The 54,947-nt window shown below is 37.4% G+C and overlaps 1 protein-coding gene and 1 pseudogene across 2 annotated transcripts; both read left to right on the top strand.

Annotated features, from left to right (window-relative positions):
* The first annotated feature begins 4,060 nt into the window (after nucleotides 1-4,060).
* LOC147487331 (tRNA threonylcarbamoyladenosine dehydratase-like) lies at nucleotides 4,061-7,573 on the top strand. The gene is made up of 7 exons (XM_086574012.1): nucleotides 4,061-4,700; nucleotides 4,791-4,843; nucleotides 5,096-5,204; nucleotides 5,496-5,643; nucleotides 5,759-5,971; nucleotides 6,889-7,023; nucleotides 7,481-7,573. Coding segments are annotated over exons 2-7 (699 nt in total). The 5' UTR covers nucleotides 4,061-4,700; nucleotides 4,791-4,842.
* Nucleotides 7,574-24,906: 17,333 nt separating this feature from the next.
* Nucleotides 24,907-38,426, top strand: LOC147487332 (3'-5' exonuclease-like; annotated as a pseudogene). Its single transcript, XR_015202788.1, has 7 exons — nucleotides 24,907-25,071; nucleotides 25,159-25,209; nucleotides 25,297-25,316; nucleotides 25,424-25,526; nucleotides 25,616-25,777; nucleotides 33,315-33,391; nucleotides 38,204-38,426. The product of XR_015202788.1 is annotated as a 3'-5' exonuclease-like (transcript).
* Nucleotides 38,427-54,947: the final 16,521 nt, after the last annotated feature.

Consider the following 54,947-nt stretch of genomic DNA (forward strand, 5'->3'; position numbering starts at 1 on the left):
CAAGAAGAATGCTTTGTCCTAAAAGTATTTTAAATAAAGAGGGTAGGAAAAAATACCATTGAAACGCGTGAAATTCCGGAACATCTGTAAAACAAGGTTATAACATACTAATATAGAAAAGAAAATTGACGCAACTCTATAAGAGTTCCACCCGTAATGGGGCTAATGAGAAATAGATTGCTTGGGACATAAGCAGACACTAACTGAAATAAAACTTACCTGTACTCCAGTTTAAACATTGTCCTCCTTATTTCTCTCTTCAAAGAGATGAGGTTCCTTCGCATCCTGCCATGCCATGATAACTTGCCAAGCCCGCCACCGTGTGTCGTCAACTTGTGCTAACCTGTCTAGTGTTACTATGTCTGATGGGGTGTAAGGAGCAACCAAATGAGGTTGCACCTGCCATCCCAGCCAAGTCATTACTCGAAATGAGCGAACCACCCAATTGGTGGGTCTCATGACTTCAACCCTTTTCCAATCCGTGAACTGGGTACATAATTCTGGTAGACAACTGAGCAGGATGCGGCAAACCAAAACAGGCGTAAGAAGATACTTATGGCGCATGCTTTGGGCTCTCTTAAGACTAGCCACTAATACTCGGGGAATGTTATATCGGTGACGTCCCTTAGCTAAAGCAAGGAAAACGTCACCAGCGGTACTATTTGCAGAAGTAAACTGCCATTTCCCTAGAATATTCATGAAGATGAATAACATGGTGGTGCCTACATTTAGGGACAGGCTACCAAGGGCTATGTTGTAACGCCCTTAGTCCATTATACGAAATACCCCTCCCCCATAATACTCATGGAAATATGTATAGTCATAGAGGTATGAATTATCGGTCATATATCCCAACGTGTGAATAGGATCAGGTATTGGTATTCCCGAAACTAATGCTACCACATACTTATTGAATTCTAGGGGTGTGTCATCAACCGCGACGGAGAATTCCTGTTCTCCATCCTGGTTACAATAGAACTTAACATTATTGTAGAAAAATTCAGTAAGCTTAGGTGAATACGAGTCATCTTCACTTACCAGAAGATGCCTCCATCCGAACTGCATGATCCTCTCGCGGAACCAATGTCCATAAGACTCGCTCCCCAACAAGTGTTCGAAAGACTACTCCGGTATTACTATAAGAGAAGTCATCACAAAACTACTCTCTAAAATAGTTGCAACTATCCTGGAACAACCCTCGGAAAACTGGAAATTTTTTGTGCCCATAGGGGTTAGGGCGCAGGTGGCGCTCAAGGTATGCCTGGGATGGGCGCGGGTTGTGCTCTGGTGAATTTCAAGTTCTAGGCACTTGGGCGGGGTGCTCTCACTTTTAGCTTGGGATGGGCGCGGGTGCGCCTGTTGAATTTCAATTCCGCACTTCAGGGCTGCGCGCACTTTTAGCTCGATAAGTCCGGTGCGCTCCGGATTAAAATTGGAATTCCAGTGTTTTGGGCGCAGGTGGCGCTCTGGTTTGGGCTGTAGAGGGCAATGTCGCTCGGGGTAGAATTTCTCGGCAGTGTTGTGGCGCAGTGGCCCATCAAGCAGCAGCTTCGGGGGCCGAGTGGCGAAGTGCAAAAGAAAAATAAGGTAAAGTGGGAATGAAACATGAGAGATGAATGTGAGATGTAGTTGGGGTTGTGAGTGTAGAATGAATGTAGTTTTTATAGGTTTTAAATTGTCAAACCGAATCGGGAATTTGCCAAAAAGCTTTAAGGCAATTTCCGGAAATAATAAAATTTCCAAAACCGAAAATGGAAACAACTCATATTCTTGATTCTAAAACAATCTTAATATCTTTTAGGTTGAATTTAGGATAGAAATTGCCTAACTCATCAAGATTTCATCCTAACACAATATCTATTTATAGCGATGCCCCTATTGGCAAAATTCTCAACCCTCACTCCAAAACAACTTCTTAAAATAGATGATCATATAACGAATTATGCTAGGCTAACTAATACCACCCCCAAACAATTCAGGAAGGTGGGATTAATGATAAAAATAATGCATAATTCGAAATTAGCCAACTTATATTAAAATTGAATTCCAAATAACATACGACAACCAAATTCAAATTTAATTACTGAACTAATCTTTTTACATCCGTACTAAATAAAAACAAATACAATAAAACAAATCAACTCATTAGATCCCTAAACCACTCGCTGCTAGTAGTGGAATGTGCTCGAGAAGCAGATGGCCCTTGGACTTTCGATGGGCCAGAGCCATCCGTCTTGTGGCGACGACGCTCGTGCCTCACAGACTGCTCCTCCGAAGAAGAACCCCCCTGGGGTGGGAAACGTGCAAGCATGTTGTCTCAAAACTGGCGCTGAGCTTCCATCTCGGCCCTCGTCTGTTCCCACCGCTCATCCTCGCGCTGGGCACGAGTCTCGAAGTTATGATGCATGGTAGCCTGCCGAGTTTGGAGGTCTTCACAAATAGTATTGAGAGAACGCATGCCACGGTGAATCACAGCCATGCGTTCTGCATCCGACCTACACCTCTCCAAGGCATCGGCATCAAAACATGCCGTGTCATCCTCATCCTCCGAGTCAGTCTCCTTGACTACCCTCTCTTCAGGCAACCTCCAAACTCTCTGGATACACTCCATATAAATATGATGATTTCGGTGCTTCTTCAAGCAAATCCTATCAGACCTCGGAGTCGCTCTCAAGGTTATCATGATCTTCGTTATCAAAATAGGGAGAGGGGCAATACTCTTTCCAACTCCCATAATCATGTTACGCAAAAACTCCAAAATACAAAACTCATACTTCTGCTCCTGGAGTATCCATAGAACGTGAAGGCAGTTCAGACCGATATCGCTGACTTTCTCCTTCCCTATGACATTCCTACCAATCCACTGAACTACAACTAGCTGGTTGGTTCAGAGAGACGACTGGCGAACACAATGCGAGCTCGCTTTGTAGTTCCCTTCCGCAACAGTCGCATTCATCAAAGGTTCTACAAAGAAGAACCGAATCCTGTAATGTGGCATCGAGATGGTGTCTAGGTGGAATGCCTAAAATCTCAGCCAACAACCCAGTAGTAACCTCTCTCCTCCTCCCAGCCACCTTAACAAAAATTTGATTCCCATTCAACTCCCTCATCCTATAAAACTCTCGGACCAAATCTTCGTGGTAAAAAATTTCTGTTGAGTCCCACAAACCACTCCAGTCTCTCCTAACCATCTCGTCACCGTAAAACGGCGCAAATTGGTTGGCAAAAAAGCGTCTCGGCAATATCCGGCGCCTTTGAAATGATTGGAGTTTTTATAAGATGTGTTGGTTTGAATAAGGTAGGGGGACTTGCTTTGAAACACCCTAACAAAAAATAATGGCAGGAGGCGCAGTGGTGGTGGTGGCAGTCAAAATTTTTGAATTTTCGGTGGTTTTTGGTTGTTTAAGTTGGTGGAGGTGGTGGTGGGGGTGGTTGTAGTTAGGAGGAGATTTGGGGTGGGTTTTAACTTTGGGCGTGGGTGTATTTAGGTTTCTTATTTTTTTTATTTTTTATTTAGGTTAGGTTTTTGAAGCTTTGTTGTTTGGAGAATGGAACACGACTGTTAGTGGAAGAAGGAGACGCACGTGCGTTGCACGTGCGCGTGAAGTTGGGCCAAGCCCACTTGATTTTCGGATTTTGATTTTTCGATATTTTGCGCAACTTCAAACTTAAATTGCCGCTTCGTTACCAAGCCGATTTGTGCGAATGAGGTATGGAAATGATCAGGAGAGAATTTCCAATCCAATTATCCATAAAATGCTATCACTACACCATAATAGAATATTTGCAACACACACCTTTTTTGCTTTGCAACGGTTATTTACCGTTAGCAATTTACTAACGTTAAATAAGCGTTGGCAATGTTGAAAAGCGTTGGTTTATTTGGGTGAATTTCATAAATTAATTACTAACGCTTAAAAATCGTTAGATAAGTGTTACAAATTAAAATTTCGCGAAATAGGGAAACAAAAAAAAAATCGCCGCTCTATTATTTCGGTCTAAGTATAAAACATAACTTTCTTTCTCTCCTCTCTCTCTCTCTCTCACCACCGCATTTCAAGATCCGATCTCGCACTCCTCAAATTTTTACTTCTCTCTCTCCAAATCCTTGAATCCGTACAAATCCTTTGCATTCAAATTTGTTTATAACTAGAAAATCGATTTTTTAGGGTTTTATTTTCTACTTATTTTTCCAGATCTAGTTTCTTTCTTTGCAAAAAAGAACGCAGATCTGAATCACTGTGGTTTTACACTGTTCTTACTTGGGAGTTACAGAGTTAGGGACAATGGTTTGGACTGGATTTTTATTGATAGTGTTAGAAACCCTGTTTTCTTAGATTGGTAAGTTAATGAACAGGTAATTTAAAGCTTACATTTGGGAATTCTCTTTCTTCTTAATACTTGAAATACTTGTTTTTTTGTTATGACTTGGAAAATTTGTTATGTTTTTTTGGCCTGAATCTCGTCCATTATTACTTCATGGACTTACGGAGAATACTATTTGGTGAGTGAATCGCTCTTGGCTCAGTAATGTGATTCTAACTCGGTTGTAACTCAGTTGAGTGAACCAAGACGAGTTGGTTTGGAGAATCTATGGAGATGGCAAAACGAGTTGTCGTCCCTGAGTTCGGATGGAATTGTTATGAAGAAAATGAAAGGCGATTTTTCCAGAGAAAAATTTGGAAACAAATATAAAAAAGGTTATTTTACATTTTCAAGGTAAAGTAAACTAACTAACTTATTATATTTTACATTTTCTTTCCTATAATCATTATTATTATTTTTACCAGAAAACTTGCAATTGTAAAACAGAGCAGTAACAAAGCTACTACGAAACAAATCAGTAAGTATGCTTGCATTACTATAAAATTTAATTTGACTGCTTGAAATTTATCACATTGCATAGTGTACAACGTAACAATTGCATGGACACTTGTCTTGGAATCCAACAAAGTGGTACGATGTGTTCGACGAAATGACCCAAACCACATAAAATTTGTACAAAATGGAGTGTCTTATTATATGATGCAACATTGTTCTTCTGACTATAACTTGTTGGTCTAATTGTGTGTCGTGCCTGGTTGGTATTTGACAGTGAAAGAGTGCACATTGGAGACAGGTAGAAGGGCTTGTGATGTTGCTACGAATGGGACAGTTGGTTTGGACATCCTAAGTGACGAAATTGTCTCTGAACAACTTACTAGGTATATATTATGCTGTTTCAAAATCTTTTCTTTCTTTCTATTTTTCGTTAAAATCTGATATACAGTTGTACGATATACGATTTAGAAATTTTCCACTTAGTAGTGTTGTATGAGTAACTTTTGTTCGGTATGTTTTGCTTCTGAACAAACTGAAGAATTAAGACTTGAGAGCAAAATAACTTAAGCAAATATGTTTTATGTAGAGGGAAATGAGAAAACCGGGTCATAGACAGCTACCATCTCTAACTATTCACGAAAGCCTGCGCTCAACTGTTTTGTTTTCGTTGTTAGGAATATCCAGTTTTTCGGTCTGGAATCTCAGCGGAAAGTGACAGAGTCCTTTGTTACAATCATAGGTCTTGGAGGAGTTGGGAGCCATGCGGCTTCCATGCTTTTGAGATCAGGGGTTGGAATGCTCCTCCTTGTGGATTTTGATCAGGTACCTTACCTTGTCTATGTTACTTTTATTTAGATATTACACATACTAATTTCGTATGCATGCATACTACTTTTATTTAGATATTATACATACTAATTTATGTTTACTTGAGAAGGTATCACTTTCATCACTAAATCGACATGCTGTGGCGACGAGGGAAGATGTTGGAATTCCAAAAGCACTCTGCCTTCAGAAGCACTTTTCAACAATATTTCCAGAGAGCCAAATAGATGCAAGAGTGCAACTGTTCGACGCATCGGCTGCAGAAGAACTTCTTTCAGGACATCCTGATTTTGTTCTGGACTGTATTGATAATATTGATACAAAGGTAATATTTGCTGTCATATACCAGGTGGATATACTGTTCTAGCCATGTACCTAAGCTTTTTGAAAAGCACATCAGCTTAAGCTGGCCTTATGTGGGGCTTCACCCAGTACATGTCCGTTTTTTCTGTTTCCTTTCCCTTTTAAGCTTTGCCCTTCCCAGGTTATGTATGCTGATATGATGTGAGTGCTCAGGATCCAACATCATGTTGACTTTTGTATCTAGAAAATCTCAACGTATAATCGTAAACAGGGTCTATAGGAAAGGTCCCATCCACATGTGCCTGCGGGCCTCACCAAAAAGAATGCCTCCGTGCTCATGACACTTCTGTCAGTTTCGCCCATGCGTGAGGATTTGACAAAGTGTGAGCCCCGTGCAGCATGCGCCTTGTGTCAGAGGGATGTTAGTGGGCACGCGGACACATGCATGTACTGTTAAGTGTTAAGTAGTCCTTTATATAGTTGTATTTGTACCCCAATACGATTGCTAAGTTGTTTTGCCAAAATAGGAATTAAGCTGAAAACTTTCTATCTAAAGTTGAGCACCTTTAGAGTTTAGACAGACGCTGGCTTCAGAGCTATTCATATATTAGTGATTTCATTGTACGTGTATTAAGTATTGGCATATCTGATTATATCCTTGCTTAATTCCCAATTGTTTCGGCCACAGCAGGCGTGATCAGTTGTCGCACTGAAACCCAATTATGTTTTTATCCTTGTTTGAAATTGTTATGACTTGGAATTCCAGACCTGATTGATTTGGCTGGATATGTACTTGTGTTTTTGTAAAATAATTGGCTCATTCTGGACGTAGCTGTAGTACACTAGAATGTGGGTGATTGAATCCCATTATGTAACCCAATCAAGTATGGATTTTGTATCTTATTGTCATTTTTAGTGGTTGATAGGTTGTTTTTACAGGTTGCACTTCTTGCTGCATGTGTACACAGGGGTTTGAAAGTCATCTCTGCAACTGGTGCTGGGGCTAGAGCAGACCCAACAAGAATTCGAGTTGCTGATTTAAGAGAATCGATAAACGACCCACTATCTCGCACTGTATTATTCTTCCCTGGTTAATAATGGAAACGTTACTGTTTTAAGAATTTTTATCTTTTTGCTACTACATGAGTATAAGTAAAAAATGTGTACTACATTTCAGCATTGTATATATTCATATTATTCACAAAAAAATTAGGACTATGGTTGGTAAAGTTATTATCAAATATATCATGTACTCATGTAGTTGCTACCTAACCAACCATGAGAAAAGAGAAGACTTGTACATGATAACTGTACTTCCCTGTCTTCAAAACGACCCACATCTTAATTATATCTACTAAGAGGAAAAACACATTTTGCCCCGGTACTTGAGCAGTCCACAAAATACAACAATCAAAGAAAATGCATGACCAACCCATATAAGTTACTTACACTCTCCATCACATTGTTTTGGAAAACAGTTTTCATTCGGCAAGCGCTTGTATGGTTTTCCAATGAAAATGTTATTCTGCAGGTAAGATACCGTTTGAAGAAGGATCACGGTATTGAAGGTGGAATACCTGGTCTTTTCATTAGAGAAACCCAAAGTAAAGTCGCTTTCATTTAAGGGTTCTATCATGGCGATGAAGAAAATCCTTCGATTATCGGTGAATACCTTATGCTTGCACCTTTGGGATTTCTAGGTTTATTCTCTCTCTCCTTTTTGGTAGTTACTTTCCTATTTGTTCTTATGACCATTATATATTTGTTTTTTTAGTGGAGTCTCAATCTGATTTACATGGACTATATAGGTATATGAGTATCTCATATATACTAGTCAATATTAATTATAATATAGTAACATTGTTTTTAAAACTAAGTAAACCGATTCATCTTTTAAATATGCAATTGTAAGATCTATAGATAAAATTTGGCATTCCGCCGTCATGCCACATGTGAATTGTTAGTCACTCCCACGAAAGGAACTGAAAAGTACGAATAAAAAATTGTTTTAGATTTTAAGGACAAGTGACTGACTTTAAATCATTTTTTTACTTTGCTTTTAGTTGTTGTTAGAGTCTCTCAATTTTCTTCTTTTAAACCGACATCGATCATACTTGATTGTATCGAAGATCGAGGCATGCATTGATCTGAAAATTGAAAATTTATGTTGAAACTGTATTTAATTATCTTTGAAACATTACATGTTTGCACAAAGGATGGAAATGCTTTTGATAGAAGTGTCAATCTAGATTGAAGTACAATCTTCTTTTTGTATAGCCTTCATATTTTTTTTGTGTGAGCATCTATGAAATGTTAACAGATACTTAAAAACAAGTATACTAAGCATACTTATGTTTGAAATCAACCTAACACAAAACCAGAAAATTAATTACTAAAAGTCAATTTATCAAGTATTCAAATCAATAACATTCTCAGAAGAATGTGTCCGTTTCATTATCATATTATTATAGCATTTCTGTGACCAATGTTTTATAAGTCGTGCTTCCATATTTTGTCATCCGGTTCATTAAATTTACATGTTGTAATTGTTAAGTGCTTTAGCTTTGATATTGTAACTTGGGAATTTTGATATCGATTGTTCCGTGTTTTGAGTCCGCATTATTCCTGTTCTAGGAACCATTCCCGCAATTTTTGGACAGGTGATGGCATCCTACGTAGTGACAAAGCTTACGGAATTGCATGTCGAAACAGAGCCAATAGTGAACCTGGATCTAGATCACTATCGAATTCTTCATCAACGCCTTATCGAACATGAGGAGATCATATATGGAACATCTGCGCAAGTTCAGGTGTGGAAATTTAATGTTTTGTGCTCATTTTAAGCATTTTCTTTCCCATGAAAACTCTTTGTTGTTGTTGGTTGATGATAGAACATGATTTGTATGCAACATGTTGTCTGGTCGTCTGACCCTGGTATACATACTCTGTCTAGTACCTAGATGATGAGGTACTATTTACTATTTAAGTATTTAAGTATTTATTACATAATTTGTACTACCTTCATTACTATTTAAGTATTTATTATATATTTATATTATACCTCTTGTGTAAGATTTGTTTATACTTAATTATGACTAGAATGTGTTTTTTGCAATGGATGTCTGTGTAATGAAGAAAGGTTAAATTATAGCACAGAAATTTGGTTATCATGAAGTTCCTCAAGATTCTCATAATGAAATTATAATTTATTCTTATATATTGGTAAAATGGATATCTTTTGCTGTATCACTCTATGGTGAGATTTTTGGGGTCAGGATATGACGTCGCTAAAACTCGATGAGATTCCTGGTTGTTTCTTTAGTTGTAGTAGCTTAAGAATGTTGAAGTTGTGCTATTTCAAATACTCAAAATATAGGTATTTAATTAATTGCATGAATTTAATTAGTATGATTGTTTTTCTGAGTTCATTATTTGTTTTGTGATTTTTTTGGAATTAGATGGGCTTTGTGGAGCGGCACTAGGATTTATATGGAGTGAAGCCATTGTCACTAATGCTTGTTATTGCATTTTGAAGATTTGGAATTGCTTGGAAAATCGTATAGAAATTTGTAACTCTTAGTAAATCTGAATTTGTAACCCTCAAAACTCTTTTGAAGTTATTATATGATTCAATGAATATAATATGTTTTTTCAGCGTTTAATTGCTTGTGTTTATTTTACTTGTCAAATGGTATGAAAAAGCATTGGTATTTTTCTTTTGCTTCTATATGAAACCAGGAGGTGCGAGGTTTAGGGCAAGAAAAAATAAAAATAATTTTTTTTACAATATCAACACATTAGTAACGGTTGTAAACCGTTGCAAAGCAAAAAATAAATATTAAAGCATCATCAATAATCGTTACAAATCAAACTACGCAACGCTTTTTAACCATTAGTAATAGTCACTCTGCAACGGTTAATAACCGTTGGAAAATTTCTTTTGCAACGCTTTTTAATCGTTAGTAATTGTCACTCTGCAACGGTTAATAACCGTTGGAAAATTTCGTTTGCAACGCTTTTTAACCGTTGCAAATATTTCCAACACTTTACCGATGCCCTATTTGCAACGCTCAAAAAGCGTTGCGAAAATTATTCGCAACAGTTTTTTGCCGTTGCAAATAGCCTGTTATGGTGTAGTGTATAGTCCAACTGTTGGTGACATGTAAAAAAATGAAAATGCCTCAAAGTGCGTGCATGACGTAAGTTATGCGAACGAATGAAATCTAATTTCATAGATAATGTCAACCCGGATCGGAATACGATTAAACGGCCTAAACAACACAAATGGACAGTTGAACAATCCAGGATGGAAACCGGATATCCCACCCCCAAACAAATTTTAGACAACGAGTTTTAGAAAATTTGTTTTAAAAAGTGGGTCTTTTAAAGTCAGATTCCCGAGACTTCTTAACTTCCTATGTTTGTGATTTTAACAATTGTTTATTTTTATTTTTTATGAATAAAATTTAATATAAGAAAACAAGAAAGCATTAAATATAATGCATAATTCACACCATAGATGGACATGACTCAAAACCCGAGAAAACATGCAAGAGTGGAAAAAGTGAATTATGTTAACCGTGGACTTAGGATCCGGTACTTACAGCCACACACTCCATAGGGAAGGCCCGGTTACCTAAGTGGTGCACTTACCAATATATAGAAATGAAAGGAAGTACACCAATGAAAAAGGGTCAGTCCTCGTAGACAGGGTCCTGTAAAAGGACTTCCTCTACATTAGGGGACAAAAGCTAATGGAAATGTTTTAACCATTGGCCGTTAACTTGAAAGGTACTGTTGTCCTTGGGATTTACCAAGGTGATTGCCCCATAAGGGGTGACTTCAGTAACCAGAAAAGGACCAGACCAATATGGTGACTTCAGGTGATTCCCTGGAAAAATATGTAGACGGGAATTGTACAGTAAAACCTTTTGACTTACCACAAACTCTTTGCGCAAGATTTACTTATCATGAACACGTTTCATGTTAGCTTTATAATCCTTTGCGAGATCATAAGAGTCGCTACGGATTTCTTCAAGCTCATTCAATTGCAACTTACGCTTGACACCCGCCTCATCAAAATTGAAGTTAAGGCTTTTTATAGCCCACATAGCACGGTGCTCCAATTCAACGGGCAAATGACAAGGTTTCCCAAATACAAGTCTAAAGGGAGACATACCTATAGGAGTTTTGAAAGCAGTCCTATACGCCCATAAGGCATCAGATAGACGCTTCGATCAGTCTTTCCTATCATGATTTACAGTTGTTTCTAAGATCTTTTTGATTTCCCTATTAGAAACTTCCACTTGTCCGCTAGTTTGTGGAGGATACGGAATTGCTACCTTATGTGTAACTCCATACTTCTTTACTAGTGATGCAACAACTCTGTTGCAAAAATGTGTTCCTCCATCACTAATGATGGCCTTGGGAATGCCAAATCGACAGAAAATATACTCTTTTATGAAAAACACAACTGTCTTATGGTCATTACTACAGCAAACCATGGCCTCTATCCATTTAGACACGTAGTCCACGACAACTAGAATATAAATGAAACCGTGGGAAACTGGAAAAGGACCCATGAAATCAATGCCCCATACGTCAAAAATTTCTACCACCATGATTGGATTCAATGGCATCATATTACGCTTCGTGATTCGCCCAAGTTGTTGGCAACGAATGCACGCCTTGCAATGCACTTGGTCATCTTTAAAGAGAGTAGGCCAATAAAACCCACATTGTAGAATTTTAGCAACTATTTTCATACCACTGAAATGGCCACCACACTCTTTTTCATGGCAGAATGAGAGTACCTCATTATATTCCCACTGGGGAATACGACGATGAATAATCGGATCCACATAATACTTAAAAAGGTAGGGCTCATCCCAGTAGTATAGCTTAACTCTGGCCAAAAACTTCTTACGCTTATTTCTTGACCAGTCATAAGGAATAACATCATACGCTAAATAATTCACGATGTCAGCATACCATGGTACAGAAAATATAGCATACAGATGCTCATCTGGAAAAGAGTCTGGTATGGAGTCAGAATCATTATCATGGTCGTTTGTAAGTCTAGATAAGTGGTCAGCAACTAGGTTTTCGACCCCTCGTTTGTCTTTTATTTCTAATGTGAATTCTTGTAGGAGAAGAATCCATCGGATCAACCTCTGCTTAGCATCCTTCTTTGCGAGAAGGTACCTAAGGGCTGCATGGTCCGTGTAAACTAGAGTCTTAGAACCAACCAAATAAGGATCTAAACTTATCTAAAGCATAAACGACAGCCTAAGAATTCTTTTTCAAGTAGTTGTATAATTCCTTTGAACATCGTTTAGAGTTTTACTAGCATAATAAATAACAATTGGATTTATTATCTAGTTTCTCGCCCCAAGACAAAGACCAACTGCATAATCACTAGCATCACACATGAGCTCGAAAGGTTTAGACTAATCGGGAGGTTGTATAATGGGTGCAGAAGTTAAGGCGGCTTTCAAAGTTTCAAAAGCCTGTTTACAGTTAAAATTAAAATCAAAGATGGCCTCCTTTAAAAGCAGATTAGCTAAGGGTCTAGCTATTTTCAAAAAATCTTTGATAAAACGCCTATAAAAACCTGCATGGATTAGAAAGGCTCTAATATCATGGATAGTCCGTGGTATAGGTAGAGTCGCTATCTTATCTAGTTTGGCCTTATCTACTTTGATGCCATCACTAGATACGATGTGACCTAGTACTATGCCTTTTTTCACCATGAAGTGACATTTTTCCCAATTTAAAACAAGACTCTTCTTTTCACATCGCGTTAAAACTTTAGACAGGTTAGACAGGCATTCAGTGAAAGAGTCTTCATAGATGGAAAAATCATCCATGAAACGCTCTACCATGTCACTAAATATATGAAGCATACACCGCTGGAAGGTACCAGGAGCATTACAAAGGCCAAAAGGCATTCGTTTATAAGCGTATGTTCCAAAAGGACATGTGAAGGTAGTTTTTTCTTTGTCATCAATATCAATAATAATTTGGAAATAGCCATAGTAGCCATCCAAAAAACAATAAAAATCATGACCAGCTAAACGTTCAAGCATCTGATCTATAAAGGGTAAAGTAAAATGATCATTTCGTGTCATGGCATTTAAACTTCTGTAATCAATACAGATCCTCCATTTCATAGGGCTATGCGTGGCAACATATTCACCCTTGGCGTTACGTACCATGGTAATCCCTGATTTCTTAGGAACTACATGAATGGGACTGACCCATTCGCTATCAGAGATTGGGTATATGATACCCGCATCAAGTAACCGTAAGACTTCTTCCCTGACCACTTCTTTCATGGCAGGGTTTAAACGATCTTTGAGGTTCGCGGGAAGTCTTTGCGTTATTCTCTAAATGGATACGATGAGTGCACACATTAGGGTCAATTCCCTTAATGTCGGCTAAGGACCAACCAATCGCAGAACGATGTTCCCTAATCACCCTGATCAACTGTGTCTCTTCCTCCTTAGATAACAGAGAAGATATAATTACCAGATGACTACCATCCGAATCAAGTTGAATATACTTTAACTCAGGAGGAAGAGGTTTAAGCACCGGGGTGGGAGGAATATCGATAAATGCTTCTGGAGGGTCCTCATCTTGAGTAATGAATACTTGCTTAGGCAGCATGTCTTAAAACTCTGTATATGGAGCAACCGAAGGGTCTACGATTTGTGTAAACTCGAAGATGGTGTTGACTTCCTCTATGTAGGAGTCATCAACAAAATCTGGACTTCTAAAAGAAAGGAATTTATGCATACGGTTTTCTGGAAACGTGTTATTAAAGTAATCTTGAGCTAAGCTCTCGATCATGTTAACCTCTCCATATATAGACGAATCTGGTAACTATTTCATTAGTTTAAAAACATTTACCTCAACCGAAAGATGGCCAAAAGACAAGGGCATCGACCCATCGCGGCGGTTTATAAACACGTTGGCAGTCGCTAAGAAGGGACGCCTTAAAATGATCAGAACAGAGTCGTTAGCGACTTCTGTATCGAGGATAACAAAATCAGCAGGATAATAGAAATCCTGAACCTTAACCAACACATTTTCCACTACACCCTTAGGATACTTGATAGACCTATCAACTAATTGCAACGTCATTATTGTAGGTTGCATTTCATATAGACCTATTTTTATATAAATAATAAGGGAGTAAATTAACACTCGCCCTGAGGTCTAATAAGGCAGTGGTCGTGTGAGTATCCCTAAGGTGCATTGTACAGTAGGACGATCAGGGTCCTTGTACTTAACTATTCCATTATGTTCTGTTAAAGTTGAAAACTGTTATGCTAAAAAGGTGTCTTTAGGAATCTTTGTCTTACGCCTAGTAGTGCACAACTCTTTAAGAAACTTAGCATGCTGAGGTAACTTTTTAATCGCTTCAAGGAAAGGTAAGTTTATCGTTAGATTCTTAAAAACTTCCCTAATCTCGTCAAAATTTGTATCCTTGTTTAACATAGCTAATTTCTGAGGAAACGATGGTTTCTCTCTATATTTAGCGTATGAATCAACTGGATGTCTAACCTTGGCTTTTTGTTTCTTAGGTTGTGGTTTAACTGGTACCTCTACAGGGGTAGGATCTTCAGTCTCTGTTTCGGTATCTAGTATAATATCTAGTGTAGGGACTACTGGTGGGGTAACTATAAACATAGTTACTTTGTTATCCACCACTCTACCTGAACGGAGAGTGGTGATGGAATTTATCTCCCCTATGTTTACATTTTCCGTACTAGTATTACCATTTACCTCAAAGGCTGTGTTTGGTGTTTTCGGATTAGGTATCGCTTGTCTTGGAAACACACCTTTGGGTTGTACTTTCTCTTGAGCTAGCTGCTGTAAGGAAAGTTGGATGGCTTGTAAAATCTGTTGTTGAGATTGCATAAAGGTATCGAAATGATCTGGTTGTGGAAGAGTGTTAGCTTTAGGTTGTGTGACAGGAACTATGTCACGTTGATTATTAATGGGTGGATTTTGGTAGTTATTATTTATTGAAATGATACCTCTATTAGCATTATAATTATTATTGTTATAATTATTATAATTACCCTGACCTTGTCGTGGTTGCGCTTGGTTGTTATAATTATTATAATTACCCTGACATTGTCCTTGTCATGGTGGAGCTTGGTTGTAATTGTTTTCTTGCCTAACATTTTGATTATTAAACCCTGGAGGTGTTACTTGTTGATTATTTCTCCAACTGAAGTTGGGATGTTGTCTCCAAGGGGCGTTAGGAATAGGAAAACTATTAATCGAGCAAACATTATCTTGCTGTGACTGTTGTTGTTCATAGGCAAAATGACAATAGGAGTCGGGATGCTCTAGACTCAAACAGAAATTACATGGATTGGAGTTGACATTCATAACGGGGATAGGCATTTGTTGAACAGAAATAGCCTCTACCTTTTTAGTTAGAGATTCGATTAAATTTTTAAGTTCCGGATCGGGTTTCATCTCAAACTTACCAAATGGCCTTTTACTTGTTGTAAAAAGAACTAGCGTTAGGGAAATATCGTCACTACACCCCCACTATTATTACGCTTTAGTCTAATCTTCTAAAATTTTATAAGCCTCGGTGGCTCCTTTACTTAAGAAATTACCCCATTCATTATGTCAATGACTTTTTATAGTGGTGTAGAAGTCCCTTGAAAAGGCAATTAACTAACGTGTCTTTTCGCGAGGTTATGATGTGGACACTCTATAAGTAGATCGGTGAAACGATTCCAAGCCTCTGAAAATGATTCATAAGGATTCTATCGAAAGAAATGAATCTTGGAAAGCATTTCATCGGTCTTCAGTGGTGGGTAAAAATGTTCCATGAATAGTTGAACAAGTTTAGCCCACGAGTCCACAGAATTTGGCGCTTGGGCAGTTAACCAAGACGCCGCCTTATCGGCTAAAGTGAAGGGAAATACCCTTAGTTTAATTTGTTCAGCACCAACCGTAGGATGGTGAAATGTAGTAAGGACTTGGTCTATTCTACGCATGTGCTGATAAAGCTTTTCATGGTCTAACCCATGAAAAACGGGTAATAAATTAAATATATTCGGGGGAATTCGGAAATCCCCCACTGGGTCTGATAGAACGATGATGCAATATTTAGGGCTATCGTTCAAGGCTTTTTAAAAGTCCAAGAGAGGAAACTCTCTTTCTTCAGCCATTATTTCAGGTGTGGTGTGTGGTATGCTAGCTAGAGGTGTAGTGAGTGGTATACTAGAAAGACTTGTTTGTTGCCGTTGTCGGTTAATTACGTTAGGCGTTTTTCTTCGGCCTGACCTTAATCTCATGCAAGGCTAAGGTTGAAGTCTTCAATCCAGCCACATTATAATTTAGAACAGTGTCAAGTGAACTATTAACTTCAATCTCTGATCTCATGAGAGCCATTAGAAATGTGTGATTGCGGCATGACCGCATGAGTGTATCCTTGAACTTCTGCTCCAAGAAAATGTTGTCACTCTTACAATCTACAATATTAAAGAGGCGGACTGGACATAGGGTGAAAATGCAAATAGTGACCGAATAATGGCCATGAATTTTAATCTTAGGACTAAGAATTTTTTTTAAAACTAGTATATTGCAAAGTAGTGGGGAGTGAGCAGAGCTGCTGAGAGAGAGAGAGCACGAGTTAGGTCCTTGGTTGGGTGAAGAAGAAGGAGAGAGAGATGGGTTCCGGGCAGAGAAAGAGTGTTTGGCGAAGAAGAAGAGAAGAGAAATTGATGATAGATAGAAACCTACCAAAAAACATTTTGAGTCACGTACCCCCCACCCGAACCAAAAACATTCGCTCCACTCACTTGATTATACACACAGGAAACATTTGATACATATAACTAAAGTACATCAAATTTTATTGATTGGTGGAGAGGGGACCGTGTTTTCTGTTTTTTTTATCAACAAGTGATTGCTACATAAAAATCTTATTCAAGTTGTTTTTTATTTATCTTTTTATGCTAATATTTTTTTTTTGGGTAAGTAGCACTTAACATTCAAGTTATGATGGTATGACAACTGTTAGAGTTCTTTGTAAGTCATTAGATAGGTGGGACACTTCGCCCACCCGACCCAGATTTTTTTGGAGGTTTTCCATATTGTAAACAGACTATTTTCTTAAGTTACATTGACACGGATAGGTGTGTTTGTATCTGACACAGATAGAAAATCTCTGACACAACAAAAATCAAGGTAAATCACATACAATATGTGTCTAACACGGACACATGGATACGTATCCGACACAGATTTTTTTCAAAATATGGCGTGTCCATGTAACATAACTATTTTATGATATAAGAATTAATTGTGAGAGAAGGTTGAAACTAATTAAGCCGAAGTCTCTTCTCTCTTCTTTCTCTCTTAACTTTCTTCTTTATTAGCAATAATATAATTTTACTGATACAATTTTGATGTTAACATTTCCTATCTAGCTTACAACATTTTATTTTCTTACAACCCAATATACAGTAAAAAGTTGCAACACTTTGATGCATGCACTATAAGAACCAACTAGTACGTGTTGACTAAAACGGACACATGGGTTGCATATTATAGGTTATTGTCAATATAATGATGGCAATTCCAAACTGTTAAGCAAGTCTGTGTTCTCTCTATCCAACAATTTCAATAATATTACACAGATGGACTCAAGGAGATTGCAAATCAAAGCACCACCACTGATCTTGAGTGGATACGGTGTCTTTGGTAGGTAGCAAACAAAGACATACATGAGGATGACTCATTTCAAAGTTTTTATTTATTTATTTATTTATTTTTTTAGTACAGAAGTAAGAAAACAGGGAGATGTAAGAGCATACTAACATAGAGTTGCAACACATACCTATTTGGAAGTTGAGGAAGGCTCATTAGAGAAGTGATTTCATTCCCAAGATAGAGTTGTTGCATGAACAAGATATACTTCACATTATTCTAATATGTCACGTATCCCTGATAAGTGTTATATGATAATACTCCTTTTTTCACTATGTGATAGAGAAATACAGACCTGAAGCATTTTGCAATTCTCAAGCGGTTCAAATCCACGGTCTTTAAAATAGATAAAACTCAAATCAAGAACCTGGAAGGAAAACAAATGTTTTCTCAATAATGAACATTTGTGCAAGATTTACTTTTACTTATATCCCAAACAAAATATATAAAATAGTAATAAGAGAGAGAGAGAGAGAGAGAGAGAGAGAGAGAGAGACCGACCACATATCAGCACTAATAATGTAATTAGTGAAAGATAAACTATATTATACTCATAGTTAGACGATACCTAAAAGGATTGCACCACCAGAAAAAAAAATGTGTACCAGGGTTGTTAAGCACGACTAAGATAGACCATAATGTAAAAGCTTGTGTTAGATCTACCAACCACTTGGCATTTAGTAAGTCACAAACAAGGGCATGTTCGCAATCACACCCATGTCCATAAGAGACCTCGAACCTTGTAGGTAACTTTTTTTTTGGATGACCATGTGCCTCAAGAGTCTATCCATTTCATGTCAAGCGTCTAAACTCCACAAATGTTGAATAGCCACTTCAGGCTACCCTTTCCCAAACATTCTGGGTGAAGAACACATATCTGTATAGTCTATCCATTTCATGTTAAGCGTCTAAACTCCACAAATGTTGAATAGCCACTTCAGGCTACCCTTTCCCAAACATTCTGGGTGAAGAACACATGTGTATACAAAAGAGATACTGGTACATACTACATACAGATGTGTCCATAATGCAACAACATATTTCTCATTAGCAAGAACCAAAAGTATACCATCACCAAAATATCTTATTTTCTTTCCTTGTGACAGTGTCTGAAAACGAGTTCTCCCTGTTACACTAGAATCTCAAATTACAAAGCAATCATATTCCCCATTTTGTTTTTTGAGCATTTCATGCATGCTATAACAACATTTTATTTTCTCAGTAATACTCTAATAGCATTTGAAATATATGAATTTTGATAAAATTGTTTATAAAGCAACACATACTCTGATACTCCAATGACCTAGGCTTTCTCTCAATGAACTATCATGTCATTATCATAACAAAAATATGGGAAAATATGCAAATCTTGCAAAACACATGGCTCAAATTATGCATGAGTCATGCAATTGGATAAAATAACATAAGTGTGTGAAAGGAAGAATTTGCAAACGCAAAATACCTATGTGAAAACTATAAGTGGTGAAGTGGAACGAGCTTATCATGCATTTGACAAGTAACCAAAGTACAAATAATTAGGCTACCAAGTCATACCTGAAAGAATAATGATGCAGAAATACAAAAACAAACCTTAACGCGCGTCAAAATCACACTTCTCTCCAAGGAAGATACCAGATTGTCCCTCAGATAAACAAACTATAAAAGAAGAAGAAAAAAGAATATTTAGTATGAGGCAAATATTCTTCTTGTTGATGACTACAACTTCTACATTGACAATATGAAAATTAAGCATATATAAGTTACACAGGCATAAAGATTGAATGGTTTCTAAATCAGCACAATATGAAAATGAGACGAGTTACTTAAATTCCACTCAAAGTTGGCTCACTTATAGCTCGCTCAAGCTTGTTCATGTAACTATAAGAGCGAGCCTTCACAAATTATAAGGTTCCTTTGGAAAAAGAAGCGGAGTGCCCAAGCCTAAACATACTGACACTTACTCGATGTAGGACTAAACCAATATTATAATATGCTACTTCTCCAACGATTACCTCAGCCTCTTCTTCATTAGCAATTATATAATTTTACTACACCTGCATTAGAAAAAAAACAATCAACAAATGATGATACAAACGATTACCTCAGCCTCTTCTTTAATCTCGTCGGGTGCTGACATATTAAGCTATCAAAAAGCACCCCTGATTAGTTAAATCAAATTAGAACAATAATGCTCAGATGAAATTTAAGCACTTGATAATTGAATGCATGAATAATAGCATAATACCATGAATAGTGTCATTAAACTATGTGAATCTCAATTAGAACATATATAAAATGCAACAATATATAGTGGACATGCACATTCAGAGGAAGGGAGAGTTGGCGCGATGATTGTATTTAGTGTCTATATACAAGGAAGAGGGCAAGAAGTATGACCTAGGAAAAATAAATCAGAATTGACTTACGAAATCTCTTCCTTTCTCTTGCAAAAAATTGAAAAAATATGTCTTGGTAGCTCAGGCACCAGTATGATTCGATACAAGACACGGTATTATTTTCAAGAGAAGACTAATATATTTGAGCCTCATCCATCCATTAATTGATTAGTACTAAATGAAAATTTACAACTAACATCATCATAGAATGAGTGTTAGACTAAATATGCGAGATAAGTAAGGATTAAGAAATTGGAGAGCGTAAAATGCTAAGTTGTCTATCTTGATAACTATAGAGACAATAGGAAATAAAATCCAGTTGATAATAAGGAAAAACAGTAATGATTCCGCGAATATCAGATGGTAAATGGCAAGGACATAGAAGAATTTGTAAATTGGCGAGAAATATGTGTGGGAGTGAAAGATCAAGGCAATATCACTCTATCTGAAAAGAGTGCGAGAGAAGTTCGTAAATGAGCACAAATATAGAACTAACGATAGAGACTTACTAACTCAAGACTCAATAATATGAAATTACTTTGATTAACCTAAAAAATAATCAGAGTGATATTGCATGCCAAAACAATATGGAACTGATAGGAACACCATGATAACAAAAGACATGTTTGTTTGCCAAGTGACGAAGATGAAAAAATAATGCAGTGCTCATTATAGCTCATTATAAATTTGAGATGAAAACTCTACACATTCATTTCCACCCTAAAATTCGTGGTTCTTGCATTTTGTATTAAATAGTGTATTTGTTAATGATTTTAGTGGAGGGTGCACTGAAATTACAACTAGTACATATAATCTTCTACCTCTTCTAGATGGTTACGACATTTGAAAAAATCGTGGAAAAGATTTTATATGTTATATTTTTTTAAGTAAGTACGAGTTTGGCTCTAGAAGTCTCATCGTTTATAACCATGGTTTAATATCAACTAAACATTCTTGAGCAGCCGCATATTTGCTGTCGTTGTTGTTTTAGCGATGATTACAATATTAGCAACTTCATGTCTATGTCGCTGTTGTTTTGGCGATGATTACAATATTAGCAACTCCGTGTCCCTGGTAGTCCTCAAAGAAAATGACATGTCATTTGTTATTTTATTTGATTTTAACAACTTTTGCAGGAAATACCCTTTAACCCTAATTAATGTTTGTTATAAAAAAGAATGTGTTTTGAGTTTGTTAGCTATTACAAACGATGCTGGTGTTTTGGGGTTTAAAGTTCGCTGCCTTCTTAAAGACAAAAAACCACCTCAAGTTTGTGTTTCGCTAATATTCACAAAACCATATTTCTTGCATGTACCACCTCATTCTCTAATAATATAGATTTTGTTTAAATCGAGGATTAAATATTTATTTGAGTTTAAAAAATGAGATAAAAGGGATTGTGATTAAGTATATAGTGTTGGGATATGACAGGGAGTTGGAATACCTCTATGATTGGTTTCACCAAGTAGAATTCGATACGTATATAGTGTTGGGATATGACAGGGAGGAGAATAGGCACAGAAATTTTGAAGTAAACAGAGAGAGTTACAGAGAGACATATCAAGTTATTACTAGACATGGAGCTGAATATGTTGATTTTGATTTTGGGGGAAGTGAATGGGAAGCTAGGTTGGATGAGTCAGTATTTACTAAAGTAAAAAGAGTCATAGATGCAGCAAAAGTCCCTCAATATTGTGGAGGCCCCATAAAGGTCGTCCAAATGAATTGTGTGGATTGTTGTGTGGATTGGAAATGGTTTGAATCGTGTTAGGACTTGACCTATGTTAACACTTGTTTTCATTCTCTGTTTGTCTTTGGAGCTTGGACATTGACCACCTACTTTTTTGTTTGTGTAATGACTCAGAGTTTGGTATGGATTACTAGCTATTTGGCCCGACCTATGGCAGGACTTGCAATTTTTTAAAGTTGATGTACTTTGGGCTTGCTATATTTTTTAGTTTATTATTATTATTATTATTATTTTATGATGAAATAGAAATGGATATTATATTAAACATTAAAAAGCATAGATAATATTCCAGGTGATATATTGTTGAAAGAGATTATTAAAAACCAATTGTGCGTGGCTGAGAAGTTGAATGAGTAAATGAGTTGTAGGTGAAATTCATGTATGTGCAATCACAACCTAGGGGCAAATAGTATAAAGAAATTGATCAATTTTTTTAGTGTATCTCTCAAAGAGAAATCCACATTATCTTCTAATGACAACAAAATTCAAATGAAAAAATTTCGGGTTTACATGACAAATTACATGCTTCCTTCATAAATTAAAATACATGTCAAGTGCATAATTACATTGATTGAGGTTACTCCAAATGGTGTACTATTATGCTATTTCTATCTGAACGTGAATGAAATTTGGTAGGATGTTACCGCCATTTTTTTTTTTTTTTTTTTTTTTACCGGTGTCTGGGCCCGCTTATGTGCACCTCGACTAATCCCGGGCCCTAGTTGGAAATTCGACCTGACACTACCTCGCCAGTGACCTTGAGGGGATGTTACTGCCCTGTTGCTCAAGTCCATACAGAAAGATTTTGGAAGAATAACTGCCATTATAATTGTAAGGCGATAGACACATAAAAATTCAATTTCAATTTCAAAAGAATACGATAGTCGAATAGAGCTCACCTAGAGGTAGGTTCTCAAGAAAAATAAGACTAAGACGTACTACATTATGTACTACATGCCTGCCAATACGATAAATATGAATAAGCTACTTGAAAGCTCATAAGCCGTATAATACAATTTAAATGTTGACTGCATTACCCTAATAATATCCAACAGCTGTCAAGTCTTTCCCGTATGCACAAAGTAATTCTTCTCTCCAACTGTCAAGCCATGATCCACATCTTAGAAAATAATTTGATCTTGAGAATTATACCTGGTAACAAAACAAAGATCATTATGTACACCTAACTATTCTTGCATATTGTCTTTTCTACATAACACTCATAACAGTTTGATTGTGTACGGTTTCCTAAACAGTGTAGCCATTAATCCATTGAAAGAGAGTGCAGACATGGATATGGATCCTTTTTCAATTAAAAGTTAATATAATCAAACTATTTCAACAGGTCACTACTTTCAAATACACTACAAATGCTAATTTTGTTTAATTTCTTCTTTCTTCAAAAAAGAATATCCTATACACCGGGGTCAGTGAAAATACCTAAGAATCACACGGACTATAACGTGTTACTATGCTAGGCCAAAGAGAAGACAATTTCCTCACTATAGTACGGAGTCATAACACTGCATATAGAAAATAATTGAAGTCATCCAAAAGAATACAAAAATAGTATTGTCCATAATAATAATCGACAAAAGCACATCACATTCTAGTGGAAAGGAGTATAAGCATAATCAAATGATTACAGACAACATACATCGTCGAGATTAAATTGATCCAAAAGTCTAGTCTTATACAGAATCAGTATAAAGTGAATGAGCTCGTATGTGTGCTTAAAGTGATTCAAGATACCTAGGCAAAAAGGATTTTCCATCACACAGACACAATACCCAAATGTACATGGTCTATCAATGAAGATTCTGCCTAATCACCCACTATAAACTTTTACTGAGAAGTGTACCATTTTTGCCATCTACAATACTATGATTAGGAACCCTTGAGGTATCTCAATGCAATATGTGCTGCCCCAAGATGTAATGTCCGTGGTGAGTGCAATAATTGACTAATAGCAGTGGCAGAATAACCCTTATTGCCATATAAGATACTATGACCAGGAACCCTTGAGGATCTACTTGCCAATTACTCACATCTTTTTTTTTTTCAATTGGCAGTTCAATTTCTAATTACAGAGATAATAGAGATCTGGCCACATGGTATCATGGTTTCTAATCTAATAGACAGGGAAGAACCACAAACCTCATTTATCACAATAACCAATCCTCTAACTTGTAGCAGAGGTGGGTATTATTAACCCCAATTTCAATGACCTTGCTATAAGACAAAGGTCCAACAATCATTTTACATTTATTAACAATTATTACACACACACACACACACACACACACACACACACACACAAAAGCATTACTTGCTTGATTAATTTAGTCCTTTTTCATATCAGTCATATTATCTTGAATCAAAGGCATTTCAGGAATCTATAACTAAATCATGTGAGATTGGGAACCAATTTATAAGTAGGGACTGAAGATGTAGTATAACTTATGGTAGGAAGCCCACACTTGCAACTTAATATACATACCAACATCTAAATTGGAATAAAATTTTAAGCTACTATTTGTAAAAGATGTAGTATAACTTATATATAGTAGTACTCATGTTAGATGCAATAACAATCAAACAATTTAACTATATTCTAAAGTTATTAAACATACCAGAGGACTAATGGTGAGAAGTGTCCTTGTTACTCCTCGAGCAAACAAAAGATTTCATGTTCTAGTATAAATAACAACATAAAAGACACGCTCCCGTCAATAAATACCGTTAAGCCAACATGCTAGTATCCAACAGTAATCACAATCCGCCCAAAATTTACCCCCAATTCATTTCCCGCCAACTGTAACTACCCCAACCGCCCAACTCATCCATCAAAAATAAAATAAAAAATTGGAGCCACTATCAGATTGGGAACAACCAATATCCGCATCCTCATTATTCAAACGCCGCAAAACCACTAACAACCCAGTCACTGATGGCCTAGAAATAATCCAACTCCATATTTTCTTCGACCTCTTCACGCTTTTTACTATCTAAAAAGATGTTTTACTAACAAGTTTAATTTACTATTCAGTTTCGGCAAATACGACGATGAAATACCCTACGTATAAATTTGGAGGACGTATTGTATACTGTAGAACGTATTCCCAAGTAGAAAAAGCAACAGTGGAACTTATGGAGCATATTCAAGATAAGCATAACGCCTACGTGCCTCGTTATTCATATAGTGACAATGTGGATGTTGTGGTTGGCTATGTAAGGATATATACACTATGCTGAAATGACTTGTTAAAGTATATCCAAGAATGTTTATATTTCTCTACTAGATAATTTCTCTTTTAGGTGGGAGGCAGTTTTGAAGAAAATCCTAAGCTTGGACAACTTAGGAAAGGGGTATTCCTTCTTCTCAGTCACTGACGCACTGCTCCATTATGTGACAATCCTTGTTTTTTCGTGCTCACTGGGGATATTAACTTTCAGCTTCTAGTCTTTGATCAGTGGTGCGAATATTAGTTCCACGTGATTTTCTAATTATTATATAACAAATATACCAAACATATTGAATTGATTTCATCAGTGCTAACCTTGAGAAACTTGAAACCTTCAGGAGAAGGGATACGTCGCGTTGTTATGTATTTCACATTATTCATTCTTGAATTCCTCTCAATTTGCAGTCGTTTCTTCAGGACCAAATATGTTATGGTATGCGTGTCTTTATATTGTTTGCGTTGGATAACTTGAAAAATGATTATGGGGACGTGGGGCTGTCTTTATTTATTAGTGGTGTTTGATTGTGTAGGTTGGAGTTTGGATAGGCGGTGATGCTGATAAAATCTATAATGATTACAATATACGTATTCAATCAACAGAGGAGCTTTCTTGTCTTGCGAATCAAAAGCTTGATGGATTCTCTAGGAGGTGGAGTCTTGCTGCACTTACTGAAACACTCACTAGCAAAGAGGTTTCACTTCTCAGACTAAATGATTTACTGTCATATTCACAACCATATATATATATATTTTTTTGTTAAGTTGAATTGCATTAAAAAGGATCTAATTACATGTGTTTTGGGTAGGGCAACATACTGCACCTCCCTAATTCAATCAAATCTCACATAATACTCATACTAATACAAGTATTTTGAACTAACAAAATCGGTAAAATATATCTTCCCACTTGTGTAACCACTGGGGCTTCCCTTCAATAATGACAGCCTAGCCTCCTGAAGGGGTAGGGCTGCACCTTTCTTAGACAATGCATCTGCCGACGTATTAGCTTCTCTCCACACTATAGAAATCTTGAATGTTTGTAACTCCTTCCGGCAATAGCTCCATCTTGGAGTAAGCTCCCATGGTAAGTTACCGGTACTGAAGGCTTTGGCAGCAACTTCAGAATCAGTTTCTACTCACAAAAGTCTCCAACCTTTAAGGATTGCATGCTCAAATCCGTCCACAATTGCCATACACTCTGCCCTAAAGCTTGTTCCCACACCAATATTCTTGCAAATTGATATCTTAAATTCTCCCAAACTATTTCTGTATGAGATACCTATACCAGACATACCTGGGTTGCCGGCAGAAGCACCATCTGTGTTCAGCTTCATGAAATCGGGTTCTGGTGGAATCCAAGAACACTGTTTCACCTGAGGGGCTTTCCTTCTTCTTGGACTTACATTCCAAAACTGAAGCGTCTTTTGTTCCTGTGCAGTGTGAGCACTCCCACCCTTTGATTTACTTGCAGATATTATAACTTGAGTTCTCACCAAGTGTTTACATTCGCCAATCTTAGGAGTCTTGTTATCGAAATGAACTTTGTTTCGCTGCTTCCAGATACTAACAAGCCCAGTCACCAAACAAGAGTTCCAAATATGTTGGACAATTTTTTCCCAGTTTCATTGCTTCACTAAAATTCTGCCGTCTTTGTGAAACACCAAATGCTTGAGCAATCCACGACCACAACTGCTGCGAGAATGAACACTGCCAGAAAAGATGTTCATTATTTTCCACCTGAGCTTTACATAGCCTACAACATGAAACCAATCGAATGCCATTACTCTGAATTCTTTCATCTGTAGCAACTCCCTTTTAGAGGATCTTCCATGCCAATGCAGCTATTCGAGGATGTATATACTTGTTCCAAATGTGTTTATGCCACCCAATTCTAGGATTTCTCCTCCTGATTTCTTCATAAGCAGATTTTGTGGAAAAGTTTCCATTGATGTCCGGGCACCAAACTAGATGGTCTTCACAATTTGGCTCACACTTTATAATAGAATTCACCGACCAGTTTATATCAGACAATATATCTTGTATTGGTTGTGGGATGCACCACTTATCAGCCCCACTAGAAGATCACAAACTTTTGCTGTACAACCTTTTAAATCTTTCCTGCATATGTTAAGCTTCTCTTTCAAGGAAGATTTACTTAACCAATTGTGTCTCCATATATCCACCCTTTCAACAGTTGCAATCACCCACTGAGATCTTGGGTATACTTCTTCCAGAGCCCCTTTTATACCCGTCCATATAGATGATGGTTTGTAGAAATTGATGATCTCCCCGTCTAGATTGAAATACTTTGCTTGCATGAACTTAGCAAAGTCAGTTTCCCCATTGAGTACCGCCCAAGCCAGTTTCATTAACATTGCATTATTCATCTCCTGTAATCTTCTAATTCCCAAACCACCCTCTTGTACCGGCTTGCATACTTTTTCCCAACTAACTGTCACTCCTTTTCTAACGGTAGGATCCCCCGACCATAGAAAATTTCTCATGATTGCTTCTGCCTCTTTCACTATTGATTTAGGCCACTTGTATATTGCCATGTTATAGATGGGAATACTACACAATACTGATTTAATTTGATGAGTGTACTCCTTCCTTGAAAGGAGAGCATTTTCCATTTCCAACTAGTGAGCTTTCTCTTCATCTTATCAATGATTGGGCCTATGCAGGCCTTGGTCACTCTACCTTGGTGTAATGATATACCAAGGTATTTCTCTGGGAGAACACCCTCCACCATATGAAGTTCCTCCTTTACTTTCTCTTTTCTAGGCTTAGAGAAACTACCAAAGAAGACTTTACATTTTGATTTGTTCATAAACTGCCCAGAGGCTTGTTGATATCTCTCCAGGATAAGATTAAGCCGTTTCATCCCTCTTATATCCCCTACAGCAAATATAATGATATATCATCCGCAAATAGCAGGTGGCTAGGGGCTGAAACATCTTTAACATTTACCATTGGCTTCAACTGGTTTGAATCTCTAAGATGAGTGATCGCTCTGCTTAATGTATCTTCAGCAATAGCAAACAGCAGTGGAGACAGAGAATTCCCTTGCTTGAGACCCCTCTTCATTGGGAAGTACCCACCACCCCCATTGAACAAAATAGATATGTAAGCTGAACTTACAATGCTTCTTATCCACTTAATCCACTTATTATTAAATCCCAGCTTACCCATGACCTCGAAGAGGAAATCCCAGTTCATTGTATCATAAACTTGTGTAATGTCCAGCTTTATCGCAACTGAACCCCCATGTTTTTTCTTCTTTAACTCATTCATCAGTTCCGAGGCTAGGCAAATGCTTTGCTGTGAACATCTCCCTGGCACAAATCCCGTCTGCTCCTTTGTCACAATCTTGCCTACTATGGAATTCAGCCTCAGTTGTAGCACTTTAGTAATTATTTTCATTAAGAAATTCCCCATGCATTTTGGTCTATATTGGCTGAGTTTCTTAGCTTCTCGATCCTTTGGTATAAGGGTGATAATTGATAAAGTTGGAATTCAACCCTTCAGGAATAGCGCCCTGGATGGAAAAAGATTGGATTGCAACACATACATCCACCTTGATGATACTCCAGCACTTGTGAAAGAAATGCCCTTGGAACCCATCAGGTCCCGGAAAACTATCATTATTCATGCTGAAAACACATGCTTGTATCTCTGCATAATCTGGTGTTCTAGTAAGAAGATAGTTATCTTCTTCAGTTAACACCTTGGGAACAACATTTAACAACTCTGGATCATTAGCTACTGGTTTCTCTTGGTATTTCTCTTCAAAGAACACCCTGACATGTTCCTTCATCTGTTCGTAATCTGTTATGAGAGTACCATCTTCTTGTTCTAGTTCAGATATCATTGCTGCCCCTTGTCTCAACCTCAACATATTGTGAAAAAAAGCTGAGTTTTGATCTCCATCTTCATCATATTTGGTCCTACTCTTTTGTCGGATTCTTTTCAGTGGAACCTTCAGCGAGGCGGCATACTTTTGTCGGATTCTCTACCATATGTTTACTATAAGTCTTGGAAAACTTCATAGGATACATTATCAAAGCTTTCATCTTAGTGGTCTGTCCAATGTTGTGGTCTGAAACATGAAGGACCTGATGCCAATCAGTTCCATGTTGAGCCACACGGTTTGTAAGAGGCCTTTCAATTCGGATGCCTTTTACTAGCAGAGCTGATAGTAAAAATACTTGTTAGTTGTCGTTGTTCGTTTATGTCCAACATAGATGCCACTATACCAAAACCATCTAAATCATTCACCTCCTGATTTCCCTTGAATGTACTTATGTACTGGATAGAAGAGAAGAAGAGAAGATTGGCGAGCAAAAGTGATTACCCAACTTCTTTCTATCCGCACATTGCTGTTTAGTGATGAGCAAAAAAAAAAATAGCGTTTGAACCAACTTGCTTAGTGCGAGCCCAATACACTTAAAAAACATACACCCTAAAAAATGAAAAAAACAAAAAGGCAATGATACAATAGAAATCACCCTTAAGATGGTGCAGCAAGTCAAACCTACTAAGTACACTGACTCGGATTGAGGCTTTGATAATTATATCACTAGAAACTCTTTTCTATAATTAAGGGTGAATTCGAGCTAAACAAACAAGCCGAGCTTTACCATGTTCAAGCTCGGCTCACTAATTACACAAGTTTTAAATTGAGCTTGAGCTCAGCTCATATAGTTAAATGAGCGAGCTCGAGCCGAGCTTAAACAAACCAAGTTCGAGCCGCTCAGTTATTTTACACTATAAATATGCTATTTTAGCTAAACGAGCCGAGCTTCATCAAGCTCATTAATTTGTTACACGAGCTTTAATTTGAGCTCGAACTCGACTCATATAGTTAAACGAGCGAACTCGAGCCGAGCTAAATAAGCCTTATCTATAATCTTTTGAGATAGTCAGTCGCGCTATAACCGCTCCATACATTGAGTACTTCAGCCTTCCGTTTGATAAACGAAAAAGCAAGTTTTCATTTTTAGGTTGCTCTCAAATGTGACTTTGAGCTCACTGACTGCTCATTTTTGAGAGCCCGAGCTTGAGTTTTTGAGACCAAAGAGCAATAAGTTATAACCTTACATGTAAATTTCTAGACTTAATGAGCTGATGTTGGCGTCACTTTCAAGCCCAATATCACTAGGATAGTTATAACAGCACGTCTTTTAATTGATTTTCCTATAATAATATTAATAATAATAATAATAAATAATGTAAATAAATAAAACAGAGATAGGATATCTAGTAGTTTTGGATAAAAGTCCGTAAGTAAGTAGATAAGTCTAAAACCCTTGTTTTCGGGGAGGTTTTAAAAAACTAGAAAAAATAGAGTTTTCTCACGAGAGTTTCTGGGGGAAAAACACAACGAGGGTTTAAAAAAAAAAAAAAAAAAGGGGAGAGTTTTACTGAAAAGTTTTGAACAAGAAAGATTATCTTTTCGCGTGACAGTAGACGTCGGGCTTTCGGGGTTTCGCTTTCGACAAGCTGTTCGGTTTTAAAACGGTGAGTAGTCATAATATGTTATATTTCTTTTATTGGTTTCGATTAATCATATCAGTAATGCCGTTTTCTCTAATGACGATATTGTCAACTCTGTTAATGGTTAGATACCATTTTGAACCACTGCAGTAGATAAACTAGGACGACTTCTAGCATTTAGCTGTTGAAGTCTGGACACCGGTGGCTAATGGCGTCGCCATCAGCAGCACCAAACCGTTCTTTGTTTTTTTTTTTTTTTTATGGTTTTTATTTGATTTGTGGTAATGTTGAATTGTTAACTTTAAATGTTTATTGATGATGTTTGGTTGTGGTAGTGAAGAGTTGGGTATTGAATTGGTGTTTGGGTTGATTGGGTGAGGGGAAGCCTTGAAACAGCCATTAATGGCGTTCGACCAAGACCCAAACCGTTCCAATTTTTAATGTGTTGTTGTTTGGATTTTGTTGGGACATTGTTGTTGGGTTGAGGTGAATGTGTTGGTGGTGGATTGGGTGCTGGAGAGGAGCTGTCGAAGCTCCAAAGGTTTGTTAATGGCGTGGGATGCGATTTTTGCAGTATAACGAAATCATGAATTGTTAAGATAGGTGTGTAGGGGTTTTTGTGGGGATGAAAACTGCTGGGTTTGTTTTAGTCATCGATGGCCGGTGGTGGCTGCATCGGTGGTGGAGGCGTTGGTGGAAATTTGAGAGGAAGGAGATGAACAGTAGCAAAAAACGACTTTGGGCTTGGGCCAAAATCGTGGTGGGCTAATATCTTTTAACTTTTGGATTTTCATTTTTGGCTTAAGTTTAAACTATGGGCTTTAGGCTTTGGGCTTTTGGGGTTAGAAGAGTTTGACCATGGTTGACTTTGACAGTTGACCAGAGTTGACTGTGATTGTTGACCAGAGTTGACTGTGACTTTGACCAGGGTTGACTTTGACCAGTTGACCCAAAAATTTGACTTTTTCCTAAAATTATGATTCGGTCTATTAGGATAAGTCTAGGACTATTAGCATGTTTGACTTAGGCTAGGACCTTTCTAAATATACTTGTGTATGTGTATTTACTGCTTTGTGATTTTTCAGTCTTTTACGATACACAACGTTATGACACTTATACATCCATGAAATTAATAACGCGTAAACCAAAAATACTTGAATCAAGATATTTCTTCGTTCTATGAAATAATATATACAATAAATTTCAATAATGCGTAAACAAAACTTACCGCACCCTTTTAGAACTCTCCACGCCTCAAGTTTTGGAATTTAGTTTTATGACTGATAAAGTCATATGTTAGGTGGGCATTTATTGAATGTGCCATAAATGGCCCGTTAGCGTTATATAAGGGTATTCATTGAATGTGCCATGAATGACCCGGGTATTCATTGAATGTGCCATGAATGACCAGATGGTTTGGACTGCCCTAAAGAGGAACTAAGGTATTCGCCTTGCGGGTTAGTTGTATTCCTTGAGTGTACGGGAATGTAGGATTGGGTATTCCTTGAATGTGGCAGGAATGACCCAGGACATTCATTGAATGTGCCATGAATGACCCGTTAGTGATATGATAGGTATTCCTTGAATGTGGCGGGAATGACCTAAGGTATTCATTGAATGTGCCATGAATGACTTGAGTTTTTGTGCCCAAAGAGGTTGTGAAATATGTGTATGAAAGCCCAGAGATGGCTATGATATTGTGGTATTCGGTGGGAGAGAGGCACACAAGAATGTGTGATTTGGCAAATGTGTGGAGTGCAAATCGTGGAGTAGGTACTAAAGGGTGGGTGTACAAGAAAAGTAATTGATTAATTGATAAGAGAAATTGATTTGATTATGCGAGCGTGGTTGGGTTTACCTTTGAATACATATAGGATATCTGCATATGTTATATATATACAAGTTCTAACTTTCTTTTGCAGGAGGGTAAGACTTAATAATATTTTGTGCAGGGACGCGGTCCTACCCTTATACAGCAATGGATATTGGTAAATATTAATTCAAGTATTTAGATATTAAAACGAGTGATTAAAATGAGTTAATATAATGAAAGTTTTGCTTGGGAAGAAACTATGCCGATTGAGAAGATGGAACTACCTTTCTTCCCAGCTGAGAATGATTAGGTTATGATAGAGTTAAAGTGTTAGTTGGATAAGAAAAGATTTGAATGTTTATATGTGGTTAGTCTATTCATACCAGCAAATTCCATTTTGCTGACCCATGTTTGCTTTGTTTTGGCAACGTGGGTGTGTTCTTGGGAACATAGGTGGAAGGCGATGGAACCGGGCGCAGTGTGGGATTAGTGCCCGGAGCAAAATTCCGTTAGTTTTCTTTTAGGTCTGATTCTTTATTGGAAGGATGTAATAACGTAGTTTACCTTTTTCATGGCATGAGAACATGGTAGTGAGGAATTTTATTTTGAGAGTTGGTTTGATGTTTTATTTGGACGGATGATATCTTAATAATGCAATGGCAAATAATTTTTGGGATTATTTTTAATTTATATTGTTTCTTTTATGACATGGCTGTTAGGGTTTTGTATGTGTAGTATCCTCCGTCATAGTCTGGGTTTTTAAACAAGTGAATCTAGTGATGTTTGAGATTTTTTTTATATTTCAAATATTCACTTTGTTATTGTTTAAAAATTCGGGCTGTGACAATAGTGATTCACGTTCTTGTATGAGCTCGTTTGTTCGTTCCAATATCCCTAGCATATGATATTTTTCCCTGCAGATTCCTCTCTTTCCAACTCATGGACATTATCACCATTCTCCACCTCTCATGGAAAAAATTGAATTTTGCACTCCAAGGTAGATCGTTTTTAATGGTGATTTGACACTTTTGGTATGTGTACAGCATGCAATGGTGAACATTGTTGTTTATCCCAACGTCAAGCCTTGTAGCTTAAAAATGTCTTTTAATTGTGAATGCATGCAATCTTCTGACCCAGATCTTAAAACCTCCAAGTGTTCCTTGAGGATTACCCAAGGATGACATGTTTCAATTGGGCCAGTTGGACTCTCGCTGACTCACAGCTATTGCAAGAAGCAATTTATATGCATGTTTTCAAAGATTTTACCATGATTTAATCGGATATTCACTTTATTTGATCGTTAATGTTTCTCAGTTTTTAAGAAAAGCGAGATTACAGGTCACTAAGAATGTTATCATGTTAACAATTTTTCAACTGGAGAAGCCCAACAAAATTAGACTAGGAAATTGGGGGTAATATTCACATCCAATGAATACCACATACGTGTCCAGCATATATAGAACTAACAACCGATTTCGTATCTTAGTCCTCAGAGCTCGCTTCATAGTGACTCAATTCAGGCAAGCAACCTATTCAACTCGCGCCCAGAGTGATGTCACCACCAACCGATCTCCCGTACTCGACCTTCAAGCTCGCTTCAAAGTGACTCGAGTCGGGTAGGTGATCTCACTAAGAAGCGACCTCCATAGCGCTCACTCCTCTCGCTCCACAACGGCTCGTTATTACAACCTTCAAGACCGAAGCTTCAGGCACGCAGCTCATTGATTCTCCATAACTTGCCATCATGGCTCATAAGTGACCTGAAGACCTGGATCTAACCTGAAGCCGGAGAGCAAGAGGCGCGGGCATCTTACCTATATAAAAAGGATGAGGAACTACGTCTGACCTGATTCAAGTTCCCCCCAGAGAGAAAACTTGATACGTAGGCAGTCCGTCCATACGAACTCGGTCAAACCCAATCAACTATTAATCCATCTCCCCCAAATTACCTACTCCAGTAAGATTAGACAAAATATAGTTTTTACATTGGCGCCATCTGTGGATTGAATTACTTGAAAATTCATCTACTCAAAATTTCCATTTCTTCCAACCATCTTCCTAGAATCGCTAATTTTCAAGCCCACGAAGCATAGAAAGCCTCCAAGATCAACTGAAGATTATGGCTACCTAGATGGAAGCCATGAACGGTTGCATCACCCAGCTCTGACAGGAGAACGCCACCTTCAAAACCTAGGTCGAGTCCCAGAACCCAAACGGAGTTATCGCTAAGGACGAGATCAATGAGGTCAACCAGTAGATCAATAGCCTCTCCCAGCGGATCGAACAGAGCACTGGGAAGAAAGACGCCACCCAGATTGTCCAAAAGATGTTGAAGACGTACCGGGCATCACCTTTCACGCTCGAGGTACTCAATAAACCTTCCTCCCAAAATTTCATTTAGCCTCGGTTCTCAATGTACGACGGCAGTACGTGCCCTGGTCAGCATGTAGTTCGCTATATTTAGAGCCTTGCACTCTACAATCAAGCACTAAAGCTTACACTCTAAGGTGAAGTTACAAGGTCTCACGCTCTCATTGTCTTACCTTGATAGACGACAGTAACTCCAGACTCCATAGTCTCACTCTTCATGTTAAAATCTTGTATTAATATTGTCTTCACTTCGATAGTAATTCCAGACTCCGGAGTCTAACTCTTCAATCTTCATGTTAAGTCTTGTGATCTTGTCTGGTTGCAAAGCCCATCCTTCTGATCTCATGGTCAAAGATGCCAAATTGCAATTTGTCTCCAAACTAGGGTGAAACCCACGTTATGAATTGCCTCCCCTACTTATTATTCTCATTATCACCCAAAACTTTCTCAGTTCACATGGTCTTCTTTCTTTCTCTCCATATCAAGGTCCTTTTCACACTCTTTTCATGGAAAACATATTTTTCTTATATTTATAAACCACACATAGCCGTTCCAATTTTAATTCAACAAACCAAGCAAGCAACTTCCACTGCTTTTCCAATTTCATACTAATATACTATATAGTCATGTAGATGTCGACTATAAAAGTTAGTTTGGTCTAACTTTACCGATGCATAGATTTGGGGGAAATTGGTGGAAGATTGTGGATATGACTGAGTTCGTTCCGGACGAACTGTCTACGTATCAGGTTCTTCCTGAGGAACCTGAATCAAGTCAAATGTAGTTCATGATTTGGTGTGATTAGATCTGGTATGGTAAATAGAGAAGTCTCTTCTAGAGAGCCTAGGGGGAAGATGGAATAGATCTGGTGATTTCTCGGAGGGAGTCGATCCAACCTCAACGGATGGAGTCGATTTGGGGTGAGCAGATGGAATGGATGGATCCAGCCTCTATGGATGGAGTTCCTCCTACCTCTTTGGAAGGAGAATGGAGTCTGCTTTTATAGTCTTCTTGGTGATCCTTTGTCTTCTCTTCCATCAGGTCAGGTCGTATTGATGTGAGACTTTATGGAGCATTGATGGCGAAGCATTGATAAGCGTGGCTGAAGTTCTGGACTTGATGGAGGCAGCTGGCTCGTCCGTTACTAACTGTTACGATGGCGCATCGTGATGGCAGTCGTGAATGAGTATTCGAGCGACCTGCACGGCAATCTCATGGAGAGACTGTCAGTTCGCTATATGAGTTCGTAATGAGGTCATCGGGAGAAGTGTTCTCTAATAAGTTGTACTGGACAAGTGTTATAACACCCCGTGTTTTTCTTTTACTTTTCCTATTACCATAATAATAATAATAATAATAATAATAGGTAAAACAAAAAAAAAAATAGGATAAACTTTTGTTAAGGATAGGAAACCCCGTAGGTTAAGAGATAAACCTTCCTTCCTTGTTTTTCGCGGGGTTTTAAAACAAAAGGGAGTTTTGCACGGAGAGTTTGGAAAAACACTAAGAGTTTTACACAGAAAAAGAGAGAGTTTTACTGAGAGAGGAAAAAGAAGTTTTTCTAGAAATCTACGGATAGCTAGCTGACAGTTGGAGCTAATCACGGGTGAGTAGATAGTTTTATCTTTTCACTGAACTCATAGTTTTGTTCCTAGTTTGCTATTTAAAAATTTTACAAAACTTATTCCACTACTCATTATTTTCTGTTTGTTCTGTTTAGTTCACATACTACCGAACTTTGGAATGAACATTTTTTTCGACATTGTAAATTGAACAATCAACTGTTTTTTTTTTTTCATTTGAATCCTATAAATTGTTATGAATTGAACATGGTGGATGTCGAGTAAGGTGTTGAGGGTTTTGTGTTGAGTGGACACTACTCTGTGGTGCCGAGCGATACTATTGAAGCTCTGAAAAAGCTTTAATGGCCATCGGATGTTTTTCGTGAGTGGGGAAATCAAGTAGATGGTATAATAGGGTTGGGTTTTGATTGGGAATTGAAACTGAGTGGTTTAGGTATGGGTTGGATTGTGTTTGAGTGCTGTGAATATTGACAGGAGCATTAATGGCAGACAAAAATGCGAATTTTGAGAAGAGAGGAAATCACGATTTTGTGGTATAGGTAGTTTGGGTTTTTGGTAGGGATTAAAACCGTGTGGTTTAGTAGTGGTGGCGAGTGGTGGTTGTGGTGGTGGAGGCGCTGGCGAAGTGAGGAAGAAGATGACAGCGAAATTCATTTTTTTGCTGTTGGGCTTGGGCCGAAATTTGTATGTGGGCTTGAGTGTTTTCTTTTTTCTATTTCAATTTTGGGCTTAAGTTTTAGACTTTGGGCCTTAGTCTTTGGGCTTTTGGGTTAGAGGAGTTTAGGACTGGTTGACTGCTGTTGACCCTTGACAGGTTAACTTTGACTGTTGACCAGGGTTGACTTTGACCAGTTGACCCAGTTTGACTTTTAACTCGGATTATGATTTAGTTTATTAGAATAGGTCTAGAGCTATTAGCGTGTTTGGCTTTAGGCTAAGACCTTTATATATATATATATATATATATATATATATATATATATATATATATATATATATATATATATATATATATATATATATATATATATACACGCGTGTATGCGGTATTAACTACTATGTGATATTTCAGCCTTTTATGATATACAACGCTATGACACTTAGACATCGATATATTAATAACGCGTAAACAATAATCCAAGAAACAAGATACTCTTCCATTCTCTGAAATAATATAAGCAATAAAGTTTAATAGTGTTCTCAACAAATTTACCACACCCTTCTTTGAATCTCTCCACGCCTCAAGTTTTGAAAATGAGATTTTATGACTGAAGATGTCATGTGATAACTGGGTATTCATTGAATGTGTCATGAATTACCCGGGTATTCATTTGAATGTGGCGGGAATGACCTGAGGTACATAAGTACTAAAGGGTGGGTGTATACGACAAGTAATTGACTAATTAATAAGAGAAATTAATTTGATTGTGCGAGTGTGTTTGGGCTTACATTTGAATACCTATAGGATATCTACATATGTTATATAAAATTTTTAACTTCTGTTTGCAGGAGGGTAGGACTTAATAATTTTTGTGCAGGGACGCTGTCCTACCCTTATACCGAAGTGGGTAGTGGTGAGATTTAATTCAATTATTAAGTAATTAAGACGGGTTATTATAATGAATTAATAGAATTGAAGTCTTGCTTGGGAAGAAACTATACCGGTTGAAATGACGGAACTACTTGTCTTCCAAGCTGAGAATGATTAAGTTATGGGAAAATATAAAGTGTTTGTTTGGATAATTAAAGTATGACATTGTTTTTATGTGGTTAGCCTACTCATACCAGCAAATTCTATTTTGCTGACCCATGTTTGCTTTGTTTTGGCAACGTGGGTGTGTTCTTGGGAACATAAGTGGAAGGCAGTGGAACCAAGGCATTTTGATTTGGATTTGTTTCTGGAGCAGTCCGAGAGTTTATTTTTATTAGGTCTGATATGATCTTTTTGGAAGTATGTAATAACGTAGTTTCATATTCATCATGGAATGAGAATACGATGTTGAAGGCTTTTTATTCTTAGAGTTTGTTTTGATGGTTTTTGGACGGAAGATAGTCTTTTAATAAAGTGATAATAAGATAAATTTTGGAGATTATTGTTATTAAGCTGATTCTTTATGATGTGGGTTTTCGATTTTGGCATGTGTTGTATCCACCCCGTCATAGCCTGGGTTTTTAGACAATTGAACATAGCGATGTTTGAGATATTTATATTTCAAATATTCACTTTGTAATTGTTTAAAAATTTGGACTGTGACACGTGTTTAATATACATTAGTTATGTATATTAGTCCCTCACATCGACCGTGTCATCATATTCGTTTAGTACCAATCAATTAGTTATATCATCATTGATGGTAGTATTATGTTTATATTGACATCTATCCTTGAAGACCAGGGGGAAAAAAGATCCTTGAAGATCAAATGGTTTTGCTATATATTGGTTTGATTTCACTTGTAGCAATTTATGCACAGATAAGAGCTTTACAATGCATGAAATTTCGACAAGCTCCATCGAGTGCTTAACCGCTGAAAATCCTCTGACAATCTTTGGAATTTTCTGTATTTTCTGGTACTTTTGCTAAAAAAAAAAGGATAAATCATGTTTCCAAAATGCCAATGCAATTCAGTGTCTATGTCAGCAGTTTTCGTCTATGTTTAAAGTTCAACTCTCAACATTATCAAATGGGAGAATAAGAGCTTCAGGAAAATTATGCTGAGCAAAAAATGATTGACCGTATGAGCTACTAGCTCAGTAGCTCATGCCTAAACTCTTTACCTGATTAATGATCAAATGATAAGCTATGATTATTATTATTTTGTTAATGGAAGATAAAAAATAAAAAAAAAATCCAGAGTGGATCATTTAGAATAGGTGCCTTGTCTGATTCAATATAATTGAGTTAGACAATTTAATTAGTATTGTAGTGGCCAAAAAAAATAAAATAAAATAAAATAGGAAGTTCGAGTTTGATATATATATTCAATTGGAATCTTTTGGAATATTGCATTGTGTAACATATTACAAATATCAGGATATGGATATTTAAGGATATTCAATTTCTCGATATGTATCGTGGATATATCCTCTTCTTTGGAGATATTTGACATTGTTTCACATGCAAATATCGTGGATATATTCAAAATTTCGACAAATATCATAGATATTGTAGATATTTCTTGATATATCATGATACATTATTTATATTTATTTGAAATATAATGGTAAGAGCATCTCTAGGTGGTAGTATAACCTGTCAAAGAAAAATTTTGAAATTTCTCGAAATTCTATCTCTAGGTGGCCTCAAATTCGGTCGCATCACCTGCTTGTTTGCAAATTTGGCAATTTGGATGCGGATGCGGAGCAACATTGGTAATGTCGTGCGCCATTGCAAATGTCGCCCCAATTTTTTTTTTTTTACTTTGACCAGCACCATACGCCAGTGGTACGGTCGCGCGCCACTACTAATGTCATGTGAGTTTTTTTTTTTTTTTACTTTTGGAATGGTTGCACGCCACTCCTAATGTCGCGTGGGTTGTTTTGGAATTGTACATGCGACACTCCAACTGTCGCGAGACAGTGGTAATGTCGTGTGGGTTGTTTTTTGCTAATGGAATTTGCGACCACCTAGAGTTGGTCGAAATTTGCGACTAGATACTACCACTACCTAGAAATGCTCTAAATATTAAATAAAATTGTTACATATACAAATATCACCAAATATCTCTAAATATCCCCAAATATCCCCAAATATCACAAATATCGCAAATATCATCAATATTTACAGTCGTATATATCTCTGAATATATTGTGATATTTATAAATCTTTTTCCGAAATCTAGATAGATATCAACAAATATCACAATATATCGCGATATTGTGTACTAGGTGTGTAAGTCAATAAATTGAGTTTGACATTCAGAATCCCATTGTATTGTAAGTTATGTAATGATCAATATTTTGGATTACCATAGCACCGACTTCCTTAATCCCATTTCACTCCATACCTGTTGTAACTAAAATCTATAATTTGACATGGTCATCTAATCAAACTGCTTAAGGAGGTTTTCTTTACAAACGTCAATGGATTCTGAACTTTTTTATTTTCCAAAAATATTCTAATTTAACTTAGAAAATATTAATTTGGAAAGTAAAGAACACGCCCTCTACAACATCACAACTTGTGCTAGGGCCTAGATATCCTTTCTGAATTCGAATCCAAAAAGTATAATTTTTCCCGAAAAAGAATTCCATCGAAAGAGATTGACCAGACTGTCGAACAGGGAACAATGATTGCTAACAAAAAATCCAAAATTCATTTAACATGGTAAAGTCTGCCGATATTAAAAATTGAAAGTTAAGAAATACACTAATCTTATAACCGTATATACATACTAGACTAAGGGTTAAAAACCCCTTATATAGTTTCTATGTCGTGAGTGCTAATATAAATGTTCAGTGCAATTTGCTTTGCTTTCCAAGCGATCTTATATAACATTTCAGTATGGTAGATTCCTTTGACCTTCTGTTGTAAATGTTTTGGCTGCAGTTCTTCGTTATCTCTAAGTTTTGTGTTAACTATTTGTGCTACCCACGACGCGTTTGCTTGTGGATTTGTTGCAACAAGCATCTTGTTATTGTGCACAAGTGTGAGCAGATAATAACCCATTTATCAGAGACAGTTGTGGGTTTTGCATAAAGATGAAACGTACAACCAGGAGCCTTACACTTCATGACCACTCGTCGTGTTGAAGTTTGTGCACGGTGCAAATTAAACATGTTTGCCACTGCATAAAATTTCATTTACGTCTTTGACGAGCTCATCACAAGTGGCGTAATGATTACCAACTTTGGGGGATATGAACTTCTGCACAACACTTTGGTGCATAGCTTGATCGAAATCCTTTTCTGTTTCTTGCATGGCCGGGGTTCTTCTTGAATTTGGGGGGAATGCAATGGATCAAAACCATGATTATTTACATTTTATGCATGATCAGCAACATTGACATCTACCATCCCATCCAATTGAAAGTCAAGATCGGTTCTTTCCTCTTCATCGTCGATGATTGTTATTGGAGTGTCGCCCCAAAAATATTGTTGACTACGGTTAGGAGTAGACTACATATCTATATCAACATTCACGTACTGCACTTCGATTAGGTGTGAACCATTGATCTGCATCAACATCCACTTGAACTTCACTTTGAGTAGGTGTGAACTATTGATATGCATTAGCATGCATTTGAACTTCTGAATCTATTTCAATTGGATCACTTGTTACACCAACCCTAATAAAGTCATCATGACGTCCTTATCACTGTCATCATCAGTGGCATTTGTGCTAATTCCATATTCCTCAGGCACGTTTTGTGTACCTTCATATGGTTGTTATGAATCAAAGTAATCTACATCTACCTCCTCATTATCAGTGACAGTCTCTAGCAATGAGAAGCAACACAGACATGTACCGTCAGCAAGTCTAACTATAAGAAGAAACAACTGACAACACAACAATGAAAATCCCAGTTTATCTTTAGCTGCAAAAGATGGAGGTACAATTTGTTCATTTCCACTATCTGAATGAAGTACTTCAGTGGAAGAAGTAGTCACATTATACTGATTTGAAGTAGCCGGCCTCCGAAAAGAAATTAAATCTGCACGTGTTCACCTAATAATCAGCAATTACGCAGATGTTTATCAACAACATGGTACAAGTTATAACAAAGGCACTCAATTACTTGCCATAACATTTTGATTAGTATCAAAACTATGGGGCTCTTCAGGAACCACATCTTTGGTGACTGTATGGTCTCTCTCACTTTGCTGTTGAAGTAGATTATCTTGGGAATACAAAATGTCACAATGTCAGCAACTAATTAAACCAATGACTATCAGCCAATAAAATATAAACAAAATATGTTATGTACCTATAGGTTCATCTACTAGTGCGAAAGGCCTTTTACACGCTAATGCCTTTTGGTTCAACAAACTCTGTTTCACAGGAGATAGTTGTTGATATTAGCTTTTTTTTTACTACATTTAAAGATTGATTCTCTAATTTGGTGCAAAAGCGAATTCAAAGTTCCTTACTCACGATCTTTGTTTCGTAAAGTTGGAATAAGGATTCGAACCAACCTAAAGTCTAGGACAACTACAAATTGGTTGTTACTCTTAGGGAACTAGTGAGTAAGTTTACTACTAATGCTAGATTTCTTTTCTATACAAACATTAAAGAAAAAACATTAAGATTTGAAATCATGCAATTAATACAAAATACAATTTACTAAAGAAAAGGTGGAGAGCTAATCCTCCTCATGTGAAAATAACATTTAGTTGTTGATTTGAAAAGGTTCATTTGATTCTTCCTAGACTCATAGACAAGCCCTAATGGAAGAAAACTTGATCCCTAACATGTATGGCTCATTAAAGAGTTCATACATGCTAGCAAGTGGAACCAAGCAATGACTTATCTCTAAGCTCATTACTTTGATTCCTAACTAGACACTAGACCATCTATCATTTTGGGATAGGATGTAGGCCGGTCTAGCTGTTCTTCCTAACAACCTACCAAGCCAACCACAAATATTCTTCCTCACATGAGATGGATTAACTCCCCAAAAGGGAAGTTAGCTCATGATCCTTGGGATGATAAATTACAAGTTAGAAGAACAAAAGAGAGAGAAAGAGGAAGAATAAAAACAAACTAAACTCACTTGCTTTTTATTTATTTCCTAGAAGAAAACCAAGGTTTCCTCCATTAAAACTATTACAAGCTTTTTCTTACAAAACTAAAAACTAAATAATAAGAATGACTAAGGAACTAAAATAATACAAGGTAAGGAAAAGAAGTCAAGGGAGTAAATGGAGTGTCCCCCACCTTGTTTTGTTTTCTACTTCATTTGAGAGACATCTCATTTCCTCCCATGTGAAACATCAAACCACATTTACTTCATTTTTATCCACCACATTAAAACAAAGTGACACCTTACCTTTTTTTCACTATTAACACCTAATCTAATTAATTACATGCAAGGTGTCAACTTTGCACCAATAATTTGTCATTTTTGTCTTGACATGCTCCATGATTGATGACTCATCCAATCTTGCGGGCCCGTATAGTGGGTCCTATGTGCAGTCCAGTGGCGGTCCGGTCTTTGGGCAATTTTACAACTTCCCGCCTATGCATAGAGTTCATCGCCCTGATTGTCTGAGCAGCTCACTTGTCGCATTCGGAGTCCTGGTTCAAGAGGTAGGAGCTTCGGAAGTTTGATGCTTATGTGCGGATTTGAAAGAATTCATATACATGTCGTTCCTCGTGCTTTATTGCAGGTTTAAACCATATTTCCATGTTTACTGCGAATACCTGCAAAAGTATGAAAATATATTTATTTTATGATTATTAAATACATAGTTAACCAAATTTATATGTCTCAACGGGGTTTCATAATACACTTTTGGGTGTTTATCACACTACCCCCAAACAGCACTTTGCTTGTCCTCAAGCAAAGAAGAGACATTAAAACAGATAAGTGGACAAAAATGTGTAGTCCTAACTAATTCTCGTTTTGCAGAGTGCGGTTGCATTGACCATATGCAACAAGGCCTTAAACCACTAGGAATTCCCTAGTGGACGAGTTATAGCCTCGTGAGAGTTTTCCGAGAAGATACTCACAAACTTCATTTATACTACAATGACTACTCGTGTGAAACTTCGTTTCCTAAATTAATCTCAGATATCCATACATCTCCTTAGTAGGGAATGAGGATTGATTTCTTTGAAACTCAAGTTAATATGTATTCAATAATTAAAACATCTACATATGAGCATGCATGCAGTGAACTTTTCATTGAAATGTACTAGCAGGGTTGTTTCTGAATCCTTTGGAGAGTGTACCTAAATGGGTTCTCACAGGTATGTGTCAAAACACAATTTCACTCAAAAATTTTCCACTCAGGTTTTGTTGACTCCAGTGTGTAGTGGGCACACGTTTCCTCACATCTCAATGACAGTCAGAGGAGCCGATGTCGATCAATCACGTCTACTACTTATTATCACACCACCCTACTCCTAATTGAGCTAGAGGTCTTTATTAGGTATTGTGGGGCTTAGGTGATAGTGTACAAGAAAATGGAAATGGATAATTAAAATTTACGAGTATGAGATAATAGGGTCTTCATATATTTACACTAGAGAAATCTTTGTTTTCTTTCCTTCTTCTCACTGAGTTTTCCAACCTTGTTCTTAAGCCTCTAATGGGATTTTTTTTTTTTTTTTTTTTTTTTAACTGGCTTAAGAACATGATTCTATTTTTCTTTCCTGAAGCAAATAACTGACTTTTATTTGGGACAAGTCTTTCTCTTTATTCTTTCCACATTTCATCATATTTCTCATACTCATCACTTTAGGTAGGTTCTTTTATTTGGTTTAATAGATGGGTAAGGAATTTTTTGGTGAAAGTGAAAGGTTTGATGAAAGGTTCAATTGGAGTGACTAGCGGTAAAATTTGTAATGTAAGAATTTTTAGCTATGTCGATCCAAAGATGGCCTAAATTCTGCTTTAGGGTTGGTTGGTGATCAAGTAAGTAGGTCGTGATTTTCTCTAATCGGGAAAACTACTCCTCTGTGTCATCACACACAAATCACTCATGTCAAGGTTTTTAGTTAGATTCTCACAGGATTTATAGTTTAAGTAACTAACCGTTGGTTCCATAAACTTACTGTTATGTACAATCGATGATACTTAGTACATGAATGTTCATGAAAAGATGTATAAACTATTGCATATATATTATCTTAAGTTTCTTAAAAATAACTCCTAATTCGGATACTAATGTGAGATTTCTAGACAATTTTCATCATTGAAAAGGAAACAAGACTTTGTCACTAAGTACAATTATTAACATGAAAATAAAAACTATATACAGGTTACAATTTGCCTAATATTTGCTACAGGGTTAAAGCACCCCCAACAGAATGATGCTTAGTCCTCGAAGTATCAATAATTAAAGAGAGAAAGTACCTGAGAACCGTGAGCAAAATTAGGGCTAGATTGCTGGAACAGAAAGGTTGGAGAACATAATATATTATTCAGAAAAAACAAGAAAATGTTCAATAGCACACTAAACATAGCACAAGAAATAAAAATAATAGCATACGAAACATGAAAAACAATAGCACACCAAACATAAGGTTTAGCTAGATATATGTGCAATGGCAAGCTCAAGTTTACCATCCAGCAGGATGTGAAGTTCTGGCGTCCTCTTGAAGGAAATGCATTTCCTTAGCATCGCGCCAAAAGATAATAGTCTGCCAAATTTCTGCCCATTCTTCATTTCCAGATTTCCTCAAATGTGTCTTCATATTTTCATCCTTCGGGTAACAACGAACATGCCTCGTGTACCGAAAAGACGCCGCCTCCATTGCCGAAACCTCAATGAACGAATGATTCTCGCTTTTTGGGCACATAGAATCTATCTTGACCTAGTCATGAAAAGTAGCCGCAAACCGTGGGAAATGTGTCTTCATGATTCGCAAGCGGTGACCGTAAAAGTATATAATCGATCCCGAAAAGTCGCGAGCTCGTTTTAGGTTGGAGATAACACAACCTATGATGTTAAATAATGAATGACCTTGAGCTAGGGCAATCAATACAACGCAAGCGACCTCATTGGCGAGAAAAAAATGCCAATCTCCCATAATGTTCGGAGTACAAATAACATCGCAGATCCCATGTTCATGGTCATGCTTGCAAAGGGAATGGTGATGTCACGCCATGCCACATGGCCATTTCCTTCTCGTTTAATCTAAAGACCATCACCGTAAGTTTCACGAAACGCTTGCCACTGAAAGGCACGGTAAGAATTATGATAGATGTAATGTCATGATGCAACAGGATCGTGATATGGAAGATCCAAAGTTAGTGCAAGTTGTTGTTCAGAAAAGATATGAGGTGTGTCACCAACTTGGATTGTGAACCCGTCTAAGTATAAACCATGCGCATGGTTGAATGCTGGTGTGTCTTCCATATTAGCATAAAAGTATGCAGCCAAACTCGGAGAATAAGTTTGGTCAGGTTGAAGAATTAGGGAAGACCACCCAATGTTTGTAATGTAGTCACGGAAGAGATGGCCATAGGTATTGGAATCCATCATAGACTGAAAGGATTGCTCAGGAATGAGTTTGGGAGGTACTATGTTTGATGAAGATGCAATTGATGAAGACACCATAGTGGATGAAGTAAAGAAATAGGTAACGACAAAGGCAAACTGGATGGATAAATTAGTATGTAAGAGAATAGACCCTCCTGTAAGCACATGTTAAATTATATTAGTCACAACGCAAATGATGACAATCCTATTAAGCATTTCATACAAAAGAAGACACAAAAGTAAGACAAAATTCATAATACGACGAAAAATGTAATAACATATATGAGTATTTATTTATGGACTTAGTAAATAGTAGAAAATTATGGATTGTTATGTTGATCTTGGAGACGATATCGTGGCACCGTGATCGCTTTAGGTCTTCCATTTGTTGGCGAAGTTGCATCCGAATGTCCCCTCATCGGGTAGAGAGTACAGTTTGATTTTCCATTAGGAGAGCGTGATTTTGCAAGGATCGAGAATGATTTTCCAAGATCTCCTCCTATTCAACATCATGCATTGCTTGACGATCTTGGAAATCTGAAAGAGTTGTGATGATGATATTCGACGAAGCGTGTAGTTCCCTCAAACCATGATGAAGAAGTTTAATGCCTTCCATGGGATTAATAATGTTCAAAGATGGCATTTTCATCAAATAAATGGTCAATTTGAGCTTGGGTCGCTTCGTTCCTCTATCGAGTATCGAGTCCAAAACCAACGGAGTAATCTGTTTGGAGTACTTTTATTTGTGCTCTTTGAAGGGTGTCTCTAGAGAAAATTATCGATAACCCCAATGCATCATAATCTGCATTACTAAAGTGGGTATGGGTGTCGACCTTCTTATTTTCTTGGTGATTACGTTCCAGAGGTGTTGGATTAGACAAAAGTCATCTCTTTGAGTCCGCAAAAATCCAAAGTAGGTGAAGTTGAGGCTTTGTGACTTCGATTGGTGTGATGTACCTACCACATTGTGTCCCAACCGATTGAGCACAACACGCTGATTCTGTTTCAAAGAGCGTTGAAGAACAATGTAATGTGTATTTCCGACTTCGTCATGAGATCACGATAGCTCGTGAGTAAAGTTTTGGCGTAATCAAATGATGACTCTTGAAAAAGGGACCCCGGTATTCACCGGATTTGAAGTATGTCGGAGATCATTTCCTTCATCAATTCGGGCGTTGTCCATAGGCATTGAAGTAGAATTTTCCATTTTCAGATCCGCTAAATTAGTAGAACATCAAAACCAATTCTCGGGAATAACCAAATGCTGAATGATATAGAAGAGGCGCCTATCCGCGACGATATGATTTCGGTGTCAAAATAAGGAGAAAACCGCCATCTTCGAAAGTTTTCGTAGTCTTTTCTCCAAGTTATTTTCCTTGGTTGATCCATTGGTAGTATTACCGAGGGAAGGATAGTGAGAATTGTTTGAATAATAATGGCTGAAAAGAAGAGATTTATAGCCAATCTATGAGTCCGTACCAACTGAGTCCAAGTGTAGTTAATGACCCATGTGATTATGAACGAAGATCATAGGGGATCCACAAAGAAGTCTTGTCATGCATGCGGATATCCAAATACAATTAATGAGATGGTTAAATGTTAGAAAATACGAGAGGAAAGTTTCACAGGGTAGTTAGACTTACACGTAATTTCAGAAATGATGATCATAACTCAGTAATAGAATATGGATAGAATAATCGAGCTGCATGTGTGACAAGTGTTATGCGTACCTTGTAGCGTACACGATCTTCTCTGAACACCATATGTAACAATTAATTATTTTGGTGAGTTTTGGACGACCTTTCTTTGTTATGGTTTGTTTATTTATTTACTTATTTATTTTATAATTATTTTTTTTTTGTTTTTTTTTTTTTAGAGAGGAAAAGACAACTAATATACACAAATATTTAATACGGAACTTCTCCATTTAATACATAACCCGTACAAATGTGTGAGAATTATTTAACACACCATACTAATATACAAAATGAAAATAAGAAAAAGAGATGGTTACATAGATCTAGATGTTCTGGATCATGTTATGCATGAGTGACAAGAGAATAATGATAAACACTGTTATCACGAATACTGTGATAGCCCATTCGCGTTGCTCCTTTTCCCATCGCTCTATTTGATTCATTATGTTCAAGAAATTGAGAATATGTGAAAAAGAATTTGTGAAGAGGGAGAGAAGGGAATGAGTGAAAGTGGAAAAGGAGAGTTGTATTTATAACTTGATTTCTGATCGTTGGGCATCTGACATTTGGAATCAGTCCGTTTGGTTCCGACCGTTGGGCTTTGAGAGTAGGCCCAATGCATCAAGGGACAACTAATATAGTAGGAATTACAATAAGTGTATAACTTAAATAATTTCTCATTCAAATCGTCTGGAGATACAAAATTATGAGAAATCAACCGATATATAATATTTTTATCACAAGAAAACTAAAAATGCAATGCATAAGGGAAATAAACAGCTACTGAGAATCCTCCGGGTTAGTAGAAGATGAACCCGGGTTTCTACGTCGTCGGCCATGACGAACTTCTGGCTGAGCTGACTGGTCTGGAATGTGGCCTATAGACTGTAGCAATCGATCTTGGAATTGCAGCTGATTTGCCAACATCATTCTCTGGAAACGGCCTTGGCGATTAGCATTTCTTTGGAAGTCATTTTGGGAAGTAATCATCTCTTCCTGACGAAGAAACATCCTGCGCATACTAGTGTTCATGTGTCTCAAGGCTTCCATGGGAGTGTTGATTCGGTGTATGGTAGCCTCATTAAAACAGTCGGGTGGTGAAGGGGGAGGAGGAGGTACGTTATCACGCTCAATATCATCTCTAGCTACTGGGTCCCAGTGGTCCAGAACACAAGTCTCGAAAATTCCAAAATTCTTGAAAGACCTTGTTGGAATGAAAGGAGTAGCGGACTGGAACCCTAAATTAAGCATAAGCCGAAAGTAACAAGTACAAAGAAGAGGAGTCGACTGTTTGACGCTGTCGTAAGAATATGGCCCAGAAAAATGGACCATACGAAAAGTGTGCTTCTTCTCTGGAGGATCCACAAAGAGGTGCAAGAATGTCTTGTTCACGCCGACGCGTCTTTGAAGTGCCAATGACGTTGCAAGCCACCATTGAGTGACGACTAGTTGGTTTCGTGAAAGCGAAAGTCTTTGGTACACGCAGCTTCAAGCCATCATTGTACTCTCCCTCGAGAAACGTGTCAAACATCAAATCCCTCGTGAGTCGGATACTCGACAATACCGTAGTCGGACTATCGAGTTTATCGAATGCGGTCAGATTCAATGTTAACTCCAGCTTGAGTTCACGTTCCAACCCATCCACCATAATCCAAAATTCATCACCCCAGAAACCTCCATTGTTGTAAAATTTCAACACTAAATCTTCGGAGTACTGAGCTGGAATTCGATGCAGTAGATATTCCCACTCTCTACTAGCTATTTCCTTATAAAAAAATGGGTGAAACATCCCGAAATTGTAGAGGTTTTCGAAATTTCTCTCAACTGTGATTCTCCTTCGTGCTGCCATAGCGTGGTGTAGATGATATTTTGAGGGTTGAAATAGCTAGGATTGGTGGAGGAGATGGTGCTGGAGGAAAGATTTTTGATTTGGTGGAGTTTGGCCCGCGTGCGCGGGTTGAATTCACTGATGGAGAGTCGCGTGCACGAGGGGAGTATGAGGGAGACCAAGATCCGGATTTTTAGGGGGAAGAAATGAGAGGTTTGGACGCGTGGGTGCCCCGCGTGTGGGTTTTTGTAGCCGGGTCAGTGTTTTTGGGTTAGGTCCAAATTTTTTTTGGCCCAAGCCCAAATGAATTCCAGAAATTCCCCTTATGTCCCGAATTGTTCCGAAATTTCAAACTTGGAATTTCGATTCGTTTTAACTCCAAATTGAACCAATGAGATATCAAAACGATCGGCATTAAAAATTCCATCCACTGGAATATGATATAATCACATTCAAACTCAATTTATTTTTATTTATTTTTTTTTTTGTGATTTTCTTTATTTACACATTTATATACAAATGTACAAGACGAAAGGAACATGTCAACAACACCGGAAGTCCAAATAAAACAACACATCATAACAGCTTAACTCAGACAACTTTCATGTCGGCTCAAAGCTTAACCCAATCCAGCGCATGGTTTAACCTTTATGTTATGGGGCCTAGGGTTTAGGACGGTACCATCCCTGACCAATGTGCAATGGTCTAGTAATAATATTACCCTTCGTACATATGGTATAGCCTCAAACCGCCCCTTGATACAGTCACATAGAAAACCGATCAGGGTTGGCCTGGTGGAATCCATTGCCCGCACGAACTAGGAAATGTCCGATGTTGCATATCACGACTTTCTTTGGGCACCATGCTTGGTGCTAAGGGAAAAACGATTATATACATGTTGAGTCTTTTATCGTCAGATTCTCAAGACGAATGTGAGTCTTTTAACGCCGATCCTCAAGGCGAATGTGAGTCTTTTAACGCCGATCCTCAAGATGAATCCCAACCTGTGGGAACAACGGACGACGGCGAAGTTTATCCCGGCCGAAATGGTGTCGACAATAATATACCTTATACCAGCTCATCTCGGATAGAAGATCAAGACACGGGTAGGAGTTTGACAGTTCATACACCACCCCATCCTTTTTAAGCCGCTTTTCGAAGCAAAAGCACTACGACCATTACCTATTCGAGATGGGTGAGATTTGGACCAAATGATGAGTTGGAGTTTGCGAGGAAGAGAATAGAAAAGGGAGGAGAGAAGGAGTTGAAATTTTTGGTACCCATTGTTTTCCGGGAGGCACGCTTTGCTCAATTATCGTAAGACATTTATACTCGGTTTCTGAGTAGAGTTTTTGTGGACTATGGTTCCGCTTGCAACCACACACTCTAGGGATTTAAAGAAAAGAAAAATAGAAGAGGGCCCGGCTACCCAAATGGCGTGCTTTCTCTGTTTAAACACATGGAAAGAAGTACACCATCGAATCTATTAGTCTATGTAGACTGGGTCATTGAGAAGAGTCTCTTCGACATCCGGAGAGCGCACTCATGATAATGTTTAAAGCGCGTTGGCCATTTACTTGAAATTATTTGTCATCATTTACGTTTTCAAAGAAATAGCCCCATAAGGGTGACAGCAGATCGTGGAAAGGACCGCACCATCGAAGTCTTTAATTTTCCGAAAAAAATGTGTAATCTTGATTTGTACAACAAAACTTTTTGACCCACTTTGAATTCTTTTCTCAATATGTGCTTGTCATGCACTCTTTTCATGTTGGCTTTATAGGATTTCGAGATCATAGGCATCACTCAATTTCCTCAAGCTCATTTAACTGTAATTTTCTCTTGGCGCTTTTGCCGCGTTAGTATTATAATTGAGGCTTTTGATGGCCCATAGAGCACGGTGCTTAAGTTCAACCGCAGATGACAAGGTTTTCCAAAAACGAGGCGATAAGGAGACATCCCTATAGGTGTCTTAAAAGTCGCTTACAGTATGCCCACAAGGCATCGATAATCGTAGAACCGATCTTTTCTAGATGGATTGACAGCTTTTTCCAAAATGGATTTGATCTCTCTATTAGAGACTTCTACTTGACCAATCGGTTTGAGGATGATACGGAGTTGCCACTTTGTGCGTGACTCCATATTTCTTTACTAATGATTCAAAAATTATTGCGAAATGTTTTCCCCATCACTAATTATAGCTTTTGGAACACCAAATCGAGAAAAATATTTTCTTTTACGAACAAAACGATCGTTTTTATGATCGTTAGCACGACATGCCAATGCCTCAATCCATTTTGATACATAGTCAACTGCTACTAGAATGTATAGGAAGTCATGTGAATTTGGAAATGGACCCATGAAGTCGATGCCCCATACATCAAAGATTTCCACAATTAAAATGGGATTTAAGGGCATCATATTTCGTTGAGTAATGCGTCCTAGCTGCTGGCAGCGATTGCATGCTTTGCAATGCTCATGTGCATCTCTAAACAGAGTTGGCCAATAGAATCCACATTGTAGGACCTTGGCCGCAGTTTTCTTACCATTAAAATGACCACCACAAGATTGTTCATGACAGAAGGATAACACATCATTGTGTTCCCAATCAGGGATGCAACGGCGGATTAGTTGGTCTGAACAATACTTGAAGAGGTAGGGATCATCCCAGAAATAAAATTTCACAGTGGAGAAGAACTTTTTCCGGTCATTACGAGATCAAGATGAAGGGACTTCTTCGGTAACTAAGTAATTTACTATGTCAGCGTACCAAGGAGACAAAAAAATAGAGTACAAGTGTTCATCTGGAAAAGAATCACAGATAGGTTCGGTATTAGTATCAACATCACTGACAAGTCGTGATAAATGGTCTGCAACCACATTTTTGCAACCTTTTTTATCTCTAATTTCTAGAGTAAACTCTTGCAAAAGGAGAATCCATCGGATCAACCTTTGTTTTGCATCTTTTTTCGCTAATAGATAACGAAGTTGATAAACATAAAAAGATAAAGTTTACCTACGAAATGAACGATGAAACTCAAAACGTAAGTAAACTAAAACTTTATTTTTACTAATTGCTATCAAGTTTTCTACTCTCAATTCTATCGAAATAAAGTGGAGTAACAAATTCGTTCCACTCCTAGTTCTTTAGCATGCGATGGTTTCGTGTCAACTAATCAATCATAAGTCTAGTAAGAGATTTATGAGGGGAATTCTATACTACGGGGTGGATTCAATTGACAAGTTACAAATAACGGAATGCTACGGAATACTGAAATGTGAATCTAGATAAAGAATTAGAGGGGAAGTGAATCCACCTCGAATCCAACTTAATCACCTAGCATAGACTGTTGTAATCCAATTCTTAAGTTCTTACGGTAAGAATTGCTCGTTCTAATCCCTAATTAGCATGGCATTTCTGCCAATTATAACTAGCATGTGAGGTCGTCCACCCATTCTCATGGCGAAACACGACCTTTTAGAATGGAATAGACTCTACAACGACTCTACACTATACAACTAAGTTTTCATCAAGGCTTCATCAACCCCTCTAATGGAGGTTTTAGCCTTGATTCATCAAACCATTATTTCTCATTGAATTATAACTAAACATCATACAAAAATTCTAACTTGGCTAATTTAACTAACAATACTTTAATCTAATTTAACCACTCAGAAATGATACTCAACAAGAATTAAAATGAGATTTATAAATTGAAATGACAAAATCGAAATTGACAAACTAGCTATTTTATTTATCAAACTAATGAAGAACAATGATTCTAAAGATTAATCTAAAACAAGAATTGAAATGAACTAAACTTAATTTTATTTAATGAAAACTAGATCTGGAATTATCTATAGTTTTAGGTCTAACTAGCTACCATTAACCAAGAGCTAATCTTTTGTTTTTATATGTTTCAGATCCAAAAATCGTGCATGGGCTTGGAGCCATGTTTTGGGCCAGAGAATCAGGCCCAAAACCCAATTCTTTCAGTCCAAAAAGGCCTCTTCAGCTGCAGTTGCCTTTGATAGACTTTTCGTCCACTTCTACTCCTCTGATTGGGCCAAGGCTTGGATCATTGGAAATTTCTTTCCGAGCCGGTCGTTTTGACATAATGTAGACCCAATTCCGAGGTCTTAGTCCAAAGATACGCCTTCGAAGTTCTCACGACTTTGTGTCTTTGTTTTTACGCCCGCGTAACTTTGACTTTTCATCTTTGACCGGGCTTTAGAAAGGCTTTGTCTTCTTGAATCTTGGCCTTTAATCACAGAACTCCTTAGCAACCAACCATTTCTCCTTTATCTCATCAAAGTGGCACATTTCTGCACATAATTGACTTTGAAGCCCTAAACGATAAAAACACGTCGGTCGCGATTAACTCTTAATTATTACTCACATAATTGGTCTAAAAGTATGACTGTTATAGGGTTAAAACTACAGTTTTGGGCTCTTATCAGAAGTGCCGCATGGTCAGTGTAGACAATAGTTGGAGAACCCACTAGGTAAGGACGAAACTTATCCAAAGCATATACAACGGCGAGAAACTCTTTCTCAGTGGTGGTATAGTTACGTTGAGCTTCATTAAGGGTTTTACTCGCATAGTAAATGACAACTGGCTTATCTTCTCGGCGTTGCCCTAGTACAGCTCCAATAGCATAGTCGATCGCGTCACACATTAATTCAAAAGGTTTAGACCAATCAGGTGGTTGAATTATGGGAGCGGTAGTTAATGCGGTTTTTAAAATTTCAAAGGCTTGTTTGCAATTGAAACTGAAATAAAAAATGGCATCTTTAAGCAGGAGATTGGTTAAAGATTGAGAAACCTTTGAGAAATCTTGAATAAATCTCCTATAGAAACCTGCGTGTCCTAAAAATGCGCGAATGTCTCGAACTGATTTTGGTATAGGAAGTGAAGCAATTTTTT

This window comes from Coptis chinensis, chromosome 7, assembly GCF_015680905.1.
Source record: "Coptis chinensis isolate HL-2020 chromosome 7, ASM1568090v1, whole genome shotgun sequence".
Taxonomy (NCBI): Eukaryota; Viridiplantae; Streptophyta; class Magnoliopsida; order Ranunculales; family Ranunculaceae; genus Coptis; species Coptis chinensis.

Excerpts from the sequence above, each read along its gene's own strand:
- LOC147487331 (XM_086574012.1), top strand. Across the intron at positions 5,205-5,495 it reads GTCTCTGAACAACTTACTAG|GAATATCCAGTTTTTCGGTC; the intron begins GTATATATTATG and ends TTTCGTTGTTAG. Across the intron at positions 5,644-5,758 it reads TCCTTGTGGATTTTGATCAG|GTATCACTTTCATCACTAAA; the intron begins GTACCTTACCTT and ends TTACTTGAGAAG.